General features: G+C 39.2%; 1 long non-coding RNA gene and 1 pseudogene across 1 annotated transcript; both read right to left on the reverse strand.

Moving 5' to 3' along the window:
* Positions 1-6,452: 6,452 nt before the first annotated feature.
* On the reverse strand, positions 6,453-22,728 carry LOC123334970. Its single transcript, XR_006553141.2, has 2 exons — positions 22,657-22,728; positions 6,453-7,011 (listed from the first exon to the last, which is right to left on the reverse strand). It is a non-coding gene; the product is annotated as an uncharacterized LOC123334970 (long non-coding RNA).
* A 26,853-nt stretch (positions 22,729-49,581) lies between these two features.
* LOC112587109 lies at positions 49,582-54,778 on the reverse strand (annotated as a pseudogene).
* Between the last annotated feature and the right edge of the window lie 17,311 nt (positions 54,779-72,089).

The following is a 72,089-nucleotide window of genomic DNA, read 5'->3' on the forward strand; positions in this document are numbered from 1 at the left end:
CACGGCAGCCAAGAGAATACTGATGACTTTGACAAGAATGGGGTGGATCAGTCATTAATTTAATTAATAGTAAAGATTAATAGCAGACCCAAATTGTAATGAGCAAAAGTATGGATAGGAAATTAAAATATGAGCACAGGACATCAGTCACACTTTTGTGAAATGGCAATAAAGTAAACAGATTTTTACATAATTGGAACTACAATAACATAATATATTAGAGTGGGCTGCTGCTGCTGCTGCTAAGTCACTTCAGTTGTGTCCGACTCTGTGCGACCCCATAGACGGCAGCCCACCAGGTTCCCCCATCCCTGGGATTCTCCAGGCAAGAACACTGGAATGGGTTGCCATTTCCTTTTCCAATGCATGAAAGTGAAAAGTGAAAGTGAAGTCACTCAGTCCTGTCTGACTCTTAGCAACCCCATGGACTGCAGCCCACCAGGCTCCTGAATCCATGGGACTTTCCAGGCAAGAGTACTGGAGTGGGGTGCCATCGCCTTCTCCGATTAGAGTAGGAGTGGTTGCTTATTCAGGAGCAAGATGACATAAGCAAAGGAACAATGATTCTCGAGAAAAACCAGACAAACTTGGAGAGGTTAACCTTTGGGAAAAAAGAAAGGATACATTCCTCACTATAATAAGAAAGAATAGGAAGAATGGGTGGAAATGTAGGTTGTCAGGGATAAAATGGAGGATTTCACATCTGATGACTGTTTTTTTCCTTTAAGAATAAAGGCTAATTATCATCTGAAAGAATAGTGACAAAGGACTAAGACACATTTGAGAGAATGTGGAAGATGTTGAATCTTAACATGTAAAAAAGCAGGGCTACCAGAGAAATATGTTTGATCCAGAATTTCTAGTAAGTGGCAGAGAACTACAGAAACAGACAAGTCAAGTCTTCAAATCTCCCCTAAATCACCACTCAAGAATAGACAGAGCAACTTAGGATAGCAAAACAAAACGCACGAAAAATCATACCAATAAAACTAGTAGAAAGATATTCCCTTAAACCTCAAAAACTGAGGTGAATGAATGCAAACCAAATGACTGATGGCACTACAACCACATGGTGAGAGCCGCTGTGAGCAAAGAAGGAGAGGAACCAAGTCAGGAGGCTGCTGGGGGGCAGGTTTCTGATAGAGCTAGGATTTCCTGAGGGGTATACTTGCTGCTGCTGCTGCTGCTGCTGCTGCTAAGTCGCTTCAGTCGTGTCCAACTCTGTGCGACCCCGTAGACGGCAGCCCACCAGGCTCCCCCATCCCTGGGAGTCTCCAGGCAAGAACACTGGAGTGGGTTGCCATTTCCTTCTCCAATGCATGAAAGTGAAGAGTGAAAGTGAAGTCGCTCAGTCGTGTCTGACTCTTAGCGACCCCATGGACTGCAGCCTACCAGGCTCCTCCGTCCATGGAATTTTCCAGGTAAGAGTACTGGAGTGGGGTGCCATTGCCTTCTCCGGAGTGGTATACTTAGAGAAGGGTTAAATACACAAGATAGACAGGAAAACAGAGGGCACAGTGGGGGCGGGGGGCATATTATTGGAGCCCGCGAATGCACTGTGCACACATTTTCATGTCTGAATTTAGGTCCATATTATCATCTTGAACGGTTCGGCAGAATCCAATTATAGATATATGGCGGATTCTTCAATCACCTATTGGTGGATAATCTGTTCTTAGGGGGGAAAATTCATAAACACTGTAAAAATAACTGCATAAAACCATACTTGTGCAATCTACTTTACACACTCATTTGATTATTTCCTGAGACTTTATAAAGAGAAATGACTAGGTTAAAGTGTGCATTTATCTACCAGTTTTGCTGTTTATTTCTAAGCTGCTTCCAAACATGAATATCCCCACTACTGGTTTGAAAACAGCAAATGTTAAGTGCTAATAATTTAGATGTATTCATTCTTTTTATTGTCTGTCATTATTTAATTTCTGTTTTATTCATTTAAGTCACTTAATGCAGAAAACTGAATTCATCTTTAAGATTTTTCAAAGAAATTAATTGACATATTGATTTGAATTTTTTATCTCCTCTGCAATTGATTTTTTTTCAAGTTTACATTGTTAATGCTAGACAGGTATATACCTTCTATTTTAATTGGTCTTGAGAGAGAGTGATGTATCTGTTTTCGGTTTTTCACCTCAAAAACTACTACTTTTTATTTACAGATTCTTGGGTTCTACTTTTTACTTTATTAATTTCTAGTTTTCTGTTTTAATCCCCTCTTCCTACTTTATTATGTTCATTAGCGTTAATAGTTTTTAAAATGATTGTAAGTAGCATTTAATTGTAGTTTTAGGTTTTCTCACAAGTTAAAGAAACATTGCTTTTTTATTCCTTTACAGTTCTTCAGTTCAGTTCAGTCTCTTAGTCGTGTCTGACTCCGCAACCCCAAGAATCCCAGCACACCAGGCCTCCCTGTCCATCACCAACTCCCAGAATTTACTCAAACTCATGTCCTTTGAGTTGGTGATGCCATCCAACCATCTCATCCTTTGTCGTTCACTTCTTCTCCTGCCTTCAATCTTTCCCAGCATCAGGATATTTTCCAATGAATCAGTTCTTCACATCAGGTGGCCAAAGTATTGGAGTTTCAGATTCAACATCAGTCCTTCCAATGAACAACCAGGACTGATCTCCTTTAGGATGGACTGGTTGGATCTCCTTGCAGTCCAAGGGACTCTCAAGAGTCTTCTCCAACACCACAGTTCAAAAGTATCAACACAGTCCAATTCTCACATCCATACATGACTACTATAAAAACCATAACCTTAATGAGACAGACCTTTGTTAACAAAGTAATGTCTCTGCTTTTTAATATGCTTTACAGCTCTGGTTTTATATAATTTCAAAGACTTTCAATTTGGGGCTATTTTTAGTTTTTTCCATGTTGTCAAATAATGATCTCTTTTTATATATATATTCCATAGACATTATATAAACTAACATTATATGAAATATTTTGGTATTTATTTTTATTACATTTATTTTAAATTATTCAACTCCTTTATTTCCTTATTTTATTTCCAATATTTAATGTAGAGAGAGGAAACAATGAGAAAGCAAAAGTAGTAAAAATTAAATTTGAGGAAAGTGAATAAAGGATATCTGGGATTCTCTGTATTACACTTCCAAATTTTGTGCCAATCTGAAATTAGGACAAAATGACATTCGGCTACCAAAGAGTTAGAAAGAGATGCTGACAGTGCAGTGCAAGCCAATTCCAGGGCATCTCACTGCTTTCTTCCTGTGAGTTGTGTTTAAGTGCCTGTCACCAAAACTTGGGGGAAAGCGTGCAACTATCCATGTCGATGCCTGCTGAGATAGATGTCATCCTCTATTATTAATCCATCAAGGACCCTGCTCTGTTTACTTGTGCCCTATCTCAAGGACTCTCCGTCTGTCTCTTGGCTAGCAGTAGTCCACCTGGACCCATGAGAAATGTGCCTTTACTCCATACAGGGAGCTCTAGGCACCTCTAGCAGACCTACTCACCTACACACATCCTGCAGCCATTTCTGTGGTAGCCCCTTTGGCACACTGTGCTGCGAGGCACATCACAAGGTGATGTGAGGATTAACTATGACCTCAGATTCCATGTGGGACATGAAGCATGGGAAACTTTGCACCTGATTCATCCAGCCTACCTGAGGCTTCTCACCTCTTCACCCAAGGAGTGTTCCTTCAGCACACATGCAAGGATGCCTAGAAAGAAGGTTCTTCCCTCAGGGACACTCAGACACCTAACAGTGATTTTCCTACCAACTATTGTCTCACCAGACCAGGGATCTATACCCTTTATAGGAGTCATAGAACTATTTTACAGGTCATGCTTTCTTCCACAAGTTTTGCTTACACCCAAACCTGGGCTTTTACTATTGCCAGGCTCTGGCACAATAAATTCTTTTCCTGTCTCCTTAGCATCTTTTTTCATGGGGAAAGATATATCCCACTGAACAATGGGGTAAAAGACAAAAAAAATGCAAAGAAATTTAAGGGAAATCTTTAGTTAATATAAAAATACTATCCTACTACTTAGAAGTTTGTTGCAGAGGGATATTCGCCTTTGTTTGTTAAGAGCATTATTTATACGCATATGTTTTCTCCAGCAATTCAATTCCTAAACTTTTATCATGAAAGATAATTATGATGAAAACTTAGTAATGTACACAATGGTATAGATAGACCAATGAAATATTATATAACTATTAAGTGAGGTTTATTGAAGGATATATTACCACAAAAAGTTTCCTAATTCATGGTTTTGTGAAAAAAAAAAAAAAACATCTCACCGTGTGTGTGTGTATATATATATTTATGTTTCTATAGTATTTGTTATCCAAGTGATAATATGGTCATTGATTTTTATTTCCTGCTTATTGCTTAACAACTTTCTAATTTTTTTCTTAGCAATAACATTAGCTAACTGGTAAAAGATCCTGTTACCAAATATCATTTGAATAGCATTTCAGTCAAGAAAATGTTTTTCAAGAATAAAGTATCATATTTTTTGGTTATGAGGAAGAGATTGTCTAATATTCATTTTCATTACATTATATTTGTTCTATGGCTTTGAGATTAACAAAAAAAGTTTCACACACATTTCTTAATCCTCAAAACTATCCCTGCATGATGTAGTGAGGTGAAAGTGAAAGTCATTCAGTCATGTCCAACTCTTTGTGACCCCATGGACTATACAGTCCTTGGAACTCTCCAGGCCAGAATACTGGAGTGGGTAGCCTTTCCCTTCTCCAGGGGATCTTCCCAACCCAGGGATCGAACCCAGGTCTCCTGCATTGCAGGCGGATTCTTTACCAGCTGAGCCACAAGGAAAGCCCTGCGTGACGTAAAGCAGGTGTTTTATCCTTGTTTCCGTACAGGAAAATTGGGCCTATGTTATGTGTCATGATTTTTCCTCTGTACCTCAGCATGTAGGTTATGAAGAAAAGTATCTACCTCCAAATTCAGTGCTCTTCCTAACACGTCACTGTGTTTCGCAGGAAAGTTGTTCACACAATATTTGAGCACAAACAGCACAAAATAAATCTTATTATTCAGGGATGCTAGAAAAATTGCACAAAGGCATTTTAATTAAAGGAATTACAACTACATCTTTAAATAGATGTTCAAGCTCATTAGTTTAAATGATAGTTTATATTGGCAAAACTAATACAATTATGTAAAGTTTAAAAATAAAATAAAATTTAAAAAATTAAAAAAATAAATAAATAATAGTTTATAATAGAAATATATATATAAATACTTCTAAAAATAAGAAAAGACAAAGACTATTAAGAAAGTTGTGTGTATTCTATTATCATATTTACTTTATAAAATATGTACTCTCAAGCTTATGACAGATATATCTTCTCCTATGATAAAACTGAAGCTTAAAAATAATCTATCCCAGGTTGTACAAATAGCAAATGGAAGAATCAGATCTGTGGGTCAAAAACCAAAGTCAACAGTCCTTACAAGTGCCTCACATCTACAGGGACAAGTAGTCATCTACAGAGCTCTGCAAGGGACATGGATTGAACAGCTACCCCAAACACCAGACAGAACATTTAAAGGAGATGCAGTTATCAGTGACATTTCTCAGTCCCTCAGATTTCTCTCAACAGATATACCAACCTTGGAAGAAATTTGCTGAGTAGGATGCAAAACTGTGACCTCACTATCCTATTTATGTTTTATAATAGTCTTTATGATAATCAAAAACCCTTCTGATTATGACTAACAGCGCAATATGAAAAAAAGGAAATAGAACAGCTACATAGATTGACTAAGTATGCTGCTTTTGATTGAATTATATGGCAGTTTTATGTAGAGCTGCTTTCAGGCACCTAAATTATGTAAGGAATTGTGGGCTGCTTTCCCCTTTGCCTCACTGCACGTTGTTAAGTGGCTGCATAACCTCTGTGTTATACTATTACCCTAAAGACTGCTGCTGCTGCTGCTAAGTCACTTCAGTCGTGTCCGACTCTGTCCAACCCCATAGACAGCAGCCCACCAGGCTCCTCTGTCCATGGGATTCTCCAGGCAAGAACTCTGGAGTAGGTTGCCATTTCCTCCTCCAATGCATGAAAGTGAAAAGTCAAAGTCAAGTCGCTCAGTCGTGTCTGACTCTTAGTGACCTCATGGACTGCAGCCCACCAGGCTCCTCCGTCCATGGGATTTTCCAGGCAAGAGTACTGGAGTGGGGTGCCATTGCCTTCTCCATACCCTAAAGACAGTCACTATTATATCCCTTATATGTATGAGTGTATGAGAAGCCTGAGTTCTAACTCTTCTAAAGATATTATCTATAAGTCTGACATAGAAAAAAAGTTTTTATCCAAAATTTACTACTTTGTTTTCTAAAAGACCTCATTTACTTCTAATTCACATGAAAGACCAATAAATATGAGTTAAGGAGACTTAACAGAAAGAAAAGCAGCAAGATTTTTAAATTTATTATAAAAGCACAATTGATATAGCACGGATTTCATTCATGCATTCACTCAGTAGAATATATACAATTCCCTACTTTATGCCAGGCATTGGGTACAAGAGGACAAATAATCCCTGCCTTCATGAGCCTTTTGTTCTACTGATATTCTTATCAGTAGCACCATAATCGATTTCCCCTCTAGTGGAAAGGAACTTTCCCATCCTAGTACATATAAAAGGATTTTAAAGATGGCTCTCTGTACTGCTGGTGTGACTAACTAGAGTAGTTTGGCAGAAAATCACCTCCAAGATCAGTTCTGTGTCTTCTCTCATCCTCTTCACATAAGTCTATTTACTAACACAGCTTCAAAATGTGTCACATCCGAAGCTCGCACTTGAAAGGAAACACATGAAAGCCTGGGGAAATCCAGCAGAGGAAGACGGATCAAATCAAGGACATGCACACTGCAGAGGACAGGATCAAGCCAGCGGGTCCAGCTCATCTCACACATTTTCATGTCTCCAGAGGCTGTTGATCAGAGTCCTGCTTCGATGATGTCTGTGCTTCTGGGGAATACCACGATTAAATCATTTTTCACTTCTCCTATTTTCTTCTCTATCAGCCTGTATATCTGTTCTAAAGCTACAAGACCGCATTTGTCAAAGAGATAAGCAACACAGTTGTTCAGAGGGAGAATGAGATTTCTTTTAAGAATAAAAAGTGAATTGAAGAAAATTATTGTCTTTTTTCAAAAGAAAGAACAGATGAAGAGCGCCTATAATCAGATCATTATTGGATCATATATACACATCCTCATGATGGGGAGGAAGAAATTTAAGTTAGTTTTCTGCTGATCTAGCAATAATTTTTTATTTCAATACATTAGTTAATCTTTTGACATATGAACAGCCTAAGTGTGTGCCTACAAGCTTAATTTTGAATTCTTCTGAACTTCTCAAAAGACTTGTTTTCTCCACAACTTAGCTATACTAGAAGCAAAAGGAGATGTCTGCACGTCAAAGCAAGGTACGGGTCATATACGTCATGAGTCATGAAAGTTTGCTTCATTTGTTTCAAAGACTCATTTACATAAATGTTACAGCCACTTAGATGCTACTTAAGAAACTTGTAATGAAAGTTAAACCAGCAGTTAGACTTGACAGTTGACCACTAATGTACCATGCCTCTAAAACTACCGTTTTAAGTGAACATTTTCTTAATTTCACAAAGATGTGAGGAAGAATGTGGCTTTCAGAAGTCACATTTTACTTCCCAGCCCATGAGAAGTTAATACACATGATGAAAACATTTTCTGTTCCAACTCTCTTCCTTAAGAGTACTTTGCACAGTCTTAAGGGAAAGTGAAAGTGAAGTCGCTCAGTCATGTCCAGCTCTTAGCGACCTCATGGACTGCAGCCTACAAGGCTCCTCCGTCCATGGACTTTTCCAGGCAAGAGTACTGGAGTGGGTTGCCATTGCCTTCTCCGAATTAGATGCAAGGTCATGGCAAATAACAAAAGTATTTACACACTGAACACAAAATAAATATAAAACCTTTGTTCCTGCTAAATAAGTCCAGTCAGATCTGCTCAGAATAGAGTTATAGACTGCTTTTATTTCTCAGTGATAAATAATTTGATGAGCCCTCTAACATATTATGATAAGCAACAAATTGTCCAAGATTTTAAAATTTCATTCCAACGCTTTAAATACTAACTTGAAAAAAAGCTTTTCATTCATCATTCTTTCCCCTAAAAATTTCTAGTCTCTGCTTTATTTGGCTTCCATGGTGGCTCAGCAGTAAAGAATCTGCCTGCAATGCAGGAGACATACGAGACATGGGTTCAACTCCTGGGTCGGGAAGATCCCCTGGAGGAGGGCATGATAACCTATTCCAGTATTCTTGCCTGGAGAATCCCAAGGACGGAGAAGCCTGGTGAGCTACAGTCCATAGGGTGGCAAAGAGTCTGACATGACTGAAGCGACTGAGCACACATTGCTTTTTCTTCCCAGTATCTTTTACTGTAGTAAAGTTTCTATACTTCCTTCAGGAAAAAACAAAACAAAACAAAACAACAACAACAACAACAACAAAAAAACCATTATTTGGAATGCATTAGGATTAATTTAAACACCAAAAGAATATCATTTGGCAAGGAGACATGGCTTAATTTCATATTTTCCTATACCTCAGCAGTGTTCACTCAACCAGCTTACAATTATCCACAATCATGGAGGCTACAGAATGCATGGACCTGGAAATCCATGTGTAAATCCCAAACCTTATTTTATCCAACACATTCAGTCTTCTTATAATCTAACCTTCCACTGGAGAACTTGGTAATTTGCTCAACTGGCTAAACTTTCACCTCATCTCACTTCTGGCAGAAAATGGACAAAAGTAAGTAGGGGCCAGGGTGTAAGCCAGAACTAGGAGTCGTAGCAAAGTGAACTGAGGCACAGAATTCAGCAATTAAGTAAACGTGCCAGGAGTTCTGAACGCTGTAAGACCTAAAGGGATAGAACAAGAGAAGGATAGGATGTGATTCCATCCATGGCTAGAAGTCCACAGGAAGTGTCTTATCTCAGGCCCCGATAACCTGTGATGTCAGTCCAGGGCTGCAGTCTCAGATCATAAGTACACAGGATAAAGTACATCTGTGGTTAAGGAACAGAACAAGAAACAGGGAGAGGGACCAGGGAAGCATCTGCAGTCCCAAAACCTGAAGTTAAGTATTGCCCAGCAAGGTCTGCCTGAATCCTGCCTGGGGGAAAAGACAAAAACAGGAGGGCCACACATTCAGAATCTTCAAAACAAACACCAATGAATTTTTACTGCCTTTTAAGCAGGAGCAGGTTGGGTGAAACTAAGATCATGCCATCTGGTCCCATCACTTCATGGCAAACAGATGGGGAAACAATGGAAACAGTGACAGGCTTCATTTTGGGGGCTCCAAAATCACTGCAGATGGTGACCGCAGCCATGAAATTAAAAGACGCTTGCTCCTTGGAAGAAAAGTTATGACAAACCTAGATAGCATATTCAAAAGCAGAGACAGTATTTTGCCAACAAAGGTCCATCTAGTCAGAGTTATGGTTTTTACAGTGGTCATGTATGGTTGTTGAGAGTTGGACTATGAAGAAAGCTCAACACCAAAGTACTGACACTTTCGAACTGTGGTATTGGAGAAGACACTTGAGAGTCTCTTGGACAGCAAGGAGATCCAACCTGTCAATCCTAAAGGAAACCAGTCCTGAATATTCATTAGAAGGACTGATGCTGAAGCTGAAACTCCAATACTTTGGCCACCTGATGCGAAGAGCTGAGTCACTGGAAAAGACCCTGATGTTGGGAAAGAATGAAGACAGGAGGATAAAGGGACAACAGAGGATGAGATGGTTGGATGGTATCACCGATTCAATGGACATGAGTTTGAGTAAACTCTGGGAGTTGGTGATGGACAGGGAAGCCTGGCATGCTGCAGTCCATGGGGTTGCAAAGAGGTGGACGTGACTGAGCCACTGAACTAAACTGACTGAGGTTGGGTCTGTTCTATCTTCCCTTCCATCTGGGCCCTTGCTACTTTCAGAAAAGTTTCCCTTTGAGTCCCAAAGATACAGAGAGGGGGAATGTTCTAGGTCTGGACTCTTGGTACTCCAGACTCATTCCTGTCCAAACCATAGGTATATCCTCACATGGGGATCATTCCCATGGTCTGAGTTCCAGAACTGTGTCTTCTGTGATCTATTCCAGACACAGTGACAAGCAAACAGTAATTATGGTTACAATCTGTCTCCTAAAAGTAACTGAGGTCCTTACCATTTTTAAAACACTTTTAAAAAATCACATATGATAAATGAAAAACATGTGTCAGTAATAAAAGATTTAGGGTAATGAAACAAGCAGGTCTCATCCGAAACTATGACAAATGAATTGTAAGCTGTGTTTGAGCTCCCTGAGAGTGAAGCCAAAGGGGGAAATACATTAGGAGGAGATTCCCATAGGTTAACTAAGTACTTTTGTAACATGCCAATTTTTCCTCCGATTGAGGCATGATTTAACCATGAGCTCAATAAATAAAAAGACTGACTCCAAGTTATGTTGAATACAAAAAAGAAGTAAGTAAACAAAATTAATTATGTAACTAAAAGCAGAGGAATCAAGTCTAACAAGTAAACTGGGTGGTGAGGCATATGCTATTAGTCCACTCTGTGAAAGTGAAAGTCACTCGGTCGTATCCAGCTCTTTGGGACCCCATGGACTGTAGCCTACCAGGCTCCTCAGTCCATGGAATTTCCCAGGCAAGAGTACTGGAGTGGCTTGCCATTTCCTTCTCCAGGGGGTCTTGCCCACCCAGGGACTGAACCCAGGGCTCACGCATTGCAGGCAGATGCTTTACTGTCTGAGCCACCAGGGAAGCTGGTGTCCACTCTGCAGTTAGTTGTTAATTTTTGAGAACTCACGTGGGGAACCTCCACTAAAGAAGATGTCACACAGGCTTCTTCAGGTACAGGTAGAGACAGGAGCCAGATAGAAAGCTAAGGACGCTTCTGATAATCACAGCAAAGTTTTAAAAGGAGCAGGAAAGATAAAATCCTACATTTAAAACATTAGCAAATGCCATGTATCCAGTAGTATTTCAAGGATCACAGAAAGTAAATTCCATATCACAAGGCTTTTAATTTTGAGGCAGTTTAAAGATATTCACATAGTGACAAATATTACCTTTGCTCTCAGGAGGTAAAAAAATCAGCACACAGGCTGTGCTCAGAATATTAGAAGATCTATGAGTAGCTCTGAATGCAGATATATTTGGATCTATTCATTAACTTTGAATTTTAATACCCAACCAGAAGAGTTGGATGGCTTCCAAGAGTTGCAATGAGAAGCATGACAACGAAAATGCAGTATGCTTTACAGGGAGGAGTATTTCTTCCTTCAGATACATTCTTAAATCAGCATTTGTTCACTGTAACAAGTATTTCTGTATCAAGGGGAATATTTTTTACTTCCATTTTTTCAACAAGATAAATATTGGCCCAGAAATACTAATAACCTCATTCAAATGGTATTTGATCAGTTAATTTCAATTTTAAGAGTAACTGTCCAACTCAAAATAATTATATATATATATATATATCTTCATTGAAATCATCTGATGAAAAGTTAAAACACATATAAATGCATATATAAATATATATATTTATAGTATACACACACACACACACACACACACACAAAATGGGCTTTGCTGATGGCTCAGATGATAAAGAATCTGCCTGCAATGCAGGAGACCTGGGTTCAATCCCTGGATCAGGAATATCTCTTAGAGAAGGGAATGGCTACCCACTCCAGTATTCTTACCTGGAGAATTCCATGGACAGAAAAGTCAGGGTGTCAAAGACTCAGACATGACTGAGTGACTAAGGCTTTCACTTTTCATATCTAGTCTCTCCTACTTAGCCTGCCTAAAACTGAGTATCTGATGGGCCTTCCAAATCAGCTCCCCATCAACTTTCCATACCACTGTCAAATGCAGGAACATTCTTCCAGTTGTTCTAACCAAAATTTAGAGTTGTCTTCTCCTCTCCTCTGTCTCTCACACCCCATATTCGATCTATCAGCAAATCTTCCATCTGTACCTTTAAATCATGTACAGATTCCCATTTGGTCCTCACTGTGTGTGTGTGAGTCACTCAGTCATGGCCAACTCTTTGCGACCCAATGGACTGCAGCCCACCAGGTTTCTCTGTCCATGAGATTTTCCAGACAAAGATACTGGAGTGGGTTTCCATTTCCTTCTCCAGGGGATCTTCCCAACCCAGGGATCGAACCCGGGTCTCCTGCACTGCAGGCCGATTCTTTACCAACTGAGCTACAAGGGAAGCCCCATTGTAAGTTGGTTCTCGGTAACTTCCTTATTATCACCAGGGTCCAGGCCAGTGGACCTGCTGCTGCTGCGGCTGCTGCTGCTAAGTCGCTTCAGTCGTGTCCGACTCTGTGCGACCCCATAAACAGCAGCCCACCAGGCTCCACTGTCCCTGGGATTCTCCAGGCAAGAACACTGGAGTGGGTTGCCATTTCCTTCTCCAATGCATGAAAGTGAAAAGTGAAAGTGAAGTCGCTCAGTCGTGTCTGACTCTTAGCGACCCCATGGACTGCAGCCTACCAGGCTCCTCTATCCGTGGGGTTTTCCAGGCAAGAGTATTGGAGTGGGGTGCCATCGCCTTCTCCAAGTGGACTTAAGTCATCTCTAAACTCTTATTTTCCAATTGTTCCTGTAGTCCACTTTTAACATGGCAACCAAAGAGATTCTGATAAAACATAAGTCAGATTCTATCACTCCTGTGCTCAAAATCCTCCAGCAGCTTCCCACCCAACTCAGCATGCAGACCAGCCTTCACCGTGATCTGTCTGACCCATTACCTCCCTGCTCCATCTCCCTCCCACTGCTCTCCTCTCATAGCTCCATTCCATCCCCTCTGGCCTCTTTGATGTTATTCCCATTGGTAACAAGCTATTTCTTATCCTCCCATTTCCAGGGTTCAAGCATGCCCTTGGCACCCTTCTCACCTCAAGGTATTTGCACTTGTTCTTTCTACCTGGAGTACACCAGCCACAGACAGACTTTTGCAGACACAGTCCCTCTCCAGCTTCTGGCCTTCACTCAGATGCCACATACTCAGTGAACCCTTCCCCACCCAGTCTTCTTAAATTCATTCTCCCAGGCATCTCTAGTCCCTTGCCTGATTTTTTTTTCCCCCTCTAAATTCATTGACGAATAAAAGATTATATTGCATGTTGACTTTTTTCTTGATTTTCCCATAGTAGAATATAAGCTCCATGAAGGCAGAATTTTTTTTTTTTTTTTGGTTGATTCTCTACTTCCTATTCGGAGAAGGCAATGGCACTCCACTCCAGGACTTTTGCCTGGAAAATCCCATGGATGAAGGAGCCTGGTGGGCTGCAGTCCATAGGGTCGCTGCGAGTCGGACACGACTGAGCGACTTCACTTTCACTTTTCACTTTCATGCATTGGAGAAGGAAATGGCAACCCACTCCAGTGTTCTTGCCTGGAGAATCCCAGGGACGGGGAGCCTGGTGGGCTGCAGTCTATGGGGTCACACAGAGTCAGACACGACTCTAAGTTGCTAAGCAACTTAGCAGCAGCAGCTACTTCCTATTCAGTGATTAGAAAATCCCCTTTCAGCTAATAAATATTTTTTGGATGAATGAGTTGTTTTATCAACCTTTGAGTGTACTCAAGGCTGCACAAGCAGCACTGTACAGTGGAAATTAACATGATATTTGGATCCAGATGATATGGCTTTAAGTCTCTAAATTTGACTATAGCCTTGGACAAATTATCTCAACTCTGAGCTTCAAGTTTCTAACCTATAAAATAGAAATTAAAAAAAAAATCTTTTCTCAAGCAGATACTATAAGAATTAAACTGAAACGTTGTCATCACATTTGACCACATGTACCTGAAGTGAAAGTGTTAGTTGCTCAGCAGTGTCTGACTCTTTGAGACTCGATGAACTATAGCCTGCCAGGCTTTTCTGTCCATGGAATTCTCCAGGCAACAATGCTGGAGAGGGTAGCCATTCCCTTCTCCAGGGGCTATTTCTGAGTCAGGGATCAAAACTGGGTCTCCCACACTGCAGGCAGATTCTTTACCAACTGAACCACCAGGGAAGCCCTTTACTTGTACAAATTTACAGAAGTCATACACCATTCTGTTAGACAAACCTCCACACATCCTTATTTTTGTCTATGTTCCTGCCTTTCCACTTCACAAAGGTGTCACCTGTCTGATCCATGGAGGCATTTGAGCTTGATCCCTGAGAAATGTTCAATAGAGATTAGTTTCCTAAAGTGAACAATGAGGTGAAAGTTCCTTGGAAACCAAGGTAAGTTTTGCAAAGGATCAATTTGTTTTCATACACAGAGAAAGCTTTGAAGCATTCATCAGAACTTAATAAGTTCTATGAAAAAGGAAAAGAAGGAAAAAAGACAGGATTGATGAAGTGGCAGCTACCTCACCATAGTCCACCTACAGACAAGAGAAATCAAGAACAACAAGAAATAATGTACTGTTGCAGAATGATGGCTTCAGGATGTGGACAGGAGATCGTGAGTCAGCCTGAAACCTGTCACCAAAAAGCATTAGTGGTCACAAAGAAAATGCAAACAATAACACATAATAACCAGCAGGGGAAAAAGAAAAACCTCTCGTTGAACAACCAAGATAGTCAATTAGGGACTGAAATAATTTGAAAGTTTTCCTTTTGTGGGTTTAAAATGAGTTTGAAAGAGGGAGTTACACTATCTTTTATCCCCAAACTATGTGTAGGCATAAAATATCTGGCTTTATTTTCTTGACGGGTTTTATTGGTTTGTCCAACCAAGTGACAATCTCTAGCCATCGGGGAACGCTGCTGTGAATACTTTCTATTTGCAGGTTTGTTTTTGTAGCCAGTGGGAGGTTATTTTTCCCCCTTCTAATCCCCTAAGATGCATTTTATTCTCCTGGCAACCCTTCTCTTCATTTCTCACAAAAGGACATTGAAATTACTGTACATTTATGATTTTAAAAAAAAAATCACTATATTGCTCATCTTTTTATGTATGAAACTTCAAGCAGAACAAATCTCAAAACTAACAGTGTCCAGTTTTCACTTTAAATAGACCATAAAGGTCAGCTTGTTGTAAGCTAAAAGTGATTATTTCGTTAAGATGACTAAACATGGAATTAGCTGTCATGCAACTTCAAAGAAGCAAACGAGAGCGTTCACAAATGTGGCCCTGCCGTCAGATGACAGCCTTGCTCCTAAACGAAACAGGTAGTTATACTACATTAGAGCAGCCACACTGACTACCTCCCCGGCTGATACCCATACGGAGGAAGGAAACAGAGGCATTAAAAACAGCTGTCTTAATACAACACCAGAGAAGCCAAAAGCAAGGTGCACTCTAAAGGGTATAACTATCTATACTCAAGGTTTCAACAGAGAAAAGAGAAACAGAAATGATGTTTTTTTCCTCAAACAAAAGGAAAAGAAAGTAGGGAAATTTCAACTTGAGAAGAAATTCAATACAATGTCATATGTTGAATTTGACAGTATTCACATGCTGTCAATCTTTCTAGTGAAATAGCAAGTGATTGCTGTATAGCTGGAACTTCACAAAAAGTGTCTTTAACTCTTAAAACAGTGCTGTAGGACGTATATGTTTCAGATAAACTGAGACTCGGAATATTTAAGTAACTTGTCTAAGGTCACAAGCAGGTAACAGGCAGAGCCAGGATTTCCATTCAAGTCCACCTAAAGCCATGGCCAACCTTACTGTTCAGTCTCGCAGCCCAAGCACTCCCCTTCCACAAACAACCTATTTTTGTTGGTAAAGTTTAGGTCTCACTTATACCTGTGAACCTCAGACCCAAATGCAACATCACCCAAATGCAGCATACACATTTGCAGTCCCAGGCTGGGAAACTCTCAAATATAACCCTAATAAAATTGATGATGAGAAGAAACCACACCCCAAATGCCACTGAATCTTCCATTTTAATTTAAAAAAACTAATCTAAAGCCTCATTCAGTGTTGACAAACTGCAAAGCAATGCAGCTCTCCATTAGAAAATACTCAAAGTTCCACAGAAATAAGTTTTCCAGCAGGAAGAAAATGGCACATTTGGAGACAGGCCAAAAGAGCAGAGTCAATAAATATTATTTTTTTTGTTCCTAGAAAGTACTGTTACAGGGTATAATGATCGGGCATAATGTAACACTATTGTAAGATAAGAGTAATACACCCAGGTTGAAATATGTGAAATAAAAGCTTTGTTCTATCCAATCTGGATGTTGCTTTTAGACTCAAATTTTGTTCCCTCATGCAACAGAAAATAGGCTAGGGACTACTGAGTGACACCAATCTTTATGACAGATAGTACATGTAGACACAAAGTGTAAACATTCTTTTTATTGGAAGGATTGTATTTATGTCCAAGATTAATTTAAAACTTAAGAAAATTTTCTCAGTCTCTAGAGAATACAGCCTTTATCTGTAAAGAGATTGCAGAGAACTGACTACGAAAAGACAAAATCAGAAGTATTACTTTAATAGTCTTGTGTATTAAGTAGCTCAGTCATATCTGACTCTACAATCCCATGGACTGTAGCCAACCAGGCTCTTCTATCCATGGAATTCTCCAAACAAGAATACTGGAGTGGGTTGCCATGCCCTCCTCCAGGGGATCTTCCCAACTCAAGGATCAAACCCAGGTCTCTTGTATTACAGGCAGATTCTTTACCATTTGAGCTACCAGGGAAATCCCTTAATTGTTTTAACCTTTAATTGCTTTATCTGGTCTAGTTATAGCATTCATTATAGTCTTTTTCAATTATATATGTACAAGTTATACTTGAACATACACTCTCACTACCAAGTTACCTAAGGAAGTAGTTTTATTTGTCTTTGTCTTTCAAGCTTCGGCAGCTCTCTGATGGCCCTGTCTTTCCAGTCAAATCACAGAGCTGAAAATAGGAAAATGGACACTGTCCTCTTTTTCAATTGCTCTTCTATATTTCAGGCTTTCAAAGTTAGCTCAAAAATGATTTACGACATAGACATGCATTATCACTGCTGTATAAATCAGGTATCATCATTTATTTTACAAGAAAAATAAAAAATGGGTTAAGGAAGAAAGGGTAGATAAAGATCAAAGTTACACCTTAGCCTACCCACAGCTAAGAGGCTCAAAGCTCAGCTCACTCATGCAAGGTCACCTTCCACCCAGAGGTCAACAATGAACGGACTGAAATCCTCTCCTGAGACAGTGATGCACTCTACTCCAGGTCTGCTGCCTCCATCATCAATCAGGGCATCAGTTCAAGAATCAAACCCAGCTCTTCCAGATTTCCTCAGCTCTGTTGAAAGGCATCAAAGAAAAGCCCAAATAACAACCCTTCCCTAACCTCTAACACTCAGTCTCATGGCCACTAACTTTCTTGAATTCACCAGGATCAATCTTATGATGCCATTTATCCGTACTGACATTAGTTGACACCAGCATCCTCAGATTCTCAAATCCTTTCTCATTTTCCGTGCTCTGGGAAGAGGCTCTAACATGATCCATGTTCTTCATTTCCTGCTCCACCTCCCTACCCCAAACAAGTATCTTCAAAACCTGACCCTGTTCCTTCTAGAATTAAAGTCCACCATCAGCAAAAGTCTCCATGCTCTAAATTCTCTTAGCATTCCCTTCATTTTCTGGGCTGCATCTAGCAGAAGCCTGACTTTCCCTAAGTACTCTGCTTCCCACACATGAGCTGGGCTTAGGGGTGGTGGATTGTTCTGCTTGCTTCTCTCCTCACCATTTCATTCTTCCACCCACCTCCCTGAATCTTGAGCTTATCACAGACATCCCATCATGAGACAAATCTCACATCATCAGACTGCGAATCTTACAAAAACCTGCTTCCAAATCTGGCCTCTGGCTGGCATCTGAGAATGTGAATTTTAGGAGAGTTCCTGCCATTCCCTGATAAGAATGGCTTACTTAGCCTCTAGTGCTTGTGCAAACAATATGGTTTATTCTGAACACCTGCTTTCCTTCTGGAACTCTGCAGTTTTAATATGTGCCAGGCAGATGATGCTCCAAAGACCAGCCCCCAATAAAACTCTGGGCAACGAGTCTCTAATGAGCTTGTTTAATTGACAGTGCTTCACATGTGTTGTCAAAAGTGGTTGCTGAAGAAATGGAGCATGTCCTGTGACTCCACTGGGAAAGTACTCTTGGAAGTAGGCACCTGGTTTCCTAAGGACTTTGCCTTGTATATCTTTGCCCTTTGCTGATTTTGGTTCATATCCTTTCACTGTAACAAATCATACTGGTGAACCCAATTATATACTGAGCCCTGTCAGGCTTCCTAGAGAATCGTGGATCTAACAGTGGTCTTGGATACCTTCTACTCTTTCCTTAAGCATCCAACATCTCCTCCCCACTCTCACTGTAAGCTTGTGATCCTGCTTCCTAATTCTTCGATAAAATTCAGCTATCAGTCAACAGGATTATAACTGAGCTCTACTTTCACATCTGCTCACATACCAGCGCCTGTATCTCCATCCCTTGTCTGTTCCTCCTTCCTTCCTGTTACTATAGATAAATTCCATATTCATATTTAAACCAATCCCTTGAACAGGATATACCCAATATCCTGCAATAAACCATAATGGGAAGACATGAAAAACATGAATATATGTATCACTGAATCAGTGTTCTATATGCCAGAAACTAACACAGCATCACAAGTCAACTATACTTCAGTTTAAATATTTTTAAATATTAAAAATAAAAAATAAAACCAACCCTTTGACTTTGCATCTTCAAACCTGCTGAGGCACATTGATTAACTGATTGTTCTTCTATTTCCTGCTTTAAATAACCCCTCTCATTGAATCTTTGTCAACAACATGTACATAAGCCGTTATTTCTTTGAAGTTTTATCTTGGGTCCCTTCCCCCAACTAGCTTCCTATCTACCTTTTTTTACCCCTTGTTGCAGCAGAATACTTTAAAAAGGGTTGTCTGCATTTGTTTCATACTCTTCTTCTCCCTGGAGTCTGGTTCCCCATCACTAAAGAGAACCTTCTCCTACCAAGGTTACCAACCTTATTGTTAAATATAATGATCAATTCTTAGTCCACCTCATATTTGCCTTTGACAACATTCGAAATTGTCAGTCACTTCTGCCTCATAGATATACTTTTCTTCACATAGTTTTAGAATAAAATTTCTTAGTTTTTCTCCTACCTCAACAAATCGTTGTTCTCAGTACCCTTAGCTGATTTCTTCTATTTTTCCAGACCTTTAATGAGCAACAGCAGTACTCTCACTTCACTCTCTCCTCTAGTTATTTTTTTTTCATGTGTGTGTCAATGATTCCCAAACTTAGATATCTAATGCTGCCTCTCTTCTGAAATCCCAATTCATATTTCCAGATGCTTGCTTGACATTTCTAGTTAATTATCAGCCTCTCAAACTACCAAACTGAACACCTATTCTTTCTTTTCCAAACTGCTCTATCCAGTCTTCACCATCTCAAAGTGATAAATTCTCTTTCCAGTTGCTCAAGCTAAAAACCTTAAAATAAATTTTGACCTCTCTCTTTTGTTTTCCAAACCAGCAGAAACTCTTACTGGCCTTACCTCCAAAATACATGTAGAATCTGATGGAGTTTAACCACCTTCTCTCAATGCCCCTGGTCAGGCCACCATCATCTCTTATCTATTAATAGATTCCTGCTCTAGGCTTTCTACCAGATTTCACTACCTTCACATATTTCCCCTGTTGTTGTCCATACAGCAGCAGGAGGGGTCCTTTTTAAAATGAAGTGGACATGTTACACCTTAGTTCAAAACCCTGTATTGGTTTCCTAATCCCCTTGGGGTAAAGGCCAAAATACTGTGACAAATTCCTCATTAACTGCCTCAAAGCTACCAGTGTGTTACTATTTAGAAATATATCTTTTGACAGCCCTTGATTTAGTGAAAGGATTCTTTCATATACAGGGTCTTTTTTCCCCACTTATTACTTTCCTAAGTTTTTCTTCCTTGCAGAAACTACCTCTCTGCCTTTCTTCTTAGTTTTCTTCATTTCCTATTCAACCTCGTGGTGAAAGTTTCCCTCACATACTAAGTATATATGAAGGTCATATACTAAGATCCAGGAAGCTTTCCAAATAAATTTGTAGGTAGAAAGGGATTACTGCAATGATGATTGTCAGAACACAGGAAGAAAACGTAGTAGTGGATGGGAAATAAATTTACATTTTTATAGCAAAAAATTTTTCTTATGGCAAAACTCCAAAAGAGAATTATTATAATGGGGCTCATGGAGAGTTATTATATACAGGAAAAATAATCTTAGAATTCTACAGGGAGAAAGAAGATTTTATATATTTCAAGTTTCTAAATTTTAATTCAAATTTTGGTCTTTGGGGAAAGGGATGAGAAGAAAAGGGAGGGAGGGAGACAAGATGGAGGAGGAAGTGGGGATAGAGGGTGAGGAGGGAGGGGGAAGATGGAAAGAGTGAAACCCTACTCAGATGTCAGGGCTCCATCAGTTATCTGTTAAGGGATTTTACCAGCTTGGGGTACATCATTTCAAGTCTCAGAGACTTGGCGGGATTTTTGTGTTTTTGTTTTTGGTGAGTAAAATGTCAATACCATGTCTTACACCATATAGAAAAATTAACTCAAATGAATCAATGACCTATATGTGAGTGAATCAAAACCTCAGTAACATACAACTTCATTCTCAGAAGGAAAAAGGAAAAAAGAAAAGAACACAAAGCTGAAGAGGAAGCTGAAAAGCACTGGACAAGATTGTGGAGAAATTGGAAGCCTTGTGCCTTGTGCACTGCTGATGGGAAAATAAAATAGTACAACCACTGTGAAAAACATTACGGGTTCTTCAAAATCTAAACACAGAGTTACCACAGGATTGAGCAATTGCAAATTTGGGCATGCAACCAAAAGAATTGAAAGCAGTGTCTCAAACTGTTATTTGCATACGCATGTCCATAGCAGCATTATACACAATGACCAAAAGGCGGAAGCATTCCAAATGTCCATCTACAGCTGAATGGATAAACAAAATGTGGTATATACAGACAATGAATGCTTAGTTGCTCAGTTGATTCTGACTCTTTGCGACCCCATGGACTGTAGCCCACCAGGATCCTCTGTTCATGGGCATTCTCCAGGCAATAATATTGCAGTCGGTTGCCATGCACTCCTCCAGGGGATCTTCCGAACCTGGGGATCTTCTGAACTCAGTGATCAAACCCAGATTTCCTGCATTGCAGGCAGATTCTTTACCGTCTGAGCCACAGGGGAAGCCCATATAAGAACAATAGAAGTTCTTTAAGAAGAAGAAGATTTTGACACATGCCACAACGTGGATGAAACTTGATGCTTCTCTGGTGGGTCAGATGGTAAAGAATCTTCCAGGAGTGCAGGAGACCTGGGTTTGATTCCTGGGTCAGGAAGATCCCCTGGAGAAGGGAATGGCAACCCACTCCAATATGATTGTCTGGAGAATCCCATGGACAGAGGAACCTGGCAGGCTACAGTCCATGGGATCACAAAGAGTCAGACATGAATGAGTGACTAACACTTTCATAACATGGAAGAACCTTGAAGACTTAATGCTATGTGAAAAAAGTCAGTCACAAAAGGACCAGTGTGTGACTCTTCTTACATGTGATATCTAGGGTAGTCAAATTAGTATGAACAGAGTAAACTGATGATGCCAGGGGCTTTAGGGAATGGAGAATGAGTTATGTTTAATGGAGTTTCAGTTTGGAAAGATGAAAAATTTCTGAAAATGAATAGTGGCTTGCACAACAATGTGAATATACTTGATGTCACTATTCTGTATTTTCTTAGATTCTCTTTTTATCTATTTGGCATCCATTCATCACAGGGCTAATAATATTAACTGTGTTTCCTTATTTTCTCTATTGGGGGATTTCCAGGTGGCACCAAAATGATTGCACAAAAGAATCCACCTGCCAATGCAGGAGACACAAGTGATACCAGGTTCAATCCCTGGGTCAGGAAGAGGTACTGGAGTAGGAAATGGCAACTCACTCTAGTACTCTTGCCTGGAAATTTTCATGAACAAAGGAGACCGGCAGGCTATAGTCCACAATGTCACAGAGTCGGACATGACTGAGCACATACTCATGATAATCTGGTATTTGTGGAGAAACCTCCCAGGGCTGGCCAGTTCTTAAAGATAACTTAAGGGCTCAGCAGAGCACATCTTTTACTTGCAAACTAACCAGTCCAGAGTCACCCCTCCTCTAGGTGGCCCAGATATTCCAGAATATTCTTCTCTGCCTTAATCATCCTGAAGTGAGGCACCAGTCAGCAAGGAACCATCCCCACAGCCCAGAGCCCTTAGAAATCAATCCAACTAGCCAATCCTGGCTGTGGCTCCCTTTGCTCGGCAAAGCAATAAACCATGCTGTTTTCCTACTTCACCCAAAACTCTTGTCTCTGAGATGCAACTCGGCACTACTGTAGAGTGATTGATCGAGCTTTCAGCATCATTAGCAACATAAATTGATTAATTTTCATTATATACTTTTAGGCTTATTTATGGAGAAGGAAATAGCAACCCACTTCAGTGTTCTTACCTGGAGAATCCCATGGACAGAGAAGCCTGGTAGGTTGCAGTCCATGGGGTCGCACAGAGTCGGACACGACTGAAACGACTTAGCAGCAGCAGCAGGCTTATTTAAAATAAAATAACAACTGTAAGTTTTAATGTTTGACTTAAACTATCTTGTCCATATTTTTACATCATATTTCCAAGGTACCAAAGGCATGTATTACTCTTTTAACACACAAAGAACCTAGGATTTAGTGATTTTTTTTTCCATTTTATAATTTTACAGAATTTATGTCTTCTGAGTCCATGAATCTTTTTATTCATCATTCAATTTTCACTTAAGTCAAATGATTCTTCACATGTTTTAGCTTCTACACTTGAAACTAAATTCACAGATATGATTTGTTTTCCAGGATAAAATGTACAATATTAGTCTTATATGAGGTAAAGATTTACATGAATACTCATACTAACTTCAGTGAAAAATCTCAGTGGCAGAACTTCTAGTAAAACCTAATGACAGATACTAAAAAACAAAAATGAAACAGAACACAATACTTGTCCCTTTCTTTTTTATAATAAATGCCAATTTTTAAAGGACTGGGGACTTACAAAAGAAATACCATCTGTTTTATGGCTGATCATTTACCAACGAACACATGTATACCTGTGGTGGATTCATTTTGATATTTGGCAAAACTAATACAATTATGTAAAGTTTAAAAATAAAATAAAATTAAAAAAAAAGAAACTCTAACTGAAAATCTTATATTTAATATACCATTAAGTAAAACTTTATGGTTTTAATTACAAATACAAAATCTTCCATATTTAATTATTTATGGATGCTCATTTACTGTGGGTAAACTTTAGTTCCATAAACTCACTTAGGCTTACCTATAAAGGTCACATTTTTTGTAACTAGAATACAAAAGAATAAACTAATCTGATTTGTCTAATTTGTTTCCTTGCACTGTCGATGTGAACCAAGCTTTGTGCCTTGAAAATACTGATTTATGGTATTATTTCTTCTCTTATTTACTAGAGAACTTCAAAAGGCAAATAAACTGCCTCATTTGTGTCAGCCAATGGTGTTTAATGAAAACAAACACACCTTCCCATGTTCACAATTGTTTAGCAGAGGAAACAGAGCTTTTCTCTTAACAGATTCTACCTTTCGAGCTATTTGAATACAGCTTTATTGATTTCAAACTACTTTACTCCTCTAGAGGAGTATCTGACCTTTATTACCTTCCAGAAGAAAAATCACAGAGCTAATAATGCGTAGGCAAGCAATTGACAGACTCTTGACAATACGGAAGAGAAACAAACAGGGAGGAGTGTCTGAGGGCAGGGACCCATCTAAGCTTAAAGTGCTAAAAATAAGCCAGTGCCAACAAAAGAGTAATTGCACCATATTTCTTTATACTCAATGACACTTGATACATGGGAAGTTGAAGTAGCAGGCTGGCACATTTCAAACTACCTTGAAGGTCAGCTTGGGTACCTGCTACACTTTAGCCTTTCTAAACTATTGGAGAAGACCCTGATGCTGGGAAAGATTGAGGGCAAGAAGAGAAGAGGGCAACAAAGGATGGGAGGTTGGATGGCATCACTGACTCAATGGACATGAGTTTGAGCAAACTCCAGGAGATAGAGTGGGACAGGGAAGCCAGGCATACTGCAGTCCACGGGGCCACAAAGAGTCAGACACAACTTAGCAACTGGCCAACAACAAACTACCAGGTAATAGCAACATTTCCCTCCCCTTGCCACAGTTTTGGGCATGGTCAAATGACAGTCCAAAAGCTAAGAATCTTATTCATCACTACCATAGTCACCCGATAAAATGAAATAAACATCTTCTGACTTACCTGAATGCTACGCAAAGAGTCAGACACGACTGAGTGACTGAACTGAACTGATGTGTTATATTAATTATGCTATACTAAAAGTGGCCCCCAGTCTCCAGCCCTTCAGCTTTTCACCCCGCAGTAGCAGTACTCAGTCATATCCGACTCCCGTCCCAGAGACTCTAGCCTGCCAGGCTCCTCTGTCCATGGAATTTTCCAGTCAAGAATACTGGAGTGGGTTGCCATTTCCTACTCAGGGGATTTTCCCGACCCAGGAATCAAACTTACGTCTGTGTCTCCTGCACTGGCAGGCAGATTCTTTACCACTGTGCCCCCTCGGAAGCCTCTTTCCATCCTAATTGATTGTAACTCCAATAGACATTCCTTTGCTTCCTTTTTATAATCCATATAAAAAGGAACATCTCAAGCTCCTGAAAAAATTGAACTAGTAATTCAAATATTTTTTACTGACAAAAGGATCACAGAAGAATTTGAAAGGAAATCAGTGTTTTTGTGCATTTCAGGTCTTTCAAGAAAAAAAATTCACACGATATGTAGTTTGATGATAAAATACACCAAGGAATTTAGAATATAATGTAAAACAAAAACTCATTCAAGAAGCGTTTGCAGAAAAACATATCCGAGATAAATGTATTAATATTGTGAAATAAAATTCAAATTTTATTACAAGAAAAATGTAAACACATTTTCCCTGCCCTTTGGCCTCCCCTCTCGCCTCATTGTACATTGTGTATCTATGTTATGATTCAATCAGACCTTCCCCATCAGCAGGAATACCTGTTCAGTCAAAAACAGCAAAGGCAACTCCTGAAAAGATAACAGTTCTTCTTGATCTTGTAAGGGCTTACATGACCCACCACAAGGATGACTCTTAGACCTGGATTATGTAAACTGTCAGTAACATGTCAGTGAATGTGCAGTCCTCTGTCTTAAAATTTATATAAATGCACCTTAACTTCTCACAGAAGTCTCAGAGCCTTCTGTGATGCTCTTCCTGACATAATCCTTTGATTTAGCCTGAATAACATTTTCTATTTCTTTCACAGGCTGACTGATTTTTTGTCAGCAGTATCCTCAATGGTGTGTTCAGCTACTGCTATTCTGTCTGTATGTGTCACATGAAAATAAGATACCGTATATGGAAACACTTGACAGAGGTTCGAAGTAGAGAGTAGCAATTATTTTACTCAAGTATAGTTGATTTACAACACTGTGTCAGCTTCAAGTGTACAGCAAAGCGATTCAGTAATACACATGAATTTTCTCAGATCTTTCCCACTATAGGCTATTACAAGATTCTGAATATAGTTCCCTGTGCTGAAGAATACATCCTATTGTTCATCTATTTTGTTATACAGTAGTGAGTGAATGAAAGTCGCTCAGTCATGTCTGACTCTTTGCAACCCCAGAGACTATACAGCCCATGGAATTCTCCGGGCCAGAATACTGGAGTGGGTAGCCTTTCCCTTCTCCAGATCTTCCCAACCCAGGGGCTGAACTCAGGTCTCCCGCACTGCAAGTAGATTTTTCACCATCTGAACCACCAGAGTATGTGCCTATTAAATGCATATTCCTAATTTATTTCTCCTCTACCTCCGTCCCTTCTGATAACCATAGATTTGTTTTCTATGTCTGTGTTCAGTTCAGTTACGTCTGTGAGTCCTTTGTAAATAAGTCTATATTATCATATTTTGGGTTCCACCTATAAGAGGTATCACATTTGACTTTCTCTGTTTGACTTTCTTCATTTAGTCATTGATTTGAAGAGTCATTGATTGACTTTAATCAATGACTCTAGAAGAGTCTTTGATTCTTCATTTCTTCATGATATTCTCAACCTAAATATTACAGGAAAGTATACTAAAAAGCGTCAGACTAAGTCAGAATGCTGAGTTTTGATTAAGTTTGGGGGTTTTGCCCCACTCGTAGTGCTGACATTGTAAGACTTTAATCATGTTAATTACACTCTCTGGATCTCAGTTTTCTCATCTAAAATAAAATCTCAGATACTTTGTAAGATTTTTGACAGTTTCTAACTTTTAAATTATACTTTTTGAGCTGAAAAAGCTATCTACTTAAAAAATTAGAAGTTACTTTTAATAATACACACTTACTAAAGCAACTTTTAGCTCTTATTTTATGACAAACATCATAATTTACTTCCTATAACTATCATCTGATTTTTGCACTTTCAAGAATCATATATACTAATATGAATAAGAAAGAATAAAAATAAAATTAACTGAATAATTTTAAAACAATGTCATGTTAAAATATAAATCTAAACAGTTTACCAAAGTGGGTTAACTCATTCTAAGTACTCTTTTAATAACTTCTGTAATAATTCTTCCATCTCCTTTGAAAACAAATTATACATATATATCCACATATACACATATATATGTATGTATTTATGTTATATACAAATACACATATTTAATTCATATACGTTTCCACATATATAAATATATGTAAAAGTACATGCACACATTTAGTTCATGTAAAGTGCCACATGGCAAATAAGAATTAAAGATTAACCAAAGTGTCATAGAACCTTCACTGAAAGCTCTCTCTGAAGATAAGTAGATTTATTCTATCACTTTGAATGCATTTCTATCAGAATATTTATCAAATTATACTACAATTTCTCCTACTAATCTTCAAAATCTTTGAGATGAAGAATCATGTTTTACTGAGGGCATTTACCCAGGGGAATCTAATAAATGTTTGTGGGATGAATGGATATTACCTTATATAAATACACAGGCACCCTTGTAGTTATAAATATACAATTTACAAATATCTACTCTTTCCCTTTCCTTCAGATTATCTAATTGCATTTTTTAAAATGACACACAACTTATTCAACCAATATTTACTGAGCATCTGCTATAAGACATATATAGCAAATAAATGGAATAGTTGGTTGATTAGAGGAAAAATAGAGAAGTTTAAGAGATTCTGCTACTGAGGTTGGCAGAGGAGCACCTGAAGAATAAAGTGTGTTAAGAGGGTACTGAAATTTTATAAACCAAATCAAAAGAGGCTTCATTTAGAAGATGACAAGCATTCAGTCTTTACTTTTAAAGACTAAAGGTAAAATCACTTTTGTTTAATTTTCTTATCATTCTTTATGATCTCTGACTTTCAGTGTTGTGATAGGAATCTTAAAATATCTTTGATAGATGTCTAAAGCTGTGATGTATTAAAGCATTAAGTTCTATCTGTAGAACATATGAACACTGACAGGTGTTAATCACCTAGGTATTAATCCATTTTGTTTTAAAGTCTTCATAATAATAAATTTCAACCTATTTTTAGTATTTTGAAAAATGGCATTAACTAGCCACTCAATAATAGTGTTAATTAAATTTATGGAGTTTTTTTTTTTTTTTTTTTTTTAGTACTTGATTTAGTCTTTTCTCTGAACTTGGAAGCTTATGCTGCTACTGCTACTGCTAAGTCACTTCAGTCATGTCCGACTCTGTGCGACCCCATAGACGGCAGCCCACAAGGCTCCCCCGTCCCTGGGATTCTCCAGGCAAGAACACTGAAGTGGGTTGCCATTTCCTTCTCCAATGCATGAAAGTGAAAAGTGAAAGTCAAGTCGCTCAGTCATATCCGACTCTTAGCGACCTCATGGACTGCAGCCCACCAGGCTTCTCCGTCCATAGGATTTTCCAGGCAAAAGTACTGGAGTGGGGTGCGGACTGACCAGTTCCTACAAAGGGGCGTAAGAAAAGCAATGTCACCACATATACAGTACAGTTTTGGTCAGCACACTACCATTTAGGGAAGGAAGGGGAAAAATCAAAGTTATATGAAGTAACTTAAGATTATAAATACATTTTTCAGTCCTCACATCCTTTAGAGTTACGAATGGAAATTGGGTTTCAATGTGTATTTATCGATTTTTTGACTGGCAATGATTTCATGAAATGTGTTGAGGAATATTCTGAAGCTGCATCTTAAATCACAGAAAAAACATGTGTGATTGTTAGAAATGTCTGCAGTGCAAAGAAGATGGGCGTAAAGGAAGGGAGAAGCCCTTGTGCCATGTACTCATCAGCCTTGATCTCCATTATGTAGAGTAGCTTACCTGACACTTCAAAACCATGCCCAGCCTAAGTCAGGGCTTTGTAGAATTAAAACTAAGGGTGTATGTTTTCCATGCTTGGAAATCTGTGCTGAGAATCGATGAGCATAAACGGACTGACTCAGTAATCTAAAAGGTTAAATTAGAGAAAAGATAGGGTAAAGCCTATCTCTAAGTGTATGTCAGAAGTCTAAGATGAAAATAGAGCCAATTCATAGCTTAGGATAATATTAATGTATTAGAATATGTGGGGGTGGGGGGGGGGGAATCAAGACAGCTAGCTCAAGATAGGGATGCACAAGAAATATTCATTAAATGACCTAACTGGAACTCTGCCAGCCCGTCTTCTCAGTCACCATGCCACTTTTCACAGGGTTCTTGCACTTTCCCCCTTTACTGCCTCTGAGAGGCCGAGTTCAGCGTCTGGTACCAGCAGAATTATTAGAATTGCAAAACCTATCTTTTAACTTAGTAAGACTAACTTCAATTTGCATATTCTACTAGTCTGCTTTCTCAAACCTCATTTTTTTAGAAGACAGAAAAAAATATGTTGTTCAAAGTGTGTTTCTGTCATAATTCCACAAATAAACTGTTATTTTCAGTGGTAGGGTAGGGCAGCCTCAGGAAAAATGTCTATGAACAGGAATAAAAGGATCAGTAAGTGAAGGGACTATGCCAGAGCCACAGAGATCATAGACGCTAAAGCAAAACACAGCATGTTTCCCTTGTGGGCAAAAGAGAAAGGGAAAGTTATTACTTGTGTCTTCAATTATACTTGGAGAAGGAAATGGCAACCCACTCCTGGGCTCTTGCCTGGGAAATCCTGTGGACAGAGGAGCCTGGCGGGCTACAGTCCACGGGGTCACAAAAGAGTCAGACGTGACTTAGCCACTAAACAAACAACAATAAATTATACTATGAAATGGATTTTGACATCCGTTTTCAGCAACAGAATCTTCATTCCTTTTGCAATGTCAATATCCCAATGGAGTCTGGGAACTCGGGTGACTTTCCTTTTCTCAATCCCAAATGTTCCTTCAGGATCATCTTCCTAGATCTCCCAATCATCCATTTCACCTAGAAAACATGTTTTCTTTATCAGATTCCTAATTTTCCTGCCACTACATTTCAGAGTCTTGCCCTTTAGAGTTGCTTTAAATTTCCCTTCTTTAGCTCACTATTCTATTCAAGGTCTGACCAACTCTGGCCATTGCTTAGGACATGAAAGAATGTAAGTATTGTTGAAGGTCTTATTTGGTGTTTTGTCTTTCCTTCTCCACCCTGTTCATAAACAATGATCACCTTTTCTCTTCACAAAATGCTCCCACAGTTCTAGAAGCAGATAGTAGTCAGCTCTAACTTCAGCATAACTGATAATGACGATTGAACATACAGAGAACCCACTCAGTGTCACTATAGAAAGACAGCCAGATTCAGACTTTATTTATGGATAATTCATCTATTAATACTGACATCTAATACCTGAAGTAAAGTTTTGCTCAATCATTTAAATAAATAAAGTAATGCTAGTTATATAATAAATCTGATAAATATTCTAGTTTTTAGAATTTTTTTTCATTTGTTTATTGCTGGGGCTAAATATAACCCTAGTCCATTCACCATTTACAGAATTTTTTGTCTTCTTCCCAAAGGCCAAAATTAAAAATTTTTGAAGTCCAATTTCTATGTGGTTTCAAATATAAAAGAAACAATATCAGCAGCATCTTTCTCATGCTCCCTAGGGCTACCAGACTTCCTTACAACAGTCTCAATACAGTTGATTTTGTGTTTTGTTTTTTTTTAAGATTTTGACTTTCTCAGAGTGTGAATTTCAAGGGTCCAAGGCCCAGCTTGGTCTTACCTCGGTGGTCACACTGGGCCTCTTCTGCTTTCTGTTCACTGCACAGACAAAGTTTAATGTGGATGGACACCTACACAATACTGTGAATATGTGGAGATATAACATATTAGAAGGTCAACTTTGGAGACTAGTTACCAACCTTATGCAGCCACACATACGGCCATAACTAATGAACCACCTGTATCACTGAATGGTACATGAAGAAGGTAGCTTCAGGTGGGACTTATATCTCCTCAACTGAAATACCCTGGTCATCAATGGGGGTTATACACCCCCAACCAGCTTCATCATTCAGGGAATATGTGATGTGTTTAACTTAGTGAAATGTACTTGGAAATGAGGCTTATAAACATATATGCTGCATAATTACTTATGAAGGTAAAAAGCTGAAAACAACCCTTTTTACCCTAACAATGGTATCTTAATTATAAAATAGCATATGTGGAATACATACCATCACAAAAACATTCTTAAACATAATTAAACACATGGGAGAAATGCTTCTGTTAACTAAGTAAAAGAGGATTCATCTAGGTAAAAGACAGCTTGTATTATACATATCTTTATAAATATATATTTATGTGTATATATGTATACACACAAATACACACACCTACTATGTACATACAGAAAAAGACAAGAATTAAATGCCCCATGTATGTATAGGATTGTATCTGACTGGTAGAATTATGTATGACTTGTTCCTTTTTTCCTTGTACTTTTCCATATTTTCCATAAATGTTTATTTTATATATCTGAAAAGCTTCAAAAATAAATCCTTTATTGCAAGATCTCTTAATGGCAAGTGAAAGAAAAGGAGAAAAGCCTGACCTCAAACTTTGTTTAGCATCTTTTTTTTTCATTATGACTAAGAAATCAACATTTTATAAAAAAAATCATGTTGTATCTCCTTCAGGCTATTATAGAGTATACTTTGGTAGAATGAAATGATGATGCCTTGACTGCCTGAAAAAGTCTAATGTATTTCAAAATGTGATTAAACTTTCTAGAACACAGAGTCATACCTCAACTCACAGTTTCTGGCTTCAAGTGCAAGAAGGCAAACTGACGACCCATCCATCTCTCCTTCTTTCTAAAATTCCACTGAAATAACTGATAACTGATGGGGAAGAAAAGTAGAACAATACTGAAGTGCCAAAAAGGTTGATACTACAGACTAGAAATATTCATGATTCACTAACAGAATTTAGATTAAGAGTTTGAGAAGGCACAGTCCAACACATTATATTCAGGCATATAAGATTAGAGAGGCAGAACAGAAAGTGCATAGTACAGGGCTTAGCAAATTGGTGAAACATCTGATTACTGCTGCTGTTAGTGTATTATGTCATTGCTCAGGACTCTTACAAGTCCTATACCTGTATATGCAATTTCCTGCTAGACATCTTTTCTTGGAGGGGCCCCAGTTCAGTCAATCAGTCGTGTCTGACTCTTGGTGACCCCAGGGACTGAAGCACGCCAGGCCTCCCTGTCCATCACCAACTCCTGGAGTTTACTCAAACTCATGTCCATCGAGTCAGTGATGTTGTCCAACCATCTCATCCTCTGTCATCCCTTTCTCCTCCCACCTTCAATCTTTCCCAGCATCAGGGACTTTTACAATGAGTCAGTTCTTCGCATCAGGTGGCCAAAGTATTGGAGTTTCAGTTTCAGCATCAGTCCTTCCAATGGATATTCAGGACTGATTTCCTTTAGGATGGACTGGTTGGATCTCCTTGCTCCTTTCACCTGGGTCCTAGTGCACAAGGTTCTGTTTGTTCCCTCCACGAGTCTGTTTCCCATCCTGTGTAAGTTCTGGTGGCTCTATGGTGGTGCTAATGGCGACCTCCTCCAAGAGGGCTTATGCCACACCCAGGTCTGCTGTACCCAGAGCGCCTGCCCCTGTGGCAGGCCACTGCTGACCTGTACCTCCTCAGGAGACACCCAAACACAGTTCTGGCTCAGTTTCTGTGGGGTCCCTGGGTCCTTGTGCACACAAGGTTTGTTTGAGTCCTCTGAGCATCTCCGGTGGGTATGGGGTTTGATTCTATATGCTATTTTGCCCCTCCTACCATCTTGCTGGGGCTTCTCCTTTGCCTTTGCACATGGGGAATCTCCTCAAAGTCACTCCAGTGCCATGAAGCCACTCCACCAGGAGGGGCCCCAGACATTGCAAATTCAGTGCATTCAAAAAACAAAACTTAGTTCTTTCCACCTAAGACTTGCCTCTCCTCTTGTGGCCCTAATCAGCTGAAGTTAAAACCTTTTGTGTTATCCTTGCCAGCTCTTTACCCATTAGTTCCCACATTTCACCAATCACTACCTCATAATTCTGTCTGTGTTCTTATCTTTTCCATTTTCATATCTCAAATTTAGGTCCCTGTTATCTCACTATAGGATTAAAAATTTTCTCCAGACTTGCTCCATGACAGTACATTTCCTATGTCTTCATTTTTTTAATTTATTCCTTTACAAGTAATGAAAGTGAAAGTCACTCAGTCATGTCCGACTCTTTGTGACCCCATGGACTACACAGTCCATGGAATTCTCCAGGCCAGAATACTGGAGTGGGTAGCCTTTCCCTTCTCCAGGGGATCTTCCCAACCCAGGGGTTGAACCCAGGTCTCCGACATTGCAGGTGTATTCTTTACCAGCTGAGCCACAAGGGAAACCCAAGAATGCTGGAATGGGTAGCCTATCCCTTCATCAGAAGACCTTCCCAACCCAGGAATCAAACCAGGGTCTCCTGCATTGCAGGCAAATTCTTTACCAACTGAGCTATCAGGGGAGCCCTTTTATAAGTAATATGTTTCATTAAAATTAGAACAATGCCAAAGCAAAGAGTCAGCAACAGAGAACGGCCAAGATGAATTCAGAGGTTTTGTGTAATGACCCATCCATGTCTGGCTTCATGACACACAACTCCTTCAGTAAACTTGAAATTGAATACCCTCATAGCCCAGGCTGCTCTTACCTGGGATACAACTGAAATGATCATCAAGAAGATGTGATAGCACATTTGACCTTTGAGCAGGACCTAGAATTTAGAACCTGATTGCCCCAACCTTGTCTGTGGAATGCGTCCCCTACCCGCCTTCCTCATACTAGAAGCTACCCAAGAACACAGCCTAGAGATAGTAATGTGGTGTTGAAATAATCTGGACTAGGAGCATGGGTGAAGCCACTTCAAGCCTCCATTAAAAACTTTAAGATCTGGCAGAAATCGACTCATCTTGGGGCCACCCAAGAAAAGCCTCTTCAGTAATTTCTTTGCCGCCTACCAATCTGAAGTCATCTGCCTTTTTCATCCTTACCCAAGTCTGAGTGTGGGGATAGTTTCAGATTACATTGGGCAAACTCCCAAAGGGGCTGTGATCCAACAAATGTGGACCTAAGTCCAGTTTGCATTAAACCTGCCTCTGCTGAGCAATTCTCCATCTGTAATTTCTGAAAATCAGCCCACTACATTTGAGTATCCTACCTATCCAGAGATAGACGTCATACAGAGAAGAAGGACACAAAGGAACTTCTAAATAAAAACTAAAAAGCCTTTAATGGCTGGCTGAGAAAATTGTACTGAAAGGGGCTTCCCTGGTAGCTCAGACAGTACAGAATCTGCCTGCAATAGAGGAGACATGGGATCGATTCCTGGGTCGGGAAGATACCCTGGTGAAGCGAATGGCACTCCAGTATTCTTGCCTGGACAATTCCATGGACAGAGGGGCCTGGCAGACTTGACTGAGAAAACAGGAGTACAGTGACTGAAATCAGGCAATAACTGGAAGGGGCAGGGATAAGTGATCAGAGTTTTAGAGTAAAGGTAACAATTTCAAGATTTATTTAAGACTTAAGGTGATGAACTGAAAACAGAACACACCAAGAAATACACTTTTTTGCTATATAAATACTTATAAGTACAACTTCTCAGCAATTTTGTCAAAACTGGGAGCCAGAATTTTGACTATGGTAATAATTGAGAAAACTTCAAATCCAGGTATAAATCTCTCTCCTAATTTCAAATCTTATGTGGAAGAAAGTCACTAGCTATGGGATTGTTTTTAATGTCAAAAACATTTGTGGGACATAACTAAACTCATAGTCTGAAATGATAATTATATGCTGATTAGGTATATATATACACACATATATATGTGTATATATATATGTATGTATTATACAATAATAAACTCACAAAAATATGCTGCTTATATACTTCACAATGAATAAGATGCCATAAACCTGGCCATCACTGTTTTTTCCTCTGAGGAACTAGTAGAAATTCTTAGCCAATATGGCAATATGCTGTTCCATCTGAAATTTCTTCCATCTGTCCTCCACTACTCTTGCCCCAGACCAACCTGTTGGTCTGGGATGTTTGTTCCTGCTCTAGGAGTTATATTATTAAGTCTTAGTTTGATTGGTAGTCACTCACAGTACAGCTCTGAATGCTTTATCCATGCTCTTACTGTGCAGATTGGACTTGTAGCCAATCTGCCTCAAGTAGAAGAAGTCTTCTGCTCTGTTATCTAGATTTATTTCTGATCATTATCCGCCAAGTTTTCAAGAACTCTTGAGAGAAAAAGGCCTTTCTTTCAGAGTTCAAATTGAAAACAAATCCACTGTTTTTATAGGGCTACTCCTTTAGAAACACCATCAAGCACATCACAGAAAAAGGAAAGCTCTGGACACTGCTGATCCATGACTACCTGCCCATACTCCCATGTGTTAAAAAATGATTAACTAGGAAATACCCAATATACAGTCAGTGAACACGTGAAGAAGGTAGTGAATGGATAGGAAAAGTACATATTCTTATCACAGTCATTGATGGAACCAGGAGGGAAGCTTTCTCTAAGCCTGAACCTATACATGCAACCCTGTCCACCACACAACCCCAGGCTTAGAGGGTGAAAAGAGAAGCAGTTGTCAGGGAACTAGAGTGATGGCTTTTCATAAAATTGTTTAGAATCAGCATTTTTTAAATAGCCTGATGACAAACTTCAGGCAGACTCAATGAATGGACTGAGGGCTCTCTACTTCAACCAAACAATGCTGAGCTGACAAGCCAATCACTTTGCCTTGTGAAAATTGGTAGCTATTGCTTTTATAAGCCCCATCTTTAACTTCAGCCTGAAAAACAGTGTTCATGAGTTGTTTTCCTCATATATACATAGATTCAAGTAAGTCTCCAGTGCTTTACACTTACTCTGAATTATTCTCTGCTGCTTAATAATCATTCTGCTGAAGTGTCTTTATTTTTCTCTTCCTCTGATCAAAGAATCCCTTCTGTATGGCTGTCAGTTTTACAGAAGCTGTGAAATATTTTAAACAGACATTAATCTTCAGCCTTCTGACCACTTTCCCTCGCTAACTTAGGTGGATCCCCAGGTATCCATTAACACTTGATTTTTATGACCACTGATTGCTAGGATATCACTTCCTTTGGTTTTCACTAAAACCACTGAGGTGCCTCAGTGTGGAAGAAAATATTAATAGTAGATTCTGGAATAATATTTGTTGCTGTTCTAGCTTATTGTACAGCATTTTTACCAAATCAAATTAGATACTACATATAGTATTTAGCAAATGGGACTATGCATATGTGTTACATTTCAGTTAGGTTTAAGACCTACCATCAAGTGTGGAGAAATGAGAGAAAAGTTCAATGAGGGAACAATACTCTAGAATTCTATCATTTTAACTGTGAGTTCCTTAGCTCCTTGACTCCCGCAGCATTTATTTTTATAGCTTTCACCGATGTGACCATAGTCACACCTCTAAGTGGAATTTTTATGCTAAAACTGAGCTGCGTATTGTCCTTCCCCCAACCCACAATTATAGAGCAGATGGTGAAAATGACTCTGAATAAATTTGTTGGATCAATTTTTAAGAGACAAAAACAGTCAACCAGAATGTTGACTACCTTGGCACTGAGCCTTGTGGATGGTTAGGAGGAACTGTCACTGCATGAATATGCAAATAATTGAAATTGAACTATGCAAGAGTGGAGACAATATTGTGCATCATACAGTGTCTCTTGCAAGCTTCCATCAATGTCTTAATAGTGCCCCCTGACTTTAGTAGAGCAGAAAGGCTTTTGCATTCCAATTTTTCTTACTTTCTTGATAACATCTTCTTTTAACAGATTTATGTGGATAGTCATTGCTCAGTCAACAATTTTCACAGCTCTGAAGAGCTTAAGAAGTCATTTTATCTTACTCCTTGTGGAAGATAAAATGAGGTGAAAGAAGATTAAGGGGCTTTCCCGGTGGCTCAGTCAGTAAAAAATCTGCCTGCAATTCAGGAGACGCAGGTTCAATCCCTGTGTTGGGCGGATCCCCTGGAGGAGGGCATGGGAACACACTTGAGTATTCTTGCCTGGGAAATACCATGAACTGAGGAGCCTGGTGGGCTACAGTCCATGGGGTTGCACAGAGTTGAACACAACTTAGCGGCTTAGCACACACACATGCAAAGATTAAAGAGATGACATGACCTGTTCAGTTCACACAACATTTCATTCCAAAGTTCTTTCTAAATTCATCTTTTTGCCTAAGTTGAAAAATTTTTATTAATAAATATTAAGTCATTTTTATTAGTAGAAACATAGTATTTATTTTCCAACCTTTATTCTCGGCCCTATTCACTTTTAATGAAGATAATTGAGAAAGCCATAAAAGCGCCAAAGAATTGATGTTTTTGAACTGTGGTGTTGGAAAAGACTCTTGAGAGTCCCTTGGACTGCAAGGAGATCCAACAAGACCATCCTAAACGAAATCAGTCCTGAATATTCATTGGAAGGACTGATGCTGAAGTTGAAACTCCAGTATTTTGACCACCTGATGTGAAGAACTGACTCATTGGAAAGGACCCTGATGCTGGGAAAGATTGGAGGCAGGAGGAGAAGGGGATGACAGAGGATGAAATGGTTGGATGGCATCACTGACCCAATGGACATGAGTTTGAGTAAACTCCAGGAGTTGGCAATGGACAGGGAGGCCTCGCATGCTGCAGTCCAGGGGTTGCAAAAAATTGGACACCACTGAGGGACTGAACTGATTAGCTCATTTTGTTTGGAATCAAATTCAAATGTGTCCCAATAGCTCCAAGGACCTTGGAGAGAAAGCAGAAGTTTTAGATTTTGAGTGAATAAGTGTTAGTCACTCAACTGTGTCCAACTCTTTGCGACCTCATAGATTACAGCCCTCCAGGATCCTCCATCCATGGAGTTCTCCAGGCAAGATCACCTGAGTGGGTTGCCATTTCCCTCTCCAGAGTGAATAAGGTATCAGTATTTTTAGGAATCTATTTTCCCATGTCCGAGACCCTTATGAACATGGGTCCCAAAAGGCCTGGAAAGAATTACCATCTTGATCCCTAAAACCCAAAGCCATAAATGAAGAGATGAGTTTCTCATTTGTATTAGTTGGTTCTGAGAGATGCAGAGTGGGAGTTCAACAGTTAAAATCATGGGCTAAGTTCTGGAAAAATAGGAGTTGCATTTTCTTTTTTTTTTTTTTTTTTAATTTTATTTTATTTTTAAACTTTACATAACTGTATTAGATTTGCCAAATATCAAAATGAATCCGCCACAGGTATACATGTGTTCCCCATCCTGAACCCTCCTCCCTCCTCCCTCCCCATTCCATCCCTCTGGGTCGTCCCAGTGCACCAGCCCCAAGCATCCAGTATCGTGCATCCAACCTGGACTGGCAACTCATCTCATACATGATATTTTACATGTTTCAATGCCATTCTCCCAAATCTTCCCACCCTCTCCCTCTCTCTCAGAGTCCATAAAACTGTTCTATACATCAGTGTCTCTTTTGCTGTCTCGTACACAGGGTTATTGTTACCATCTTTCTAAATTCCATATATATGCATTAGTATACTGTATTGGTGTTTTTCTTTCTGGCTTACTTCACTCTGTATAATAGGCTCCAGTTTCATCCACCTCATTAGAACTGATTCAAATGTATTCTTTTTAATGGCTGAATAATACTCCATTGTGTATATGTACCACAGCTTTCTTAGCCATTCATCTGCTGATGGACATCTAGGTTGCTTCCATGTCCTGGCTATTATAAACAGTGCTGCGATGAACATTGGGGTACTCGGGTCTCTTTCCCTTCTGGTTTTCTCAGTGTGTATGCCCAGCAGTGGGATTGCTGGATCATAAGGCATGTCTATTTCCAGTTTTTTAAGGAATCTCCACACTGTTCTCCATAGTGGCTGTACTAGTTTGCATTCCCACCAACAGTGTAAGAGGGTTCCCTTTTCTCCACACCCTCTCCAGCATTTATTACTTGTAGACTTTTGGATCGCAGCCATTCTGACTGGTGTGAAATGGTACCTCATAGTGGTTTTGATTTGCATTTCTCTGATAATGAGTGATGTTGAGCATCTTTTCATGTGTTTGTTAGCCATCTGTATGTCTTCTTTGGAGAAATGTCTATTTAGTTCTTTGGCCCATTTTTGATTGGGTCATTTATTTTTCTGGAGTTGAGCTGTAGGAGTTGCTTGTATATTCTCGAGATTAGTTGTTTGTCAGTTGCTTCATTTGCTATTATCTTCTCCCATTCTGAAGGCTGTCTTTTCACCTTGCTAATAGTTTCCTTTGATGTGCAGAAGCTTTTAAGGTTAATTAGGTCCCATTTGTTTATTTTTGCTTTTATTTCCAATATTCTGGGAGGTGGGTCATAGAGGATCCTGCTGTGATGTATGTCAGAGAGTGTTTTGCCTATGTTCTCCTCTAGGAGTTTTATAGTTTCTGGTCTTACGTTTAGATCTTTAATCCATTTTGAGTTTATTTTTGTGTATGGTGTTAGAAAGTGTTCTAGTTTCATTCTTTTACAAGTGGTTGACCAGAGTTCCCAGCACCACTTGTTAAAGAGATTGTCTTTAATCCATTGTATATTCTTGCCTCCTTTGTCGAAGATAAGGTGTCCATATGTGCGTGGATTTATCTCTGGACTTTCTATTTTGTTCCATTGATCTATATTTCTGTCTTTGTGCCAGTACCATACTGCTTGATAACTGTGGCTTTGTAGTAGAGCCTGAAGTCAGGTAGGTTGATTCCTCCAGTTCCATTCTTCTTTCTCAAGATTGCTTTGGCTATTCGAGGTTTTTTGTTTTTCCATACAAATTGTGAAATTATTTGTTCTAGCTCTGTGAAGAATGCTGTTGGTAGCTTGATAGGGATTGCATTGAATCTATAGATTGCTTTGGGTAGTATACTCATTTTCACTATATTGATTCTTCCAATCCATGAACATGGTATATTTCTCCATCTGTTAGTGTCCTCTTTGATTTCTTTCACCAGTGTTTTATAGTTTTCTATATATAGGTCTTTAGATTCTTTAGGTAGATATATTCCTAAGTATTTTATTCTTTCCGTTGCAATGGTGAATGGAATTGTTTCCTTAATTTCTCTTTCTGTTTTCTCATTATTAGTGTATAGGAATGCAAGGGATTTCTAGGTGTTGATTTTATATCCTGCAACTTTACTATAGTCATTGATTAGTTCTAGTAATTTTCTGGTGGAGTCTTTAGGGTTTTCTATGTAGAGGATCATGTCATCTGCAAACAGTGAGAGCTTTACTTCTTCTTTTCCAATTTGGATTCCTTTTATTTCTTTTTCTGCTCTGATTGCTGTGGCCAAAACTTCCAAAACTATGTTGAATAGTAATGGTGAAAGTGGGCACCCTTGTCTTGTTCCTGACTTTAGAGGAAATGCTTTCAATTTTTCACCATTGAGGATAATGTTTGCTGTGGGTTTGTCATATATAGCTTTTATTATGTTGAGGTATGTTCCTTCTATTCCTGCTTTCTGGAGACTTTTGATCATAAATGGATGTTGAATTTTGTCAAAGGCTTTCTCTGCATCTATTGAGATAATCATATGGTTTTTATTTTTCAATTTGTTAATGTGGTGTATTACATTGATTGATTTGTGGATATTGAAGAATCCTTGCCTCCCTGGGATAAAGCCCACTTGGTCATGGTGTATGATCTTTTTAATGTGTTGTTGGATTCTGATTGCTAGAATTTTGTTAAGGATTTTTGCATCTATGTTCATCAGTGATATTGGCCTGTAGTTTTCTTTTTTTGTGGGGTCTTTGTCAGGTTTTGGTATTAGGGTGATGGTGGCCTCATAGAATGAGTTTGGAAGTTTCCCATCCTCTGCAATTTTCTGGAAGAGTTTGAGCAGGATAGGTGTTAGCTCTTCTCTAAATTTTTGGTAGAATTCAGGTGTGAAGCCATCTGGACCTGGGCTTTTGTTTGCTGGAAGATTTTTGATTACAGTTTCAATTTCCGTGCTTGTGATGGGTCTGTTAAGATTTTCTATTTCTTCCTGATCGAGTTTTGGAAAGTTGTACTTTTCTAAGAATTTGTCCATTTCTTCCTTGTTGTCCATTTTATTGGCATATAATTGTTGATAGTAGTCTCTTATGATCCTTTGCATTTCTGTGTTGTCTGTTGTGATCTCTCCATTTTCATTTCTAAGTTTATTGATTTGATTTTTCTCCCTTTGTTTCTTGATGAGTCTGGCTAATGGTTTGTCAATTTTATTTATCCTTTCAAAGAACCAGCTTTTGGTTTTGTTGATTTTTGCTATGGTCTCTTTTGTTTCTTTTGCATTTATTTCTTAGGTTAAGAATTTTACTAGTCTTGTGCTTGTCGGGGTATATGACTGGCACACCCTTAAGTCCATGGTGACCAGCTTTGCTAGCAAGCTTGGTTTCGATTGGCAGGTGAGGGCATAACTCCCCAGCTTTAGAGCCTGTGAGTGTTCTCTGGCTAACCCATCCCAACCTTACACACTTCTGGCTGGAGGCCAGTCCAGAAGTCTTCAGCATTCCCCATTCAGCCCCGTGGCCCGACAGCATGCCCAGTCCTTTGCTGCAAACACAGCAGATCTTCTGCCACCATAATACATCTGATAGAGCTTCACCCACCATCCACGATATGCATTAACTGAGAAAAGTGTTTGACTATCCAACCCCCAGGCCTCTGTCCCTCTGACATACTGCATAATCTGTCCCAGAAGAGAGTGAGAAGACTTGACAGCTAAAGGCAAGAGAGTGTCCTGGATATGATCCTGGAAATGGAAAAGGTTGCTAGTAGAAAAACTGGTGAAATCTGAATAAAGGCTTGAGTTTAGTTAATAATACTGTACCAACGTTGGCTTCTTAGTTTTGAAAAACATACCAGGGCAATGTGAAACACTAACATTTGGGGAAATTAGGAGAGGCGCATTGGAGAATTCCAATTTTTCTTTATAACTTTTACAATATAAAGTTATTACAGCTGTAGGATGAAATGTCCTATAGATATCAATTAGGTCTAACTGGTCTATTGTATCATTTAAAGTTTGTGTTTCCTTGTTAATTTTCTGTTTAGTTGATCTATCCATAGGTGTGAGTGGGGTATTAAAGTCTCCCGCTATTTTTGTGTTATTGTTAATTTCTCCTTTCATACTTGTTAGCATTTGTCTTACATATTGCGGTGCTCCTATGTTGGGTGCATATATATTTATAATTGTTATATCTTCTTGGATTGATCGTTTGATCATTATGTAGTGACCTTCTTTGTCTCTCTTCACAGCCTTTGTTTTAAAGTCTATTTTATCTGATATGAGTATTGCTACTCCTGCTTTCTTTTGGTCTCTATTTGCATGGAATATCTTTTTCCAGCCCTTCACTTTCAGTCTGTATGTGTCCCCTGTTTTGAGGTGGGTCTCTTGTAGACAACATATATAGGGGTCTTGTTTTTGTATCCATTCAGCCAGTCTATGTCTTTTGGTTGGGGCATTCAACCCATTTACGTTTAAGGTAATTATTAATAAGTATGATCCCGTTGCCATTTACTTTATTGTTTTGGGTTTGAATTTATACACCCTTTTTGTATTTCCTGTCTAGAGAATATCCTTTAGTGTTTGTTGGATAGCTGGTTTGGTGGTGCTGAATTCTCTCAGCTTTTGCTTGTCTGTAAAGCTTTTGATTTCTCCTTCATATTTGAATGAGATCCTTGCTGGGCACAATAATCTGGGCTGTAGGTTATTTTCTTTCATCACTTTAAGTATGTCTTGCCATTCCCTCCTAGCTTGAAGAGTTTCTATTGAAAGATCAGCTGTTATCCTTATGGGAATTCCCTTGTGTGTTATTTGTTGTTTTTCCCTTGTTGCTTTTAATATTTGTTCTTTGTGTTTGATCTTTGTTAATTTGATTAATATGTGTCTTGGGGTGTTTTGCCTTGGGTTTATCCTATTTGGGACTCTCTGGGTTTCTTGGACTTGAGTAATTATTTCCTTCCCCATTTTAGGGAAGTTTTCAACTACAGCTCAACTCCAGAAAAATAAATGACCCAATCAAAAACTGGGCCAAAGAACTAAATAGACATTTCTCCAAAGAAGACATACAGATGGCTAACAAACACATGAAAAGATGCTCAACATCACTCATTATCAGAGAAATGCAAATCAAAACCACTATGAGGTACCATTTCACGCCAGTCAGAATGGCTGCAATCCAAAAGTCTACAAGCAATAAATGCTGGAGAGGGTGTGGAGAAAAGGGAACCCTCTTAAACTGTTGGTGGGAATGCAAACTAGTACAGCCACTATGGAGAACAGTGTGGAGACTCCTTAAAAAACTGGAAATAGAACTGCCTTATGATCCAGCAATCCCACTGCTGAGCATACACACCAAGGAAACCAGAATTGAAAGAGACATGTGTACCCACAATGTTCATTGCTGCACTGCTTATAATAGTCAGGACATGGAAGCAACCTAGATGTCCATCAGCAGATGAATGGATAAAAAAGCTGTGGTACATATACACAATGGAGTATTACTCAGCCATTAAAAATAATACATTTGAATCAGTTCTAATGAGGTGGATGAAACTGGAGCCTATTATACATAGTGAAGTAAGCCAGAAAGAAAAACACCAATACAGTATACTAACACATACATATGGAATTTAAAAAGATGGTAACAATAACCCTGTATACAAGACAGCAAAAGAGACACTGATGTATAGAAAAGTCTTTTGGACTCTGTGGGAGAGGGAGAGGGTGGGATGATTTGGGAGAATGGCATTGAAACATGTATAATATCATATATGAAACGAGTCGCCAGTCCAGGTCCGATGCATGATACTGGATGCTTGGGGCTGGTGCACTGGGACGACCCAGAGGGATGGTATGGGGAGGGAGGAGGGAGGAGGGCTCAGGATGGGGAACACATGTATACCTGTGGCGGATTCATTTTGATATATGGCAAAACCAATACAATATTGCAAAGTTAAAAAATAAAATTTAAAAAAAGAGTAAAAAATAAATAAATAAAATAATGAACAAAACAAAATGTTTTTTCTTCAAATAAAGACAAAATTTTTATGTACTCTAGAGATAAAAATTATTGTTTAAATTAATTTTTTATTTATCAAATATACCTGAATTGGTTTAATTTAGCATGATTTCATATAAATCTTAATAATTCTTATTTGTGAATTGTATTTTCTATGGTTTATTTAGTAACCATTATTCAAATTTGAAGTAATTCATCAATTTTGTTTTTGTTATTGATAATGATGCTGATATTAAACAGTGATAAAGTTCAATGCACTTGATTTTTTTAAATAAAGTAAAAATTTTTGGAAAAAATTATTAAAAAACAAAAAGGCTGTATAAAAACGAAAGAATTAGTAGAATGCCACTTCTAAAATTAGATTATAAAAAATTACTTCCATCCTGCTCACCCCTACCCCTAGAGCCCTTTCTCTGGGAAAGCATGTTGCCATGCTGTGAATAACTCTGTAGAGAGGCCCATATTTCAAGGAAGTGTTGTCTCCAGTCAACATCAAGCAAGGACCTAAAGCCTGCCAAGAGTTACATAAATAAATGCAGAAGTTGATTCTCATTCAATGTAGCCTTGCAATGACCATATATCTAATTGACACCTTGATTTCAACCTTGAGACATACTCAGAGGTATCCAACTAACCGTACCTGGATTCCTGACCAAGAGATGCTCTAGGAAAGTATTCATAGCTAACAAAATATAACTGTCTTCTCCATCCAATGGAGATGACCAATCAGTTTCTGAGTTATGATAAAAATCAGTTACCAGAATAAGAAAGGAAAGTTATACCACAAGTTAAACTCTAAGTTCTTTTTGACCACACAAACCTACCTTTCAGGTACAGAGGATAATAATAGATACTGAAAACAGAAGCCTGATCCAGAATTATTTCCCTAACAAAATTGGAACTCTAAGAGGTACGAATGGAGTAAACCAAGCTAACATGAATTCAAGGTTTACTGTATCTGTCCATCATACAGATGCTGACAATGACAGGCTTATAACTGTGTTTTAAGTTCTGTTTACACATCCGTGACTTAGGAGAAAAGAGGTTTCAGTTATACTAAAAGTTCTTTGCAAATTTTTCCTCAAACGAATTACTAGATTAGTCTAGTCATTTAATGTTAAGCTTGATCATAGAGATGTATAAGAGGTAGTTGAAATTTAACGCAATTTTTTTTAACTTTCTATTTTTCAGTGACTAAAACTCTGTTCTGTTCTAAATACTGATAAGACTAATTAACTCCATATAGGCTAAAATTCATATTAAGTTTAAAACTAAAGGTCTAGTGAAATTCTCTACTTTATTCCTAATAATCAGTATCCAAAACAATCTAATCTACACCAAAAGTTAGTTTCCTGCTAGTGATGCTTCAGTTCAGCTCAGTTCAGTCGCTCAGTCGTGTCCGACTCTTTGTGACCCCATGAATCGCAGCACGCCAGGCCTCCCTGTCCATCACCAACTCCCGGAGTTCACTCAGACTCACGTCCATCGAGTCAGTGATGCCATCCAGACATCTCATCCTCTGTCATCCCCTTCTCCTCCTGCCCCCAACTCCTCCCAGCATCAGAGTCTTTTCCAGTGAGTCAACTCTTCGCATGAGGTGGCCAAAGTACTGGAGTTTCAGCTTTAGCATCATTCCTTCCAAAGAAAACCCAGGGCTGATCTCCTTCAGAATGGACTGGTTGGATCTCTGATGCTTAGTAGAATTAAAACTAAGTTCTAATTATGTAATCTCTGACAGCAGGGAGTAAGACAGAAAGTGAATTATTTAATACAGGAAAATCTGAATAAGAAAATTATTAAGAAATTAAATTGAAAAAGTTATGACTCAAGTGAAAAAGTTAGGTATCCCTGAAACATCAGGAGAGCAATTCAGTATCTGGAGAAATGTAAGAAAATTGTGTCTATTATCAAGAATACAATGTGTTAATGGGCAATTTAGTAATGTCCATCAAAATTTTAAATCCATAAACCCACTGAACCAGCAATTCAACTTCCGGAAATGAAGAAACATACAAATCATACAAATCTATATGTAGAATGATATGTCCATCATAAGAGTTGCTCCAGCCAAAGGATGAAAAAAAAAAAAAAAAAAAAAAAAAAAAAACCCTATACTGCTGTACTTTCTATACAACAGCAAACAAATTCTCACTTATTTAAAGAATAAGATTAACATATATGTATTGACATCCATGGTATATTAATAAGCAAAAAAGTGAGCTGCATAACATTATCAACATATGATTGCCTTGAAGTATTCTTCCTCACATAGCTATATAGCTTGTTTCCTCACTGCCTTGAGGTTTGCTGGTGCTGCTAAGTCTCTTCAGTCATGTCCGACTCTGTGCGACCCCATAGATGGCAGCCCACCAGGCTCCCCCGTCCCTGGGATTCTACAGGCAAGAACATTGGAGTGGGTTGCCATTTCCTTCTCCAACGCATGAAAGTAAAAAGTGAAAGTGAAGTCGCTCAGTCGTTCCCGACTCTTTGCAACCCCATGGACTGGAGCCTGCCAGGCTTCTCCATCCACAGGATTTTCCAGGCAAGACTACTGGAGTGGGGTGCCATTGCCTTCTCTGCCTTCAGGTCTAAGCACCTGAAATAACCTTCTCTTACCACCCATATGAAATATAACACCCATACACTACTAACCCTATGCTATACCTTTCTATGCACTAATATCCTTTATTTTATTGTTTTTCTTTCACCTGGCATATTACAGGTGCATTTATTTGTTCATTTTCTGCCTTCTCCCTGAAGAATATAAGCTCATGAAAGTAGGGTCATGGTCTGTAACCCCAGTTTTAAAAACAAGGCCTAGTGCAAAACTAAGATCATGGCATCTGGTCCCATCACTTCATGGGAAATAGATGGGGGAAAAAGTGGAAACAGTGACAGACTTTATTTGGGGGGGGGGCTCCAAAATCACTGCAGATGGTGATTGCAGCCATGAAATTAAAAGATGCTTGCTCCTTGGAAAAAAGTTATGATCAACATAGACAGCAGAGACATTACCTTGCCAACAAAGGTCCATCTAGATAAAGCTATGGTTTTTGCAGTAGTCATGTATGGTTGTGAGAGTTGGACTATACAGAAAGCTGAGGGCCAAAGAATTGATGCTTTTAAACTGTGGTGTTGGAGAAGACTCTTTAGAGTCCCTGGGACTGCAAGGAGATCCAACCAGTCCATCCTAAAGGAAATCAGTCCTGACTATTCCTTGTAAGGACTGATGTTGAAGCTGAAACTCCAATACTTTGGCCACCTGAGATGAAGAACTGACTCATTGGAAAAGACCCTGATGCTGGGAAAGATTGAAGATGGGAGGAGAAAGGGATGACAGAGGATAAGATGGTTGGATGGCGTCATTGACTCAATGGGATGAGTTTGAGTAAACTCCAGGAGTTGGAGATGGACAGGGAAGTCTGTTGTGCTGCAGTCCATGGGGTCGCAAAGAGTTGGACACAACTGAGCAATACATGAACTGTGAACCGTGAACTTCCTGATGTTCAAGCTGGTTTTAGAAAAGGCAGAGGAACCAGAGATCAAATTGCCAACATCCGCTGAATCATGGAAAAAGCAAGAGAGTTCCAGAAAAACATCTATTTCTGCTTTATTGACTATGCCAAAGCCTTTGACTGTGTGGATCACAATAAACTGTGGAAAATTCTGAAAGAGATGGGAATACCAGAGCACCTGACCTGCCTCTTGAGAAATCTGTATGCAGGTCAGGAAGCAACAGTTAGAACTGGACATGGAACAACAGACTGGTTCCAAATAGGAAAAGGAGTACATCAAGGCTGTATATTGTCACCCTACTTATTTAACTTATATGCAGAGTACATCGTGAGAAACGCTGGACTGGAAGAAACACAAGCTGGAATCAAGATTGCTGGGAGAAATATCAATAACCTCAGATATGCAGATGACACCACCCTTATGGCAGAAAGTGAAGAGGAACTAAAAAGCCTCTTGATGAAAGTGAAAGTGGAGAGTGAAAAAGTTGGCTTAAAGCTCAACATTCAGAAAATGAAGATCATGGCATGCGGTCCCATTACTTCATGGGAAACAGATGGGGAAAGTGTCAGACTTTATTTTTCTGGGCTCCAAAATCACTACAGATGGTGACTGCAGCCATGAAATTAAAAGATGCTTACTCCTTTGAAGGAAAGTTATGACCCACCTAGATAGCATATTCAAAAGCAGAGACATTACTTTGCCAACAAAGGTCCATCTAGTCAAGGCTATGGTTTTTCCTGTGGTCATGTATGGATGTGAGAGTTGGACTGTGAAGAAGGCTGAGCGCCGAAGAATTGATGCTTTTGAATTGTGGTGTTGGAGGAGACTCTTGAGAGTCCCTTGAACTGCAAGGAGATCCAACTGGTCCATTCTGAAGGAGATCAGCCCTGGGATTTCTTTGGAGGGAATGATGCTAAAGCTAAAACTCCAGTACTTTGGCCACCTCATGCAAAGAGTTGACTCTTTGGAAAAGACTCTGATGCTGGGAGGGATTGGGGGCAGGAGGAGAAGGGGATGACAGAGGATGAGATGGCTGGATGGCATCACTGACTCGATGGACATGAGTCTCAGTGAAATCCAGGAGTTGGTAATGGACAGGGAGGCCTTGGCGTGCTGCAATTCATGGGGTTGTGAAGAGTCGGACATGACGGAGTGACTGAACTGAACTGAACTGAGCAACTGAACTGACTTACTGAGTGCATAATAGCCAATCAATCACTATTTGTTGAAGAAATAAATGGATTAATGAATTCCTATTAGCATATTAGGGAAGTAACTACCAAAGAGTTAAACGGTATTCATTTAAGAGTTAAATGATTTACCTGAATTCACACAGCTTCTGAGAACTGATGATACTCGTTTTTCCAAGTCTGAGCCTGTGCAGCTAACTATTCATAACACAACATCCCCTACATATGGTCACACTCTCCTCTCTTCTCTTGAAAAAGCATGGCAGTAAGAATTTGGCTGTCAAATGTCCCAGTTCAGAGCACATTATCACCATCATTAGACTTTGCAAGATTCTGTTCTTTTTTATTTTTCTCTTTACCCTAAGAACACTCACTGCTGCCGCTGCTGCTGCTAAGTGGCTTCAGTCGTGTCTGACTCTGTGTGACCCATAGACGGCAGTCCACCAGGCTCCCCCATCCCTGGGATTCTCAAGGCAAGAACACTGGAGTGGGTTGCCATTTCCTTCTCCAATGTATGAAAGTGAAAAGTGAAAGTGAAGTCGCTCAGTCGTGCCCGACTCTTAGTGACCCCATGGACTGCAGCCTACCAGGCTCCTCTGTCCATGGGATTTTCCAGGCAAGAGTACTGGAGTGGGGTGCTATCACCTTCTCCAAGAACACTCACTATGCTTTGTTTAAGTACATCTTCCTTTTTTAATTTTCAGCAACAGATTTTATTCGTAAACTGAACCTTTAATCATGCATGAAGGCCTCTGAAATAGATTTTCTTAGGATAGACCCATTTTGGCCAACTCAAAAGTGAAAAATCAGGACTTTTGTACAGGAAAATCTTCAATAAACCCAAGGAATGTTTTTCACAAGACATAGACTGGACCCTCAGTTTTTGTTCTACAGGCTGTTGATTTGACTTCATTCTACCACATCAAGATTTGCCACAATAGTTAGGGGAAGGCAGAGGAAAGATAAAAGTCACCCAGACAACAATATATTTAAATTTGAAAGTATTCACTGTTTAATAACTGACCAGATTACAAAAATAATCATGGTAGATGCTTCAGTTCATCATTATAATTAATAAGCTTGCTGATCTGGTCTTCCCTATTGCCAATATCTCTCAGTTCAGTTCAGTCGCTCAGTCGTGTCCAACTCTTCGCGACCCCATGAATCGCAGCATGCCAGGCCTCCCTGTCAACAGCTCTACTTTCTACAAAATCAGTGGTCTTTTTATTCATTCCACCTTGTGGAGAAGATAGTTTGAAGGGCCACAGGAAGTTGTTTGCTCTTTTGAAATAATTTGCAAAAGTTTAGATCTCCTGAATCAGATCCTCCATGCAGATGATGCCATATTTGCCAAGAGAAAGAGCAAACAATGAGTTATCTGTCAGGGCAATTCATTTCTTATTGATTTTGCCATAACCATGCTTTCAGATAAATTCATTTACAGACTTCAGATTTGGGTACTCTCCTCCACACATATAACATGTGTTAGATCATACAAAAATCAAGGGAATTCCAAAAAAAAAAAAAACGCTACTTCTGCTTCATTGACTACACTAAAGCCTTTGACTGTGTGAATCACAACAAATTGTGGAATATTCTTAAGGAGCTGAGAATACCAAACTACATTACCTGCCTCCTGAGAAACCTGTATGCAGGTTAAGAAACAACAGTTAGAACTGGACATGGAACATCAGACTGGTTCAAAATTAGGAAAGAAATACATCAAGGCTGTATATTGTTACCCTGCCTACTTAACTTATATGCAGAGTACATCATATGAAATGCTGGGCGGGATGACTCACAAGCTGGAATCAAGATCACCAGGAGGAGTATCAAAAATCTCAGATATCAAATGATACCACTTTAATGGCAGAAAGCAAAGAGGAAATAAAAAGCCTCTTGATGAAGATAAGAGAGTGAAAAAGCTGGCTTAAAACTCAACATTCAAAAATGAAGATGTTGGCATCTAGTCCTATTGCTGCTGCTAAGTCACTTCAGTCGTGTCCGACTCTGTGTGACCCCATAGACGGCAGCCCACCAGGCTCCCCCGTCCCTGGGACTCTCCAGGGAAGAACACTGGAGTGGGCTGCCATTTCCTTCTCCAATGCATGAAAGTGAAAAGTGAAAGTGAAGTCACTCAGTCGTGTCTGACTCTTCACGACCCCGTGGACTGCAGCCTGCCAGGCTCCTCCACCCATGGGATTTTCCAGGCAAGAGTACTGGAGTGGGTTGCCATTGCCTTCTCCTCTAGTCCTATTACTTCATGGCAAATAGATGGGGAAAAGGGGGAAATTGTGTCAGATTTTATTTTCTGGGCCTCCAAAATCAATGCGTATGGTGACTGCAACCACAAAATTAAGACACTTGCTCCTTGGAAGAATAGCTATGACAAATCTAGACAGTGTATTAAAAAGCAGAGATCATTTTGCCAACAAAGATTTGTTTAGTTAAAGTTATGGTTTGGCCCATTTTTTGATTGGGTCGTTTATTTTTCTGGAATTGAGCTGCAGGAGTTGCTTGTATATTTTTGAGATTAGTTGTTTGTCAGTTTCTTCATTTGCTATTATTTTCTCCCATTCTGAAGGCTGTCTTTTCACCTTGCTTATAGCTTCATTTGTTGTGCAGAAGCTTTTAATTTTAATTAGATCCCATTTGTTTATTTTTGGGAGAAGGAAATGGCAACCCACTCTAGTATTCATGCCTGGAAAATCCCATGGACCAAGGAACCTGGTGGGCTACAATCCATGGGGTCACAAAGAGTCAGACACGACTGAGTGACTACTGTTCTGTGTGTGTTTATTTTTGCTTTTATTTCCAGAATTCTGGGAGGTGGGTCATAGAGGATCCTGCTGTGATTTATGTCAGAGAGAGTTTTGCCTATGTTCTCCTCTAGGAGTTTTATAGTTTCTGGTCTTATGTTTAGATCTTCAATCCATTTTGAGTTTATTTTGGTGTATGGTGTTAGAAAGTGTTCTAGTTTCATTCTTTTACAAGTGGTTGACCAGTTTTCCCAGCACCACTTGTTAAAGAGATTGTCTTTAATCCATTGTATATTCTTGCTTCCTTTGTCAAAGATAAGGTGTCCATAGGTGCATGGGTTTATCTCTGGGCTTTCTATTTTGTTCCATTAATCTATATTTCTGTCTTTGTGCCAGTACCATACTGTCTTGATGACTGTGGCTTTGTAGTAGAGCCTGAAGTCAGGCAGGTTGATTCCTCCAGTTCCACTCTTCTTTCTCAAGATTGCTTTGGCTATTCGAAGTTTTTTGTATTTCCATACAAATTGTGAAATTATTTGTTATAGCTCTGTGAAAAATACTGTTGGTAGCTTGATAGGGCTGCACTGAATCTATAGACTGCTTTGGGTAGTATACTCATTTTCACTATATTGATTCTTCCGATCCATGAACATGGTATATTTCTCCATCTATTAGTGTCCTCTTTGATTTCTTTCACCAGTGTTTTATAGTTTTTTATATATAGGTCTTTAGTTTCTTTAGGTAGATATATTCCTAAGTATTTTATTCTTTTCATTGCAATGGTGAATGGAATCATTTCCTTAATTTCTCTTTCTATTTTCTCATTATTAGTGTATAGGAATGCAAGGGATTTCTGTGTGTTGATTTTATATTCTGCAACTTTACTATATTCATTGATTAGCTCTAGTAATTTTCTGGTGGAGTCTTTAGGGTTTTCTGTGTAGAGGATCATGTCATCTGCAAACAGTGAGAGTTTTACTTCTTCTTTTCCAATTTGGATTCCTTTTATTTCTTTTTCTGCTCTGATTGCTGTGGCCAAAACTATGTTGAATAGTAGTGGTGAAAGTGGGCACCCTTGTCTTGTTCCTGACTTTAGGGGAAATGCTTTCAATTTTTCACCAGTGAGGGTAATGTTTGCTGTGGGTTTGTCATTTATAGCTTTTATTATGTTGAGGTATGTTCCTTCTTGGAGAAGCCAATGGCACCTCACTCCAGTACTCTTGCCTGGAAAATCCCATGGATGGAGGAGCCTTGAAGGCTGCAGTCCATGGGGTTGCTGAGAGTCGGATATGACTGAGCGTCTTCGCTTTCAATTTTCACTTGCATGCATTGGAGAAGGAAATGGCAACCCATTCCAGTGTTCTTGCCTGGAGAATCCCAGGGACAGGGGAGCCTGGTGGGCTGCCATCCATGGGGTCACACAGAGTCGGACACGACTGAAGTGACTTAGCAGCAGCATGTTCCTTCTATTCCTGCTTTCTGGAGAGTTTTTATCATAAATGGAAAAAAATAGGTCAAAGAACTAAATAGACATTTCTCCAAAGAAGACATAGAGATGGCTAACAAACACATGAAAAGATGCTCAACATCACTCATTATCAGAGAAATGCAAATCAAAACCACTATGAGGTACCATTTCATGCCAGTCAGAATGGCTGTGATCCAAAAGTCTACAAGAAATGCTGGAGAGGGTGTGGAGAAAAGGGAACCCTCTTACACTGTTGGTGGGAATGCAAACTAGTACAGCCACTATGGAGAACAATTCCTTAAACAACTGGAAATAGAACTGCCTTATGACCGAGCAATCCCACTGCTGGGCATACACACTGAGGAAACCAGAATTGCAAGAGACATGTGTACCCCAATGTTCATCGTAGCACTGTTTATAATAGCCAGGACATGGAAGCAACCTAGATGTCCATCAGCAGATGAATGGATAAAAAAGCTGTGGTACATATACACAATGGAGTATTACTCAGCCATTAAAAAGAATACATTTGAATCAGTTCTAATGAGGTAGATGAAACTGTAGGCTATTATACAGAGTGAAGTAAGCCAGAAAGAAAAATACCAATACAGTATACTAACACATACATACGGAATTTAGAAAGATGATAATGATAACCCCATATGTGAGACTGCAAAAGAGACACAGATGTATAGAACAGTCTTTTGGACTCTGTGGGAGAGGAAGAGGGTGGGATGATTTGGGAGAATGGCATTGAAACATGTATAATATCATATAATAAATGAATCACCAGTCCAGGTTTGATGCAGGATACAGGATGCTTGGGGCTGGTGCACTGGGATGACCCAGAGGGATGGTATGGGGAGGGAGGTGGGAGGGGTATTCAGCATGGGGAACACGTATACACCCATGGTGGATTCATGTTGATGTATGGCAAAACTAATACAATATTGTAAAGTAATTAGCCTCCAATTAAAATAAATAAATTTAAATTTTTAAAAAAGAATAGTTGATATAATATAAAAAACAATAATGAACTTCTAAAAAATTCTGGCAAAAACTAAATACTTATAAAAGTTTGATAGAGATGGTTGCACGTATGACAATGGTAAGTTATCTAAAAAAATAAAAAATGTCAAAATAAAAAAATAATAATAATAAAGTTATGGTTTTTCAAGTAGTCATGTATGGATGTGAGATGGACATAAAAAAGGCTGAGTGCTAAATTCAAATCTTGGTGCTGGAGAAGTCTCTTGAGAGTCCCTTGGACAGCAAGAAGATCAAACCAGTCAATCTTAAAGAAATCAACCCTAGATATTCATTGGAAGGACTGGTACTGAAGCTGAAGCTCTAATACTTTGGCCACCTGATGTGAAGAGCCTACTCATTGGAAAAGACCCTGATTCTGGGAAAGACTGAGGTCAAGAGGAGAAGGGGGCAACAGAAGATAAATGGTTGGATGGCATCACTGACTGAATGGACATGAATTTGAGCAAACTCTGGGAGACAGTGAAGGACAGGGGAACCTGGTGTGCTGCAGTTCATGGGGTCGCAAGGAGTCAGACACGACTTAGCGACTGAACAACAATGTGACATATGGTTCCATAATTCTCAGTGTCTCAAGTGAAGCCTTGTTGAGCTTCACACAGGTGCCACTGAAGATCTGACAAAGGTGAAGACACTGTAACATCTTTAGAATCTTTGGGCTGACACCACTGATACCTCTTATCCTGATGACAAATGCCAACTTGGGTTCTACAGGTACACAAAAGTTGCCAGCTTTTCATGCCATCCTGGTCATTTGACTTTCAGTACTTAAAGCTGCCTGTATTCTTTGTGATAGGGCTTAGCTTTCTTATAGATAAGCTTCCTCCTTGCCTCTCAAAGCAACTTTTGGGGAAACTTCTTTCCCAGGCACTTGATCATAAGCTCTATGAAATTCTTTTGCTCTTTATTAAGGGTTTCTAGCACAACAGAAACCTTCTATTTCTTCTCTTCTGTACCCTCCATGGTTCTGGCTGGGAAAGAGATAACTACATCTGTAGATATGTCTTCTTGAAAGCTAGGCAATCCCACGTACATATGTGGGTTTTATTTCTTTATACTGTAACATTTTTTATTTGTTCATTTATACAAGCTACTGACTTACTCTTAAAGCTTATCAGATCCATTCTCACAGCTACTGCTATGGCTGCTTTCAGTGGTTACATCGGAGAACACTGGCCAGCAAACATTAGGAAATTGTGTATTACAATTGTGACTCTAAAAAAGTTTTCAAAAAGATTAAGTAAGCCTTCCTTGGTTCTGTCTGACAGTTCTCCCACTTTAAAAGGAAATGTCTCTGCTATTTTGTCCAAGGATCTTACCTTTTAGCAAAATAGAGTCCTTAGTGCCTCAAGCCAAAAATGAAACTCCTAATTTGGTTACTTCTTTATGTCAGAAATAGAAAGCATATACTTTGCCATTTTTTACATTTGTTTCCAAGGCACCCAACACTGACCCTAATGTTGGAGACATGTTAGTTTAACAGAGGAACCTTGATCCAACCACCTAGACATAAAAACAGGACTGAATGGGGGAGGGTTAGGAGCAAGGTGAAATATATATATATACACACACACACACACACACACACATACATGCATAGAGCTGATTCATTTTGTTGTACAGCAGAAACTAACACAACATTGTAAAGCAATTAGACTCCAATTTAAAAAAACAGGACTGAATGTTCACACTTATTTGACCTTAAGATATTGCCAATTAATAATGGAGAGGATGAGTTATAAGTACACATGTGTTTTTATTAACATTTTATATTTGTTTTACACCACTAGTCATGAATAACTCTTGTTGTTAAGACCTTTTGCCTGTTCTGGGAAACCTTGCATACATTAATGAGTAGTTTGTATCCTTTGTTAATTCAGGACCTCTCCTAACAAAAGGAGAACACTCATTTGCTGCCTGCCTGACACTCTTATTCTTATTTATCCACGATCAGAACTCTTTTTCCTTTCACTTGCTGGGATCAAAACAACTCTTGGCAATTTTTCTTAAGGCATATTTTTCCAAATTCCATTCTTTGGATTTGGTTCATAGTAGCTCACATACTCGAAGAAGGCAATGGTACCCCACTCCAGCACTCTTGCCTGGAAAATCCCATGGTTGGAGGAGCCTGGTGGGCTACAGTCCATGGGGTCGCTAAGAGTCGGACACAACTGAGCGACTTCACTTTCACTTTTCACTTTCATGCATTGGAGAAGGAAATGGCAACCCACTCCAGTGTTCTTGCCTGGAGAATCCCAGGGATGGGGGAGCCTGGTGGGCTGCTGTCTATGGGGTCGCACAGAGTCGGACATGACTGAAGCGACTTAGCAGCAGCAGCAGCAGCAGCTCACATACTATAATGCTTCCTGAAGCAGTTGGGACTTTGCTGACAGAGTTTAGAAAACTGTGATTGTCTTGACAACTTTATGCTGTCCATATAATTCAGCCTTGACCTGCAGAGCAACACTCAAAATAGGACAGAAGTCTAGACTCCACAACCACTTAATCTTTGGCCTCACTACTAAGGCAACCAACAAAGGCACCAATTAGCGGTAGATCTGAAAGTGGGTTTGGATAGCTTTTTTCAAAGTCGGCAAAAGATCAGATGCAGGAAAAAAAGCGGGGGAAAGATGTAGGGAGACTATCTCAGGGTTATTTCTTTGATAAAAAAAAAAAAGAAAAAATCAGAAGTTCTCTCTCCTCTAGGCTTTTAGCTTTCTATTACAAGAAATAAGAAAAAATTGAAAGAGAAGTTCCTAACAAGTTATATGTTATTTGTCTTTCATAAAATGTTGTAGACATGCTCAAATGACTAAAACTCATTTAAATTCATTGAGTTTTTATTATCTATTTTTTATTTGTCACTAATAATGATATTACAAGGCTGGATCCCTAAATCTTTCTTCCTTTCAAATAACTTACTATTTAGGATGTGTAGAGACTATTAAAGAATCAAAACCATAAACATACTTTACCTCAGTCATTCAACTGAGTCATTATTACCATATAATAAGGTTGTGAGTCTTGTTCTTTCACTACCTTATTTCTAATTCATTAGAAAACCCGTTTTGTTGTTTTTCATTTATCAAATACATTTGCTTGTTGTTCTATGGCAATCTCTCCTTGACAGAGGCATCGACTATAATAGTGAACTGAGTGTATACAGATATATAAACTGAATAGGTTAAAAGTATGGATATTTTATTCACTTTTACTCCCTGCTCTCATTTCAAGTAGGAATATTAGAAGTATATGTGGGAAAATGTGTCATCATTCTTACTCTGCTATTACTACTACTACTAAGTCACTTTAGTCGTGTCCGATTCTGTGCGACCCCATAGACAGCAGCCCACCAGGCTCCCCCGTCCCTGGGATTCTCCAAACAAGAACACTGGAGTGGGTTGCCATTTCCTTCTCCAATGCATGAAAGTGAAAAGGGAAAGTGAAGTCGCTCAGTCGTATCGGACTCCCAACGACCCCATGGACTGCAGCCCACCAGGCTCCTCCATCCATGGGATTTTCCAGGCAAAAGTACTGGAGTGGGGTGCCATTGCCTTCTCCATCTTACTCTGCTACTTCCTAGCTATGTGTCCCTGGGCAAGTCACCAACTGTCATTCAGTGTCATTCAATTTGTTCATTTACCATATTCTGGACGGAAAAATCATTTCATGTCTAGGTTAACTATACAAAAGTGAATCTTTAGCAATACTATGAAAAAAAAAAAGCAGCAGCGGTGGGGTTGGTGGAAAACAATTGCAAATTTTTTCACATTTTTATGATATTTAAAAACAATTATGCAGCATGATGGTAATAAGGCATGACAGTATACTGTATTTTGCAACCACCTTTTTCTATCATAACACCTATGTTAATGTAGTGTCTCTTAAAGATAAAGTGAGACTAAAATTTCTTTATGAACTGCCTTTTTTCTCTATAGTTTTCTAAACTAATCAGACGTTCTTAAATTTTAACACTGAGATACACGAAGTTGGTATACAACAAAAATATTACAAGTTGGAAATAACTAAAAATCATGTTTTTAACTACTTTTTACAGTCACAGGAAACATAGTTTTGAATAAGAATGTGTATATATATATGTATAAATATACATATGTATAATTATATGTATACATATACACATGTATAATTATATATACATATGTGTATACATAAATATAATTTACATTATAAAGTACCATCACAGATTAAACACTACAAATATTTATCAAAGGCACATGTCTTTTGCTGGAAAAACACTGGAATTAACAAAGCCAAAGAATCACCTTCTAACAGAAAATTAAACTTTTTATATCTAATGGATCAATAGAATGCTTTATTTTTCTAGTTATTATTTTCATAAGGCAGTCTCTTACCTCTCAGCCAACTAAGAAAGAGAGCTCAAAACACAGTGAGTGGTATCCTACTGCTCAACAAAGTGCTATTCCCCACTAAAGAAGCTGAGAAGGGCAACAAAAGTGATGGCACGTAAACCATGACATGCTTTTGGTGTTAACAATTTATCATGCACATCCAGTCTCCACTTCCCCTTTGAAATCCTTTTGATTTTTTTTTAGAACAAAATTTGCCATAAATGTGATGAGAAGTCACTGATTTGTGTTTACCCTCTTGCTGCTGCTAAGTCGCTTCAGTTGTGTCCGACTCTGTGCAACCCCATAGAGGGCAGCCTACCAGGCTCCCCAGTCCCTGGGATTCTCCAGGTAAGAACCCTGGAGTGGGTTGCCATTTCCTTCTCCAAAGCATGAAAGTGAAAAGTGAAAGTGAAGTTGCTCAGTCGTGTCCGACTCTTAGCGACCCCATGGACTGCAGCCTTCCAGGCTCCTCCATCCATGGGATTTTCCAGGCAAGAGTCCTGGAGTGGGGTGCCATCGCCTTCTCCCCCCTTAGTAGTCCCCATTTCATTTGTATTTTTTGTGCCTTAGATTTTCCCTGTCCTTGCAGGGCAGAAACGAGTTCTTTGATGGGAAAGGATACTCTTATCTTGAAATGCTTATACTGTGTTCCCCAAAGAGGGAGAGAAAGGGAAGAGGGTGTTGAGGAGGTGCATGAGGGGAGCCTTCCTCAAAGCTTCAAGCAGGACTGCTGTGAGCAGGTCTCCAGGGAAGAAGAAAGAGATACAGAGACTCACTTCCCATTCTCTGAAAGAAGCCTTAGGACGGAACAGCAGGAACTCACAGGATAATGTTTGGATCATTTAGAGATGCTGGACACCAGAAATGAGAATGTCTAACACCAGCAAAACATCTTGTCCCCACTTGGAGAACTTTGCTCAACCCTGGGGACATGGAGGAAGAAATCCCATAATAACTGAGATCAAAACCTCCCCACCCCAGCCAGGTGGGATGGGTACTTAAATTTGGATTATATATTTAAAGAATTAAAATTTCTCATACATCTATGGCTTCAATTTCTTACCTATTGAAATCTGATGTTTCATAATAAACTCTTAACACCCTCTCCTTGTTAGCCTTCTGTGCCATTTCATTCATTTCCTTCAACATCATCTCCTCAAAGGACAATCTATAGTCCCAGCCTTTCTACATATCCCAATTTATTCTTATCTCCTTTACAGTCAGGTTTCTACCTCAATACCATAATAAAACACATTGATGGTGATCACCACTAATCTCTTCCTTGTCAAAACCAAAGCCTTTTCCCTGGCTCTCTAATAGGCCTTCTGTACACTGCATCCCCCTTGTCTTTATCTTCTTTCCAGAATTTGTCTCTATAACTCATTTGCCTCCTCTTCCTCTCCCTACCCCTTAACTGCTACTCCTTCCTAGGATCTTTGACCCTTTGCACTCATTCCCTATCTGATATCTTTGATTTTCAGTTACTTCAAACATTACTTAAGTGTTGATTATGTTTATGGAAGTGAATACATAAAATCTTCCTATTGCCTCTCAACATCAAATCATACACATTGCTACCAAGAAGGTATCTCCAACTTAATACCCTTCTGCCTCATGAAAACTTGTAGGCTTCAAGTTGCAGCTTTCTCTTGCTTTTCTCCTCTCTTCATTTTCATTCAATTGATTAGAAAGGTCCATCTCATGGAGATAGTATCAAGGGTAACATGCAAAGCAGATGAAGACTAGAATGAGTCACTCGGGCCAGTTTATTATAGGTCATTCAGAGAACTCTATTCATGTTTTCTATTTTTATACATAGACCATCAGAATTTATAAGATCTTCCATTCTCTTTCTTCAACTACCAGCCATATGTCCATGACCTTGGGAACCACATGCTGATATCTGCACTTTACATGGCAGACACTGTCAATGAGGCTCCTGAATAACTGTGTGGAGACCCTCCCTTATCATAATTTTTTGTGTGTTAAGTCCAGTGAGAGTTCAGGACTTATCTATGACAGAATTAGCATTACTCTGACAAATACAGGTAACAGAAAACTGACATTTAGCTCAATGAAGTAACTTAGAGGATCACAAAGTTAGTCATTTCAGAATTTGAATTAGTAAACAGGCCCCATTAATCCCAAAATCCATTTTCTTTTCTCTCAGCTATGGCTCATCAATTTAAGTTTTTCAACTGCCACCTGTATATCTTTTATCCCAAGTGCATGCTTCTCTTAATCAGGACAAGACAGGATCTCTCATTTTCTGATGCCCTGGCATCTATATAAAACAAGCAAGCAGAATGGGTGAAACAGCTTAAAGCAATTGACAATAAAGGAACATGAGCCATTAAATGTACTAATCATCTTCTTGAACTTAGTTCTCAATTATGAATGACCTATATCACAATTACTGGAGATTTCAGCTTGTTAAAAACAGATTCCCAAGCCTCATTCCAAACCCACTGCTTCAGAATTTGTGTTTTGCTTAACTTTTAAAACCTACGTCATAAGCAATTCTGATGTATACCACAGTATGAGAACCAAGACTAATTATCCTAAATTCCATTCCCTTGTTTAAAGAACACTATTTGATTGAACCTCACAAATCAGGGCATCAACAAAAATGTAGTTATCCTTTAAATTATTGGTTCCACAAATCTGAAAGTTAATGGAGGTTCTAACATAAATGATGAATTGTGAAAAAAAAAAATGATTTGTGATCCAGAACTCAGGAGTCTGTTTCCCATAGTACCACATTTTCTGTCATCACTTTTACTTTCTTATTACCTATGCATAATGGCTAATAACTACTAACATGTGAAACAGACATCACTATGCAGAAACTTCTTCTGGGATTCCATCATCCAATTTGCAATATATTTTTCAATGAAAAGCATTTGACCTAACTGAGATTTGGGGGTCTTGGGGCTCTTCCCCATGATTTTGTTGGTGTTTTGCTGTGAAGGTGATCTACCTAAAATACAACATAAGCAAACATATAAATGTGACTAAAATTCTTTTGCCACTATTTATTTGATGAATTAAAGCTCAGGGTGTTCATCTTCAGTGTGTGAGCTATACCTTAGATATATTTGTCTTCACTTTTCCAAGTGCAAAGAAAACAAATGCCTTTCATGTGGCTCCTAAGCCAATATATAAAGCAGGTGGAGTCCAGCTGCCCTTCTGCTAGATTACCACAGACCATATGGTTGGCAGTTATCCCACATAGAGAATGCCAACACATATCCTATACAATAAAATATTCACAGAAATATCTTTTTATCCAGGGGAAATGAAAATTTTAGGTATGTCAAACCAATCAGTCCCTTACAAAAATGTTAATCTATGCAAACCTCACTATGTTGTATATTCAAGTTCATGTCTCATCACAATTTTCACTTAGACCTCACACAAGCAGCTGATATATTATAGAAGATTATTAAGAATATAACAAAATTTTGTAGTGTTTAAGAGTCATGATTCTAATGGATATTTAGGATGAGTTGGCTTGCTTTTTTTGGTCCAATTTATAGATTTTTTAAAAACTGTAAGTATCTGATATTGCTTAAAGGGGTATCTGCTAATTAATCAAAATAGTATAAGGTTTTGGAGAAGGCAATGGCACCCCACTCCAGTACTCTTGCCTGGAAAGTCCCATGGATGGAGGAGCCTGGTGGGCTGCAGTCCATGGGGTCGCTAAGAGTAGGACATGACTGAGTGACTTCACTTTCACTTTTCACTTTCATGCATTGGAGAAGGAAATGGCAACCCACTCCACTGTTCTTGCCTGGAGAATCCCAGGGACAGAGGAGCCTGGTGGGCTGCCATCTCGGGTCACACAGAGTCGGAAACGATGAAGTGACTTAGCAGCAGCAGTATAAGGTTTGGAGAGTTTTCTCAATAAAGCAATAATTTTTCCCAAGTAGTTTATTTAGATAAGCTAGACAAACATGAATATTAAAATATCAATGTAAGTTTTCCATATTAACTAAAGGGCAATGCGGTATCCATTGAAATCAGCACAGAAGTGACCTGGTTAGCATGATCTAACCATGTTACATCAAGCATTGGTCATGTTTACTTCATTAACTGAGACTCTATCAGAACAACACAATTATTTTGCTAACACTTATATCAGCATTTGTTTTGGACTGAAAATCAACCTGACCGTAATAAGTATCAAATATTTCCCTTTCATTGATGAGTTATTCAGTTCAGTTCAGTCGCTTAGTCGTGTCCGACTCTTTGTGACCCCATGAACTGCAGCACGCCAGACTTCCCTGTCCATCACCAACTCCCGAAGTCTACCCAAACTCATGTCCATTGAGTCGGTGATGCCCTCCAACCATCTCATCCTCTGTTGTCCCCTTCTCCTGCCCTCAATCTTTCCCAGCATCAAGGTCTTTTCAAATGAGTCAGCATTTCGCATCAGGTGGCCAAAGTATTGGAGTCTCAGCTTCAACATCAGTCCTTCCAATGAACACCCAGGACTGATCTCCTTTAGGATGGACTAGTTGGATCTCCTTGCTGTCCAAGGGACTCTCAAGAGTCTTCTCCAACATCACAATTCAAAAGCATCAATTCTTCAGAATTCAGCTTTCTTTATAGTCCAACTCTCACATCCATACAAGACTACTGGAAAACTCATAGTTTTGATTAGACAGAACTTTGTTAGCAAAGTAATAACTCTGCTTTTTAATATGCTGTCTAGGTTGGTTACAACTTTCCTTCCCAAGGAGTAAGCATCTTTTAATTTCATGGCTGCAATCACCATGTGCAGTGATTTTGGAGCCCTAAAAAATAAAGTCAGCCACTGTTTCCACTGTTTCCCCATCTATTTGCCATGAAGTGATGGGACCGCATGCCATGATCTTTGTTTTCTGAATGTTGAGTTCTGAATGAATTATTAGAACTACAGAAAAATCATTTTACAATAAGGGTCTTACTCATATGTAATTTGCTCTCTATCACATTGTTTTTCCTCATACACTAGTTTTAAATTAGCTTAACATACTATTCATATACCTACATCTATTTTTTTAACAGAGAAAATAAAAGAGCAGCTAGGCGCCAATGTGGATTGTATATTAAAATCTGCTTCAAGTTTTGTCCTGCTCATTCCTTAGCTGCCTTCCAATTTTGCAGGTTCATCCATGTGTTTCTGTCATTTGTACAGATATGTGTGGCCTGATGAAACCAGCTATTACATAATGTCATAAAACATCAACCTCCAAATTAGTAAATATTAACCTCACTTGGCCTGATTCAAACAGTTAAAATTAAACCAACTGAACTTGCAAAGTTAAATCATGTTTCAAATACAAACATTTTAGCTTATCAAATTTTCATTCTTTCCCTTAAATGAAACTATTTGTTCCTGATTATAAAACATAAAAATTATTTTCCCATTATGAAATATTTCCTGTACATGTAAATATCCTTTGATGGCTTAAGAATGAGTATGAAAACATTTATATGGAAAGTGTGATATGACAACTTTGATTGAGGTAAGAATCAGAAAATTTGGGTTATTGCTACTCAACTGGTTATTCAGGACTGGAGAAATGTTAAACTCTGTGGACCTGAGTGTAAGGAATATTGAACAAAATCTCTCCATTTCCTTGGGACAATGATATTCTAAATTTAAAGATGTCTAGAGACTCTGATTCTGGGAAAGATTGAGGGCAGGAGGAGAAGGGGACGACAGAGGATGAGATGGTTGGATGGCATCACGGACTCAATGGACATGAGTTTGGGTAGGCTTCAGGAGTTGGTGATGGACAGGGAGGCCTGACATGCCGCAGTTCATGGGGTCGCAAAGAGTCGGACACGACTGAGCGACTGAAGAACTGAGCCATCTAGAAATATGTTGTTACCTAGAACAATTCCTGGCATATTAAAGTTCAAATTCTAGTTTGAACACAAACATAGAAATCTGTTTCTTCATAAATGTATCTAATATCATTCTAAGATAGTCAACTGGAAGGAAAGACTAAGTTTAATGAAAGATTCAAAGTCCTACCCTATGTTTTAACTATTCTTAGCCTCTGACAGTTGGAAGAATATATGTTTACTACCAGAAATTTATGACAAAGCATACTACAAAACTCTGGCACTTCAGATAGGATTGAGTGTATGAGCACTCAAGGAACCCACAGTCATTTTTTTGGCTTGACAACTAGCTGTCACACTTATGAAAGTAACTGAAGAATTGTCATACTGTATGATGAAATACAGACTTTCCAGTTTTTTTCCCCTAGAAAAACATTCATTTTTTAAAAAGTGAGAGATTGCCAAAGATGGCATCCAAAAGATTCCTGGCAATATTGCCCTCAAAAAACCCTGCTTTCATTAGTTCTGCTGGTACATGCCAAATTGAAGCTATTTAAAAAGCACTCATTCTTTTACTATGTACATTATAATACCATATCAAGAACCATGAAAATTCTTTGTTAATATAGGTCAGAGGTGCATATAAACCTGACCATGATTTAGTACATCTAAGTATAACCCACTTTCCCTAGGCAATATCATTCAGCCAGCAATGAAATCACATATTATTTTCTGTAATTCATTCTACTCAAAGATTTTGGGGCTCTGACCCAAACTCATCAGGTATCTGACAGAATACCTGAGAAATTATTTTCTTTCCTCAGTTCTTCCACTACTTGCCTTCCTTAACAAAAGATATTTAAAAATTCAACAATGTGTTTATATAGAAATAGAAGAAATGAAACCCTTCAAGAAGAAACAATTACCTAATTTAATACTTAATCTTTTGAAATCTGTGGTTGCAGCAATCCAATGGCACTTCCTGGTGGAAGTTTCCTGAGCCACCTACTCAGCCCCAGTTCTACCAGGTCGTGTGAGAAAGCATTCTGGTTATACAAATACTCACACCTAGATTAAAAATCTCAACCCATGATTTGAGAGAATAGCATTGAGACATGTATATTACCATATGTAAAATAGATGACAAGTGCAACTTCAATGCATGAAGCAGGGCACCCAAAGCTGGTGCTCTGGGACAACCCAGAGGGATGGGGTAGGGAGGGAGGTGGGCAGGAGGGGTTCAGGATGGGAGGACGCATGTACAGCCATGGCTGATTCATGTCGATGTATGGCAAAAACCACACAATACTGTAAAGTAATTAGCCTCCAATTAAAATTTAAAAATTCTCAACCCAATCTCTTATTTTCTGTGTGGCATTATTCAGTAACATAGGATGTTAAACAGCAATTCACTGAACATGTCTAATGGGATTGTTGTTTTTCAGTCACTCAGTCATGTCCAACTCTGCAGCCTCATGGACTGTAGCATGCCAGGCTTCCGTGTCCTTCACTATCTCCCAGGGTTTGCTCAAACTAATGGCTAGCAGGTGCTTAATAAAAGCACTATCACTGGAGAAGTGAAAATTTTCACTGCATGTAAATCATGAACCATATGCTCAAATATTTCAGAAATATTCACTTTTAGCATCTCATTCAACTAATTAAACTTGAACCCTAGCCCTGTCCAACTAGAACAGCAGGAAATTCAATTTCAGATATTACTGCCCTGCACACGTTTATAGTCACACCAGAATTCCTATAGGATCACACCAAAATTATGCAGTGATAAGAGGAATAAAGGAAGAGGGGCTCTTTAATCATCACTGTATCATGATGTCCATTTAAGCAGCTCTCAGCTTTGTATTCCATGTGCAGGGAATACAGGCATCTGTATTCCTAGGCCCAGTTTCCTCTTGAGCAGATCCACAGAGCTACCATTTCACAGGTCTTTCACCCTCCCCAACCACAAGCACATGTGGAACTCAGGTTCCCTGTGACTTTAGAACTCATGGCTGCAGACCTATTCACTCCCATTTTGAACCCCATGCGTCCTTCTTTCATTCAAAGATTCTCCACCACTTCCCTCCACCTGCTCCCTTCCAGGGCCTCTGATATTATCTTTGCCAAGGATTTGCATGTTTCCAGAAGGCCATGACTGAATTCACCCTGGATGGCTCTGCCCTGAAAGTGTGCCTCGTGCAACTCAAAGAACCTAGTGGTTTACCTGCAACATGAAGAGAAGGGGGGAAAAAAATGATTCACACTTCTTGAAATCAGGAAAGTATTTGCTTTGTTGTTGTTTCTATCTCTGGACTTAGCACAGTGTTTGGCATGTCGTGCTAAATAAATGTTAATGACAGATAACTGAATCAGTGAGTAAGCAAATGAGCAAGCAATGACAGGACATTTTTGAGATCCTAAGCCAAATAGTTGTTTTTCTTTGAAAAATATTATTAATTTCCCGTGGTTCTCCATCCATTGAATTTGTGGCCCTTGAAGGGGAAGCCTGAACAGTCTGGAACAAAAAAGCTAACTAACTGCAAAAAAAAAAAAAAAAAAGGTCTTTAACTCACAGCAAGCACAATCGTCTGAAGGTGTAGTATTTGAAAGAATTTGAAAAAGAGGGGATACATGTATATGTATGACATTTATTTTGCTATGCAGCAGAAAATAATATTGCAAAGCAACCATATTCCACTAAAAAAATTTTTTAAAGGAGAAGGCACTTAATATTTAAATGGATTTGCTGTGAATTTCAAAATCTCTTGGCTTTGAAAATGAGATCAGACCCTGGAGATCTAGAGCAGAGGTCAACAAATATTTTCCGTAGAAAGCCAGATAGCAGATACCTTAAGCTTTGTGGGCCATAGGATTTCTATCAAAACTGTTCAACTCTGTCACTGTAGCATAAAATCAGTATAAGTATAGTTAGTAAAATGTCACAAAAACAGACAGTGGGCCAAACTTGGCCCACAGACTGTAATTAGCTCAGCTTCTGGTCTAGAGTGTAGTTATATAAATAGTGACCACAAAATAAAGCAGAGGTGAGATACAGTATGAAAGTGTTAGTTGCTCAGCCGTATCCAACTCTTGGTGATTCCCCGCCTGCAATGCAGGAGACCTGGGTTCGATCTCTGGGTTGGGAAGATCCCCTGGAGAAGGGAACGGCTACCCACTCCAGTATTCTTGCCTGGAGAATCCCATGGACAGAAGAGCCTGGCAGGCAACCGTCCATGGGGTCGCAAAGATCAGACACGACTGAGCGACTTTCACTTCACTTCTTTATGATATAGTATCAGGGTAGTTTTCCATTTCAACATAAAAATAATCCCTTCCTAGATTATGGAAAAGCCTAGAGAGAAGGGAGAAATGATATTTACTCTAAATATAAATATTTAGAAAAATATTACAAAAAAATAGGGACCTCTGTTCAGTGTTATGTGGCAGCCTGCATGGGAGGGGAGTCTGGGGGAGAATGGATACATGCATATGTATGGCTGAGTCCCTTTGCTGTCCACCTGCAACTATCACAACATTGTTAATCAGCTATACTCCAATATAAAATAAAAAGTTTTTAAAAATACTGCAAAAGAAAAAAAGTCTTCAAAAAACTAAGGATCCAAAGAACAGAAGGTACTACTCTCCCTTTTGCTGTCTCTCTGGCTCAACTCTGAAATGTGAAAGCGAAAGTGAAGGTCGCTCAGTCGTATCCGACTCTCTGGGACCCCATGGATTGAAATCCACAGAATTCTCCAGGCCGGAATACTGGAGTGGGGTAGCCTTTCCCTTCTCCAGGGGATCTTCCTAACCCGGGGATCAAACCCAGGTCTCCCACATTGCAGGTGGATTCTCAGGAGGGTTGATAAATATTCTAGGCCAAAAGTTGTGCAGCTACAGTGTAATACGAATGGCAGCAGCAACAACAACAAAAAGAGCTTCTGTGCTCCTGCCATGGAATTGCTGTGCTCAAGGTGAAACGGCTCCATAGCAGACAACTCGAGGTACACATGCTAAGGCTGGAAAGGGGTTGAGAAGATGGCTGAGCATCAGATAAGCTGCTTCTGTGAGGGCTGAGGGCTGATAGGTAGGAAAGATGTTCCTCAGAAGCAACAACCATACATAACTAGTATGAGAGAGTAAGCCCCAAGCTGCCGCAGAGAAAGACAAGAGCTGTGGGAACCAGGGTTGATGTACAAAGGGCACGAGTCATCCATAACCCCCAGGGCAGGCACTGACAGCAAGACAGCTCTCCCCACCACCCTGCTGTACTCAAACAGTTACTTCCATATTGGAGGCCACCTTGAGGAGGACCAGAATACGTGAGAGAGGAAGACCGCCCGAGAGAGCCCAGGAACGTGGAAGAGAGCAGACATCCTGGGCTGAATGAAATAAACAAAAATGGTATTTCCAAGGCAAGTGAATGACTAACCTTGAAAGGTACATTTCAAGCTTCTAAAACTAAGGTGTGTTCAATTACAGAGTGAAAACAATTCATAAGCATCTCACTTAGTCAAAGAATAAGCATTGCACTGCTCAGGGTTGCTGTCTCAGTAGTGCCCTGGAGGCTGGTTCATGAGGTCTTCGCGAAGCCCTTTCATGCAGATATAAGAATTCTAGCCAAGAGTTCTTTTAAGTTACAGAGCATCTCAGTATTCCTTTACTATGTACGCATGCAAGCTCAAGTAGCTTAACCATGTCCAACTCTTTGCAACCCCATGGACCTTAGCCTGCCAGGCTTCTCTGTCCATGGGATTCTCCAAGCAAGAATTCTTGAGTGGGCTGCCATTTCCTCCTCCAGAGGACCTTCCCAACCCAGGGATTGAACCTGTGTCATCTACACTGGCAGGCAGATTCTTTGCCACTGAGTCTCCTGAAAAGCCCATTGCTTTAACTACATGAGTTGCCAATTCACTCAACGTAAGCTGTCAATAGTTATATGAGGTGGACACCAGTATCATGCCATTTTTTTATAGATAGAAAAGCTAAAGCATTTGCCTAAGGTCACAGAGTTATGTGCAACAGGGGCAGGTTTCTCCCCCAACTGTTTTTAAAATGCTTCTAAAGGAGATGCTACCTCTTTTTTAGAGGACTCAAAGGAGGTTTGCCCATTTTCTTCCTATTTCTGACAGTCACAGCAGGGTGAAGCTTTATAGTGACAAACTTTCCTCCTAGAATTCCCGGAATTCAGTTATTCACAGGAATTAGAATCTGTAATGAATTGCTCTTCATAAGCCCTGGACAGAAACTTTTAAGTCATAGATATAATTTACACACACACATATTATTTATATGTAGCAAGATAGGTATATAGATATCTATATGTCTCTAGGTTATAATTAGGTAATATTGTTAGCTTTCAACATGAGTAAACTATAAAACTCTAGCCAAAACCCTATATTTCCTTGAAACTAACCTGCATACTTTAGAACCAACTGCAGAGAGTATGACTGGTGAGACAAAGGTGAGGAAAGCATGCAAAAAGCTCCCTGTGTGCCTCACTTGGCAACCACTCAAGGCTAAAAGGTAGGTTATAGACACCTGGTGACGAGTGCATACTTGAGTCCTGCACGTACAGGCAGCTTTTTAAAGTTCAAACACTTCTCCAGAGTAAAGAGTTACACAAGGTAAAAAATAATACCAGCAACTGGAACTGACCTGGTCACTCAGGTCTGTTTCTGTAACTCAGTCTACAAACTAGGCTTTCAGGGTTCCTTAGGATTCCAGTATGACCTAGCCCCATCCTAGTGCAAGCAGTCTTGCACTACTGGTACTGTGAAAGCCAGCACACGAGGGCCAGTGTGCAGGTCTAGTCCAATCTAAAAACCTCCGGCTCTATCCTGGAGAAGAGTTCAGTCGTTAAAAAGTCAAAGCAACACCGATTTCCAGGAGTCCTTGAAAGTTAACCTTAGAAATGGCAAATGGACGTCATTAATGTCAATCCCAAAGAAAGATGCCAAGACTGAGAATTTTTATCACCTCACAGAATGAAAAGAGTAACTGCACTTGTACGTGTAGTTATTTTTAAAGCCGAAATATGTTACAGTCCCAGAATTTCAGGCATTTCTAAGAACTTATTTCATAGACCTAATAAAATGGTAAAAAAAAAAAACAAAAATCGCTTTCTTTCAGTGTGATTTGCCAACAGATATTATAATCAAGTAGAGACTTTATCACCAAAAGAAAATGAAGCAGTTGTTGCTGATGTACATATATTGTCTATCACCACTTCCCCAAAGAAAATCACCTGGTATCTGGTATAGAAGATTCTTCAAAGAATTTAAGACAAGGTTAACCAATTAGAGATGAAAGGGAAATGCTATACTGTGGGCAAAAGAGATCCTTTTGAAGAATATGCTGTCGTATTCTTCACTTTTTCAGGGGCAGCTCTAGCCCTGTTTTGAGCACATACTGAAACAAAGGAACCAGTATGCCTCACTACTCTGAGGTCCTACTGGGGCTTAGAGAACTCCCTATGAAAAGATGAGCTTTAAAATAAATGGATAGCTGAGTGTAAGGGCTTCTCACTGGGAAGGTAGAGAAACATCTTAGAAGGCACTGTATTTTTATTTTCAAATAAGATTGTAAAAAATCCTCCAATATCCTTACCTATTGTACTTTTACGTGCTTTCTGCTCAAAACTTTTAGTACACAATACACAGTAAATTGTTAAGCTATCAGATTTTTTCTCAGGACTGATGTTGAAGCTGAAGATCCAATACTTTGGCCCATCTGAAGTGAAGAACTGACTCACTGGAAAAGACCCTATTGCTGGGAAAGATTGAAGGCAAGAGGAGAAGGGGACGACAGAGGATGACATGGTTGGATGGCATCACTGACTCAGTGGACATGAGTTTGAGTAAACTCTGGGAGTTGGTGATGGACAGGGAGGCCTGGTGTGCTGCAGTCCATGGGGTTGCAAACAGTCAGACACGACTGAGCGACTGAACCGAACTGAAATGTTAATCTCATCCAGGAAAACAAAACACACCCTTACAAAAACATCCAGAGTGGAGTTTGACCAAGTTACCTGGACACCATGGCTCAGCTAGTATGACACAAAAATAAGTGTCTAAAAGTTCATTTTTAGAGTCATTTTAATGTTCCAGTTATATGTATCAGGTACAGAGAAAGGTTCCTAGAACTCATGCATGTGCTAAAAATTAGCTTTAAGACTTGTATTCAATCGCTTCTTCATTTACATTGGAATATCATTTGTTACAATCAAATGTTAACTTGAGATACTGTTCTCTGTTTGAAGTTATTTCTAAGATAGCATAACTTTGCCAGCAGGGATAATTTACTGATCTACATGAAATATTTAGAATGTTCAAATCGCTGCCACAGCAAGATGACATTTTGTCAAGATCAATAAGGTCCTTCATTTTTCTAAAGTATGCAACTGAAGGTTAGAATTTGCTTGAACATTTTTCCCTACTTAAGATACATTTTAAGACATTAGAATGTTATTATAGCCCCAGTTACTAGTCAGTACCCATACTTTCTTTTTACACTTAGCAGCAGACTTCCCTAAATACCATCGTTAATCATATCTATGTGCTTGACAGTTTTCCTCAACAATACTCTCATTCACATCTTCCCCAGAGTCTCCAAAGTATCTTTGACACCAAAAACAGTCAGGATATCTTATAGATAGGTAGGTAGGTAGGTAGGTAGGTAGGTAGGTAGACAGATGATAGATCCTTCCCAAGCCAGAATCTCATTTGCCTGTAGCCTTAGCACTCACCATCTGACATGTAATCAAAAACGGGATAACGTCAGCCTATTACAGTTGGGGTGTATATTTTGGTTGCCCACCTGAACAGCAATTGAAGTAAGAAAGCACCTTTCTTAAAGTAGTGTAAAGAAGACTCCACTGTGGATTGGTCCAGCAGCAGACTAAGGACTGAGTTAGTCCTAGCTAGATTTGAACTTCCATGATGTTAGAGTGGATCATGGTGTACGTGGTATGATGTCAAGGAGCTGGAGAGATTCCAACTGTTGGCAGAGAACGAAACAAAGCGATGGACGTAAGAGAGGAGAGAAGGGCAGAAGAGGATGGTGCA

This window comes from Bubalus bubalis, chromosome 9, assembly GCF_019923935.1.
Source record: "Bubalus bubalis isolate 160015118507 breed Murrah chromosome 9, NDDB_SH_1, whole genome shotgun sequence".
Classification (NCBI taxonomy): Eukaryota; Metazoa; Chordata; class Mammalia; order Artiodactyla; family Bovidae; genus Bubalus; species Bubalus bubalis.